Source organism: Vigna unguiculata, chromosome 9 (assembly GCF_004118075.2).
Source record: "Vigna unguiculata cultivar IT97K-499-35 chromosome 9, ASM411807v1, whole genome shotgun sequence".
NCBI lineage: Eukaryota > Viridiplantae > Streptophyta > Magnoliopsida > Fabales > Fabaceae > Vigna > Vigna unguiculata.
This window is the reverse complement of record NC_040287.1, coordinates 10,467,913-10,540,001: the sequence shown is the minus strand read 5'-3', so window position 1 is coordinate 10,540,001 and position 72,089 is coordinate 10,467,913. Positions and strand designations below refer to the sequence as shown.

Genomic DNA, 72,089 nt, shown 5'->3' with positions numbered 1-72,089 from the left:
GACCGGGGCCATCGACGGCGACTTTGCGGTGAACAGTGGAGATGGTAGTGATGTTGTTAGTGTGCACCGTGAGTGTGGGATTGAAATTGGAGAAAATTAAATTTGGTATGTTGATGAAGATGGAGATACTGGACTAGGGTTTTGCTGCTGACACAATATCACTTCGTGCACCCCCGTAACTTAATTTTCATACCACTCCAGATTTGCATAATAAATGGGCCATCTTTTTATTTATTTACTCCATGCATTCCCTAATGTAATAACTCCACATCCTTTGCGTTTAACTTCATTTTATCTCTTCTACCTGCATTTTCACTAAGCACACACCTCACTTCTTTATTTTTTTTTTTAAACTATGACGTGTTTATTTTATGCACCACACGTTTCTCTATGTGTACCCATTCTCATGTGTGTAGTTTTTCTCATTGCACTCACCTATTTACTTATGCATTTTCATTTTCTATTTTCTATTTCCAATTTTACCTTTTTATTTTATTAAATTTCACATATCAATCATATCATTTTCAAAAATAAAAAAATATTTTAAATTGAAATAAAAATTAAAATAATTTTCAAAATTGATAAAAATAAGAATAAATAAAATTTAAAATTATTTTATTTATTTTTTCTTTTAGTGTCTAATCGACCGTTCGCGTCGCACGACACTTATTTTTAAATACAAGAATTATAAAAATAGTTTTAGTGTCTAATCGACCGCTCGCGTCGCACGACATTTCTTTTTAAAATACAAAAATTATAAAAATAATTTTGGTATTTAATCGACCGCTCGCGTCGCATGACACTTCTTTTTAAAATACAACAATTATAAGAATAATTTTGGTGTTTAATCGACCGTTCGCATCGCACGACACTCCTTTTTAAAATACAAAATTATTAAAATGATTTTGGTGTCTAATCGACCGCTCGCATCGCACGACACTGCTTTTTCAAATACAAAATTATTAAAATGATTTTGGTGTCTAATCAACCGCTCGCGTCGCACGACACTCCTTTTCAAAATATAAAAATCATAGAAATATTTTGGTGTCAACCTGGCCGCACGCGTCGCATGACACTTATTTTCAAAAATGTCAAAAGACAACTTTAAGAATTAAATATTTTAATTAAGTTTTATCAAGAACTACATGATCCTTGATTCTCCATTGTGAATGGAGATACGTAGGAGCAAGGCAAGTCCTTGTCAGGTTCACTTCCCAAAAATTAAAAGGTTTTCCAAATCATTTTCAAATAGTTTTATAAAGAACTACGTAGTCCTGATTTCTCATTTTTAATGAGAATACGTAGGACCAAGGTTTTAACCCTTGTCGGGTCCCTTTCACTCAAAATATATGTTTGTTCAATATTTTCTTATTTTTATGGGAAAATAAATATTTAAAATAAACACATCTCTTTTGCAAATTTAACTAAAGGTACCGCCTTTGGGCGGGCGCGGTAGGGTGCTAATACCTTCCCTACGCGTAACCGACTCCCGAATCCTAAATTTGGTTTTCGCAGACTTTATTTTATTTTTATGGTTTTCCATAGTTTTCCAAAATAAACTATGGTGGCGACTTCTAATCTCTTTTTCCAAATGAATTTATTTTTAGTTCGTCGTCCCGTCATGATTTAGGTTGCGACAATTATCATGCCATTAGTAGCTCATTATGATCTTGAGTTGCACCAAATGGATGTTAAAACTACTTTTCTGAATGAGGATTTAGAAGAGGATGTCTATATGGACCAATCGGTGGGGTTCGCTGAAGAAGGAAAGGAACACATGGTGTGTAAACTTAAGAGATTAATATATGGACTTAAGCAAGCTTCTCGGCAATGGTATTTTAAGTTGAATGATACTATTGTGTCCTTTGGATTTAAGGAAAACACCATTGATCGATGTATATATCTGAAGGTCAGTGGGAGTAAGTTTATATTTCTGATTCTGTATGTTGATGATATCTTGCTTGCGACTAATGATCTTGGTCTATTAAGTGAGACTAAGAGGTTTCTCTCTAATAACTTTGAAATGAAAGATATGGGTGAGGCATACTATGTGATACGAATAGAAATATTCAGTGATAGATCACAAGGACTATTAGGTTTGTCTCATAATGCATATATTAATAAAGTTTTAGAGAGATTCAGAATGGATAAATGTTCAGCATCTCCTGTTCCAATACAGAAAGGAGAGAAGTTTAGTCTCATGCAATGTCCAAAGAATGATTTGAAACGGAAACAAATGGAAAATATCCCTTATGCATCTGTTGTTGGGAGTTTGATGTATGCTCAAACATGTACGAGGCCAGATATTAGTTTTGCAGTTGGTATGCTTGGTAGATACCAAAGTAATCCAGGACTAGAGCATTGGAAAGCTGCAAAGAAAGTTTTAAGATACCTACAAGGAACAAAGAATCACATGCTTACTTATAGAAAATCTGATCACCTTGAGGTGATAGGTTATACAGATTTAGACTTTGCTGGTTGTGTGGATACAAGAAGGTCTACATTTGGTTATGTGTATCTTTTTGCCGGATGAGCGATTTCATAGAAAGTGCGAAGCAGTCTGTCATTGTTGCATCCACCATGGAAGCTGAATTTGTGGCATGCTTTGAGGCCATAGTTCAGGCTAATTGGTTGCGGAACTTTATTTCAGGACTTGGAGTAGTCGACAGTATTTCCAAGCCATTGAAAATTTATTGTGATAATTCCCCAACAGTCTTCTTTTCTAAAAATGACAAGTATTCTAAATGTGCTAAGCATATGGAGTTGAAATACTTTGCCGTTAAAGAAGAAGTTCAGAAACGTAAAGTGTCAATAGAACATATTAACACAGATCTTATGATTGCTGACCCTTTAACAAAAGGGTTACCGCCCAAATTGTATGTTGGTCATGTAAAGAATATGGGCATTATGTCTACTAGTGAATGTTAAATGTTGAATGTTAATGTTTTAATGTTTATGTGACACTCTGAGCTCCCTAATGTATAAATTTCTGAAATATGTGTTTTCTTTTTTATGTTTATGCATGCAAATTATGATGAAGAAAACAAATTATGTTATGTTATTGCTTTGTAAAATGACATTATGTTTGAACCCGTTATGGACTTCTCGTTTTTAAGGTCATATTAAGGAGAAATGGATGATATAGTACTACATGGAAGGGATCATGTCGATCAAATGATGTGTGACCGCCATGACTCTTATTATTTTTGTATCTTTAATTATGAATAATGATGGAACCAATTTATGCAAGGTCTTTTAATGCACATTATGTTTATGTAACATCATATGAGTGGGAGAATGTTATAATTAATTGACGAATTAATTTTATTAGTGACTCATTTGAAATATTATGATGGGCCCAATTGTGATTTAATAAAATCTAAAGACTTATTAGTTATTATTATGAGAAGTGATAATAAAATAAAATAAAGATAAAGATAAAATAAAAACCAACTTGATGGACATTGGTTTATAAAAGGGATTGGGGTTTTGTCTCTGGCCATAAGGTTCTTTTCACAGTAACCCATCAAGAACGTGTGAGAAGAGAAAGAAAGGCAAAGAGATAGATTGGGTAACGGTGGTTGAAGAACACACAAGATTACAAATTTGAAGAACGCATATTCACAGGATCTCCCATGGATCAAGGTTAATGCTCTATTATGTTTTATCGTGTGAGAATCATAAATCTTAAATATCCTTAATTAGTTTTACACGTATAATTAGATGCAAGTATATAATGACGATTTTATTGCGAGAAACATTTTGCTCCTAAAAGTAATGAATTTTTTGTATTTCGATCAATCAAAGTTATACTTCCATCATACCATTCTTTTTAGAGTTCTAAAACAGTTCCTCATGCTACACACTCACTACTGATGAAATTGTTCGATTTTTTTACACAAACCTCAAACAGAGAGTGGGGTACCTGTAAAGCGAGGTTAATAGGACGGAGATTTAGAATCACACATGTAGGTAGATTAACTATTTGAAATCTAAAATATCAAGGTTGGAAACTGTTGTTTCCTATTATTTCTAAAGACATGGATTACGACCAATTGATGACATTGAGCTCCATGGTTAGACCTCACGTCCAAGGTTGGAATGTCAAGAATGCAACAAGTTTGAATATCAATGTCAGACTCCTACAATATGTCCTTATGCATATATTGAAGGACTATGATCCTTTGACAAACTTTTTTTAACAAAGTTTGACAAAGTTTATTTTTTAACACACACCAAATATTTTTCTTCTCTTTCCATGTCATGTCAAACCTTTATTTCATTCATTAAAGTATTGTCACGTATACTTTGTCAAAAGTTTGTTAATAAAACTTTGTCAAAACATAATTTTCCTATATTAAATCCTCACGCCATGAACTTTGAAAAATTATTATAAGAAAACATTTTCATGTTGCATGTCTTGAAAAAGAATGTTCTTAATTTGTTAGCTGCATCCCATTGTGCAACACACGATGAAATGTGTAAAACTCCGTTGGAATGTTACTAAAATAATTTACAAATTTTTATCATTAAGAAAAATCTTTCTTATTTCATCAAAATAAACTTTCCAACAACTTCATAATCATATGACAAATACATTATCTCTAAAAATAAAATTATTCCAAATACATTTGAAATAAAAAATTTTCTTTCCAATGCGATCCCAAGTTTCTCATTGTTATGCATCCAAAATATCATATGCTCTCGTATAACAAAGTCATATGATCATCACAAGTGGAAACCACAACCACAAATATGCAAATCTGAGTTGATTTAACCAAACATTATAAATAAAAGTATCACACTACACCACAGCTAAGCCTTTATTATTAAATCATTTACTCCCTCTAGAATCACTTAATCAATAACAATAATTGTTGTATCATCTAACGACAACAAATCCACCTATAATCTCAATTCAAAAGAGATTCAATCATGAACATAACGTTGCTCTCCCAAAGACTACAGTCAGAATCTCAGAGTTAGCTTCCACAACTCTCTCAGGGGGTTAGCTCCCATAACTTCCTGAGGGTTAACTCCCAGAACCCCCCACCTCTTACTAAGATACACGCTTTTCACACAACATCACAACACATGCATGTATTTCATATATACTAACTCATCATCATCATTTTCAAACTATCCAAATGTAATAATACATCATCCATCATTCAAACATAACAAGAAAATATATCTCCACCAACAACATATTATTTCACACATATTTACATGTCATCCCCATCATAATAATAACTAATGTCAACTTCATAATCTGCACTCATTTAACTAAAATCTCATAGATAAACTCAATCTCACATGTAAAAAAAAATGCTACCACTAAAATATAAATTATCGCATATTTAAGAATAACAAGTCACTACAAAAATATAAAATTTTAGTAGGGGTTTATTAACCAGGGTCATAATAATCTCTAGAAAGAAATGGACATAGGAGAGGTTTTGAAAACCCTTGTTAAATACCAGAGGTTTTCTTAAGAACCCCAATAAAATTTAAATTCTCAATTTCATTTTTCTGTTTTCATAAGTTTTAAAATTTGCACTTTGTCTCTGAATAGGGCCATGTGCTTTGGAACACCATTCCTAAACAACATTCCATAACCTTATCAACCTAAAAACACTTTGTCTCTGTTTTCGTGCTCCACATGTTTCAGAAGCTCTCTTCGTTCTCCTTCATCACTCCTCCATTCTCATCAAATTTCAAGTCCTAGGTAACAACCTTTTCATTCTCCATGCTTCCTCTTTCTATTTCATCACTATTTCTCTTTCAATTTCATAATTATTTCTTATTCCGATTGTATCTCATGTTTTCATCTTCCGCATCACTACGTTGTATCCTTGATTTCAAGTTCGATTTCACATCCCTTGCTCTTTCATTTTGAAGTTTCATTTCATCATTTTGATTTCATCTCACTACCCTAACTCACTGTTTATTTTCCCTGTTCCAACTCAGTGTTGTCAAGTAGCAGCGGTGACCACAAACACTGCAACTGAATGTGATCTCATGTCAAAATAGGTATAATTTTCAATTCAGAAACATAGTTAGCTTCTCACAATATCCAGTTCGCACTAATCCCTAATTTTTCTTCATTATTTTTCAAAATAATCCAGGGGTTTTATGTTTTTTTTTCTTTGTAAATTACGGATGTTTTATTATTATTTTTTTCACATACTTTTTTTTTCAAGCAAATTTGATGTTTCAAAGAATATTTCTATTACAACTCGTTGTTAACCTGGTTTTTGCTAATTTAAGTGTAATGGTGATTTTATACGATGATCTTTGTGTTTTGGATTCTGCTTGGAATTTGGAATTTATGGTTGATCACAGCGCGTCACTTTTTTTTTGCGAATCAATGAACTTTTGCTGTCCTAAATTTTGATTCTTTTCTTCAGCAGAAAGAAAGATTATGGACACCAATTGTACACAGTATACCATTTAGTCATATCAACATGTTCGATAGTGTTTATTTTGGAATTTGAAATTTCTGGATTTCGGTTGAAGTTATTGATTAAAATCTGGTGTAAAATGAAATAATAGTGTTTGGTTAACACTTAAATACTATAATTGACCAAATACTTTGTATCACCTAAATAACAACTTAGTGTAGTGAGAGAAATTTAATTAAGTTGTAATTTATATAGTGAGAAATTTTCGCGTATTTAATGGTCACAAGGAAAAGCTTCTAATTGTCCATGGCGTGTTGCCTGAAAGAAGAAGCATTAGAATTAATGGCATGTGAGAGTTAATTAGCAACTTAAACTCCTCCAAATACACAAAGTAAAACACAAGAACTTAAAAAAAAATGAGAAAAAAGTATTATTCGTTGTGCTAAAAATAGTTAGATGCCAGAATTGGAATCCAACACATAGGGTAAAAGGACTTTATTGTCATGATTTGATCTCTGCATTTTTGTTGTGAATGTTTTTTGTTTCAGCTAATCAATTAGGCATAGAGTTATTGTGAAAGACAAATTTTCTTACAATCAACTAAAGTTTGATTTATGCAGTGCCAGTACAATACATACAAATGGTAATTCAATATTATCACAACATCCCTTTTATTGTTTTGTATAACAGATGGTTGAAAGTGGTTCTTATCCGGTGACAATTGTACTTACAATTTCATATTTCTAATCAACCTTCAATATTAGAGTTTTGAAATTTCATCTTACGGTGAAGTCAATCTTAGTTTTGCATGTTGTTAGATGAAGCTTACAAATGGCTATTTTTTTGGTTGTTTTATGCAGGATCTAACGTATATTTATGGACAACTATCCTTCATGTATATGTAAGTTACTTCATTATGTCCTTCATTTTCGTTTTAGATATCCTAATTGAATCAAATGATAGTGTGGTGGATAAACTAAACTTTTAAACTTTTGTTCCAGAACTATTTAGATGAATGACATATGGTTAGTTCTTTGTGAAACAATATTGATATTTTTTGTCTTCTCAGATTTCTTTCAAATTTTAAAGTATACCATTAATTTTGGACACAAGAAAAGTGTTCACCTGATTCTTTTATCTTTTAACTGTAAGACCCGTGAAAATTAATTAATTAAATAATCAATTAATTAATAAATGAGGGTAGAAAGCAACTTTATGGCATTTATTATTGTTTAATGTGATGTGGAAAAATGCTAGCTTATGTGGTTGAGAGTAGTTTGGTTGTGTGAGAGGACTTGGGTTCGAGCCCTATGTATGCTATTTATGTGTTGTTGTTTTATTATTGATTTTTAATAATATGTATGAGTACGGAATTGGTATTGTAAGCTTATCATGATTGAAGTGTATCACTAACATGAATTGGTTGAATTGGCTATGCACTTGAATGGTGACTAAATGGTTATGGGTTCAAACTTGGAATTGGTTGGGAATGGAATTGGAACTTTATTTTTTAAAAGTGTAGTTTTTGAGGGAATATGAGAGGGCAAAAGAAAACCTAGAAAGGAAAACCGAGGGGCTGGAAAACATCCTATAAAGAGGAGTGTGAGTTGAGTTTTGGGTGTGCAAGGGTTGAAGCAAGAAGGGAATTGTGAATCAAGGGTCTTGTATTTCTCAACTTTGATCACTAATTCCAGGTTAGGGGAGTTGTTAGTATAATTTTGATGCATGTGCTCTATGAGTTTCGTGGTCAATATGATTGAATCAGAATCTGTTTGGGTTTTTGTCGATTGGTCAAAATTCTGTATATGATCCTATGTTCAGGTTATTGTGATTTGGTAATGGTTGGTGTCTTGTATGGTAGGGATAATGTTTAATTCCCTTATATGGAAGTGATGTTATGGTTTCAATTCTAAATTTTTGGAGGTTCCGTTAAGCCGAGACTCGGACATATGTGTTGTGTTTTACTTAAAATTGTTTGGTAATGGATTGGAATGTGGTTTGGTTTGGTGGTGATGTCTTGTGTGCGTGAACAGACTCGAAACCCTGCAAGTCTCGCCCAAGTGGGTCCACCTCGCCTAAGCGAGAGTTGCAGAGTCTCACATTGGGTTCTGGTTCTTGGTTCTCGCCTAGGCGACCAAGAAAAGGGGTTGAGCGACATGGTATCTCGCTCAGGGGAGAGGCACTTGCCTAAGCAAGGTCGCGAGTAAACTTGGGAGTTTTGAGCGCGACATCTCGCCCATGCGAGAGGTTTTGGAGTTCTGAGCGACAAGATGCTCGCTAAGGCGAGAATGGCTCGCCTAAGCGAGGTCGCGATGAGAATTCACGTTGTTTTGCTTGAATCCTCGTTTGGGCGAGGTGTGTGTTCTTTTGAGCGATGGTATGGCTCTCCCAGGCGAGAGGATCTCGCCTAAGCGAGATAACATGATGCGAACTAGCCTAAGCGAGACTGAGGGCTTAGCTTGGGCGAGAGTCCTTGGCTTAAACGAGTTTATGCGAATTGTCCATGTGTTGTGTGTGCTTGTGCGTGTGATTTGGCTACTTTACCCTAGGTGTAGGAAGTATATGCATGTGGTGTGTGTTTGGGCTTGAAGGACTAAGTCCAATAGGGGTCTGGGATGTGCTTGATGGTTGGACACATGATGGGCATGGAACTGGTTGAGTTCCTGTCGGCTACTAATGGGCGAGGAGTCCTTAGTATGGTGATTACATGTGTCGGGCGAACGATGGGCAAGGAATTGTTATGTTCCCATCAGCTACTATTGGGTGAGGAGTCCATAGTATGGTGATTGCGTGCGTGCCAGGGTCCAAGTTGAGAAGGCTTGGATGTTTTACTACAGACGAGAAGTCTGTAGGGCAGGACTATGAGCGGGATAGGCTCATAGGTTTGGACCACAAATGAGTCAGTTTTGTGGGAGCACAATGAAATCCCATGACCTAGTTCATGTATATGACTCATGAAGGACTTTGAGATCATGGTTGGGTAATTTAAAAAACATGAAAATTTTAGTTATGTTATTTTGGGTTGGGTGACATATTTATATCATGTATCTGTTTTATATATTGTGCATAGCTCACCCTTTCTTTGTGTGTTTGGCGATGATCAGATAACTCGTTATCCGGGAGCAGATGATGTGACAGGTGGGCCAGGAGATGCATAGACTCGAAGCGAGGGATAGCATGGGATTTTGTATATATTTATTATTTTAGTTTTGAGATAACTTTGTAATCTTTTTGGGAGCCATTTGAATATTACTTCAGCTTTATAATTATGGACTCCTGTTTTATCACATTGTATTAAAGTTTTAAATTTCCCGTATTTTTGGAAAATGGTGTTATATTAAATGAGGCATTTATTTTTTATTTTTTATTTTATATATTAAATATCAGTAATATTCCTTAAGGATGTTACATTAAAATGATTGTAATATTGTACTGTAATTTTATGCTTATGAAACACTTATGCATACCACAATCATAGACCAATTATATATGTGTAGACATTAAATAACTTGATTATTCTTTACTTTCAACGAAATATTACATTCTTTTATATTGTATTTTGTATCATTTATGGATCAATAGAAGTGTAATTTATTTGTCTTTCTATAATAGTTTAAGATTTTTTTATTAACTTATTACTGGACAGAATTTACAAACAATACACACGTAATTGACAAATTAAATTCTATGAACATATATTTTTATCTTCTTATCACATGTTTATGTTCTCCTTGTTTTCTTGTAATGCTTTTGATCCTGTAGTTGTGAATTTTACAATATTTTTAGTCTCAAGGGCAAAGGTAAATCCACGAGAATTATGTAAATATTGCAAAAGCCAATGAAATATAAGATGTTTACCATAATCTATTTCTGGGTTGCAGTCTTTTCTAAGATGCATTTTCTTTATCTATTTCACAATTCTCTAAAAACAAATTATTTTTTAAATGATTATTGTCTACTATTTTCATATGACGTTAAACGAGTCTTCTAATATATATATATATATATATATATTTATTTATTTATTGTAATATTGAATAAATATTATCCAGTATTTAATTGGAGTTTGAAAAAATGTATTCGAAAATGTGCTGGTAGCACTCGAATTAGTTATTTTGTCTGACCAATATTGAGTGAGTTTAAGATAATTGATATGTATATTATCCCTGTCTCTCTCTACCAACCCCACAAAATGAAGTGGGGAGTGGAAGGAAAATTACAAGATAATTTTAGAGGTAGCAGCATATTTAAAAATTACAATTCAAATGGAACAATGACAGATAGGAACATGCCCAACTTAGGGAACATACTCCACAATTCTCAAATAGATAACATTGTACTCTAATTAAGGTTTTCCTGCTTTAGTTTCAGCCCTTCCATATATATATTATATATATATATATATATATATATATATATATATATATATATATATATATATATATATATATATATATATATATATATATTATATATATATATATATATATATATATATATATAATATATATATATATATATATATATATATATATATATATATATATATATATATATATATATATACTCACACAATATTTTTGGTGAAAACGTGAAAACTTAGTAATTTGTTTTATAAGCTAAAATTATAACTTTTGGAGAAATAAGAACTAGAAAGTTTAGTTCTAGTCTTTTTATAATTTATATTTGTTTTCAATCTTTGAATTTTAAAGTGTATTATTTTTTGTCTTTTTAGCATTCAGACAGCGTTTTATAGAAAAAGCAAGGTGAGTGTATTTCTTCCTTACACCACTTCCTCCTTCCACTAAGTAAAAAGTATTGGCTAAGACTTTAGCAAGTAACTTAAAAACACACTCATATATGTAATATAATACATATATGTAATATAATAATATTATATGATATATAATATAATATAATATGTATTATTATATAATAATACATATTATATTAAAGTTTAACCACGTCTAACAGATTTATTTCTGTAGTTAGTGTTAACTAATTGCTCTTATATTTTTATATATGTATATCTTATAAATATAACTTGACACTTCTTTGTTTTGATTATATTACTATATTTTATACATTTATGCAATTATTTATATTTTAATATTTAATTTAAAATAGAGGGCATTTTCTTCTCTTCATCTCTACTTCATCTCTCAATTTCAACAAACGTGGTGCTCTCAATCATAGCTTCCAATTTCTCTACTATTCTCTTCTCCAATCGGTCAATAACAACTCCAAGTATTTCTATTTTCATCTCAATGGACAAATCTTGGATAGAGATGCCTAGAAATACACCTCAATATATGGAAGGATTGAAGACATTTTTGGACTTTTCATTTGCTAATAGTAGTGTGAGGGGGAAGATAGTATGTTCATGTCCGAAATGCAACTTTAACAAGTGGTAATGTCATGAAATAGTGTATGAATACTTGATTATCAAACCTTTTCCAAAAGGATATACAATGTGGCTTCTACATGGGGAGAGAAAAGGAGCAAATGTGACGGATGAAATACATGTAATGCCGAGAGAAAATGATGAAGTAATTCCTGCTAATAATCCAATGTGTGACATGATTAATGATGCATTTGGGTATCATGAATACAACGATGACATGGTGGATGATAGGGAAACAGGTGCAGAGTCAAGACATAATATGAATGATGATCTTGGAGACTTTTTTCAGTTGATGCAAGAAGATTAAGAGAGTTTATATGAAGTGTGTGATAAATATTCTAAACTTTCTTTCTTGATCAAGTTGTATCACATCAAATGTATGTGCAAAATAACTAAGAAGGAAATGTCAATGATACTAGAGTTGTTAGTTGATGCTTTTGGACATGCTAAAATACCAAGCTCATTCTATGAGGCGAAGAAAATTATTAACAAGCTTGGTCTTCATTACACAAAAATTGATGCTTGTCCAAATGATTGCATGTTATACTTTGGAGAAGACGCAAATAGGGACTTTTGTAAGAAATGTAAAACACCTAGATGGAAGGCAAAAAAGAAAGGTACAAGTGACAGTGGTACAAGTAATAAAAGAAAAAAGATTCCTGCAAAGGTTTTAAGGTATTTTCCTCTGAAGCCACGCTTACAAAGGATGCTTATGTCTTCTAAAATAGCTGAGCATATGCGATGGCATGCATCAAAAAGTACAAATGAAGACATCTTAAGGCATCCAAGAAATTCTAAGGCATGGAAGACATTTAACCTTAAACATCCTTAATTTGCCTCAGACCCTCAAAATGTGAGACTTGGTTTGGCTACTGATAGGTTTAATCCATATGGCAATCTAAGTACCAGTTATAGTATTTGGCCAATTGTACTAATACCGTACAACCTTCCTCCTTGGATGTGTATGAAACAAAGTTCCTTTATTCTCTCTATGATCATTCCAGGAAAGCGAGCTCTAGGAAATTATATTGATGTATATTTACAACCACTAATAGAAGAGTTGAAAGAGTTATGGAGCACAGGCATAAAAACTTTTGACTCATATGGTAATGAAGTGTTTGATATGCATGCAGCCGTATTGTGGACTATCAGTGATTTTCCAGGTCTTGGAACTCTATCTGGATGGAACACGCATACTGGGTTGGCATGTCCTAGATGTAATTTTGACACAACTCCTAAGAAGCTTCTTAAAGGTGGTAAATTTTGTTTCATGATTCATCGTCGTTGGTTAGATGGAAGGCATAGATTTAGACTGGCTCGCATGAGATTTGATGGAACTATAGAAAATAGAACTCCACATGTGGTAGTGTCAAGATATGATGTCTTATAACAAGTTGAAAATGTCAATGTTGAATTTGGGAAAGAACTAGTACTTGAAGAACGAGCCAAAAGACAACAGGAGTTAATCATGCCAAGTTAGACACTCAAAAATGGCAAAAAAAGAGTATATTTTTTGAAATTCCTTATTGGGTAGACAACTTATTACATCATAATTTGGATGTTATGCATATTGAGAAAAATGTATGTGATAATGTGGTGTTTACCTTGTTGAATGATAGTTCAAACAAATGTAAAGACAATCTAAAAGCATGAAAGGATTTGCAACTTTGGGGTATTAGACCTGATCTTTGGCCTGATGAGAATGGTAGATATCTCTCTGCTATATATACATTGACAAATGCAAATAAAGATATCTTTCTCAAAACTTTGAAGAACATGACTGTTCTAGATGGTTACTCTAGTAACATTAGTAGATGCATTGATGTCAAACAACGTAAGCTTGGTGGATTAAAAAGTCATGACTCACATGTTTTGATGGAGCAACTTTTACCTTTGGCAATGAGAAATACACTTCCTAAAGAAGTATGATCTATCTTGATTGATCTGTGTATGTTTTTTAGACAATTGTGCAATAAAGTTTTATGAATGGATGAACTTGACCAACTACAAAGTAGAGTTGTCCTCACATTGTGCTACATGGAGATGTTATTTCCTCCTTCTTTCTTTACAGTCATGATTCATTTAATTGTGCATTTGGTAGAAGATGCCAAGCTTGGAGGACCCGTCCAATATCGATGGATGTATCCCATTGAGAGGTATCTAGGAAAGTTAAAGTCATATGTTCATAATAAGGCACAAGCAGAAGGGTCAACCTGTACCTGCACCTCAACCAATTAATGAACATGATCCCCTTCTATCTGCACCTGCACCTCAGCCAAGTAATTTACGTTTCACATATTTATGCACACTTGTTTTTTTTTTCATTCAACTAATTTACTTCCAAGAACCTTGAAAGTGAGGATATCTTCAACTAGTACATCATATGTATATTCTGAAAGTGAAGAGGAAGAAAGTGAGGAGTCTGAGTTGCAAGAAGATCAACAAAGGCTTGTAGCACGAAAAAAGAGCATGGTTTGTTGATGTTATTAGTATGCAACTACTTAAATTATGTGCTGGAACACAGTTTTAAATTATGTTATTGGATTTTGATGTATCAAATACCAAAAACTTGTAATCAAATTTTGTCTACACTGAAATCTTATTTTTAATCATGCAGATTTTTAGTTAAATCTACACTATTTAATTTGTTTTTCAAACTTTATAGATGATCAAGGAAAGATAAATACAAAACAGCTACAAGCCAATGATGTATGGAATTTACCTACAAATTAAAGGATTGTTGTGCAATGGAATAATGAGGGTCAACCAATTGGAGATAGTGGAGCATTATTGAATAGGTTTTTAAGTAGTGTTTCAAGAAACTCCAATGCTTTTCCTATTAGTTATTCTAGTTGGAGGAAGATTCCTAAAGATTATAAAGAAGATATACTTAAAAACGCTATTCAGATAAGGAATGTAAAAGTTGAATTTATAATTTAATTATACCATGATTGTTGTTAATTTTAGTTGTTTCATGTTTTGAAGGTTAAGTTTGATGTCCATTCTGATGTTCATGTAAACTATGTTCTCAAATCACTTAACACAAAGTGGAGAGACCATTGACAAGAATTATGGCAACAAAGGAATGATGGTACATGTACTAGAGATGAATTGGTCATAATGGCTCCAAAAGGAATAGATAGAGACCAATGGGCTTCTTTTATTGACTATCGTCTAAACTCAAAAACAATGGTATAATTTAAACTTTTTTTCATAAACCTTATTCATTATTATTAATTTTTATACTTTGATGATTAGGACCATGCCCTCAAAAATAAAAACAATAGGGCAAAGCAAACCATTGCTCACACAGGTGGATCTAAGAGCCTTGCAAGGAAAAGAGATGAAATGGTGATAATATTACATATCTTCAAATTAAATTTATGTTTTAATTTTTTGAATTGTGTCATAAAATTTTTCTTCAACTCTATAGGAAAAAGAGTGTGGCCAAAAGGTCAGTAGAGGAGAGGTATGGATAGCCACCCACAAGCATGCTAACGGAACATTTGTTAGTGATGAAGCAAGGGAAATTGGTGTAAGTTTGATTCTAATAAACTCTATAATGATCATCCACAATTCACGTTATTTTAATTCGTTTCTTCTCGTGTTTTGTATAGGAAAAAATTCAATCATATGAATCAAAATTATCAACATCCCAATCAAAAGATGTATCTAGCACCGATTCCTTAGCTTTTGCTTTCGAAAGTCAAGAACATTGCGGACGTGTTAGGGGTTAGGTTTGGGACCTTGTCCATCTAAAGTGTTTGGCTTCAATGTTATATTTTATATAATTTTATTATATAAAATTATTATTCTCTATGTTGTTATTATTATGGATTAGCATTAATAATAAATTAAGTTATTTGTTAATATTAATTATTGTATGGGTAATATATATATATATATATATATATATATATATATATATATATATATATATATATATATAATTTTGGGTATCCTGATGAACGATCCGTGATGGGGTTGAATTGTTTAATAAACGGTCTGTGATGAGCTTGAATAATCAGATACATTTTGAGAGGTCCCTGGTCTCTGCTGAGGGGTTATAAAACTGATACCCATTAGTCAGTTTTTAAATAACAACGTAAAACACTCTTACGTTTAAGAATATCCATCAGAAAGAGAACAATAACATCTCATACTACGTGCTTCCATGGATCCTTCGTTAATTCCAGGTACACAATTTTCAACTGATACTTGAATATATTGTATTATTGTATCTTATACATAGCCTATTAAGATACAAAATATAATTATTCTTTTGGAAAGTGTGTCATAATTTTCATAATTGTTCATTCTTATGGAAGACCTTAACTTTTGATTGCATTCAAAATTTGATTAAGGAGTTTAATTATTTATTAATTATTGGTCTGATGTCGTTTAATTAATATTATCAAAGTACCAAATTGGGAACCCTAATTAGGAGTAAAATCCCTTTTCTGGAATTTCACGATCTATGCTCGTGAGATTTTTTATTGTTTTTCAAAACCTTATATATCAATATCAATTGGTTTTTGGATAATTCAATATTCGAAATCAAAGCCCCAAATCATTGTGCATCACGTTTCAAAACCCCAAATCAAAGCTAGGTTTCTCCCGTTTGACCACCAACCATTTTCATTTTCTCTTTCACGAGAAATGTTTGACATTGTGTCACGACAGTGCTCGATCTGTGTGATGATGGTCTGCGCGCTGCAGTGATGAACGTTGTTTTCATTGTAGAGCAGTGGTTCGCGTCGACGTTATGCGCAGTAGTGGTTCGCTGTGGATGATGGTCACTTTTGGTGGCTTAAGTTTTGCACCAATGGCCCACCTGCACCAGATTTATGTACATCCTTTTGAATCTTTTAAAACAATGAACACTGCATTGACTATAGGAAAAGAACCCCGTAACTACGGGAATAGTTCAGAATGTAACTACGGGAATAATAATAACAATTAATAATATAATTATATTTAATAATAATAAAATAAATAATTAAATAATTAAATTAATAATAATAACAATAATAATAATAATAATAATTATTATTATTTCATGCATTATATAATTTAATATATTTTTGTTAAAGCATGATATAATTTTATATAATTGTTAGCTCACCTATCGTGGGTACAACTGTATGAAATTTTGTCGGAATTATATAATTTAAATATCTTATTAATTAATTTGATATTACATTAATATTAATTATACCCTATCGGTATTTTATTATTAATGCATTTTACTTTTCTTGATACAATGTATTTTTTTGAATTTTATTATGTCAATTATTTGTCTTGTACCCTATCGGTATTAGATTTCTTTTGACATGAGATGTGCATTGTATTTTATTATATTTTATATTTTGTTATATTTCTTATTTATTATGATTCGGGACCCTTAGGCGGGATCATAGTGAATGAGAAATAATTTGATATCATAGGCATATTTTGCTATGTATTCAGAAACATTTATTTTGTTTATTTACACAATAAGTGTGTATTAAATGTTTCTTTGTTATTTTGATACCAGCTTCTTTGCCTATGCCATTGACTTCAGTCAAAACTTTAAATGGGACTAATTTTGAGGACTGGAAAGAATCTTTGGATTTGTATCTAGCAATTACCAACATGGATTTTTCCTTGAGAGAAGAAAAACCTTCAGCTCTTACGCCTGAGTCCACTATTGTCCAAAGAGCTTCTCGTGAAAAATGGGAACACTCGAACAGGGCGTGCCTGATGGTGATGAGATATACCATGGAGAAGTCTATTCGACAGAGCATTCCGGATAATGACAATGCTAAGGATTTTATGAGATCAGTTGGTGAGAAGTTTAAAACTTTTGATAAAGCTCAAAATGGTCAATATTTGACACTTCTTGAGAAGAACAAATATGATGGTGTCAGTGGTGTTCGTGAGCATATGATGAAGCTTGTGCACTATTATAACAAACTCAAATCTCTAAAGGTAGATCTTGGTTATAGTTACTTGATTTGGCAGGTTATGGAATCTCTTCCTTCTCAGTTTGATGTGTTGAAGACTTCTTACAACACTCAAAAGGAGGAATGGACAATTGATGAAATGATAGCTATTATTTCTCAAGAGGAAGCATCGATTAAAAAGACCAAGTCTCATAGTATGCAGTTTACAACTACTACTTCAAGCACTAAACCTGTGAAAAATGGCTTCAAAGGTAAATCTCGTCCTGAAAAAGGGAACACAGGGAAAGCATCAATGGTTTTGGAGCCTAAGAAGAAGTACTTTAAGGGAAATTGTGCCTATTGTAAGAAATTTGGACACAAGCTAGCTGATTGTTATATTATTAAGAAAAAGAATGTTGATAAGGAAGGTATACTCCTATATGATCTAGCTTGTTTATTTCAATTCAATTATTGTTGGCTCAGGAGTTTTATATGATGGACTTTACATGCTGAATCTGAATGATATGTCTGTTAATTCTGTTATTGGACATAAGCGTAGTAGAGTTGATGAAAATTCCTTTATGTTGTGGCATAGACGTCTGAGACATATTTCTAGACCTCGGATTGAGAGGTTGATTAAAGAGGGTATTCTGCATGATCTGGATTTTTCTGATTTTGATACTTGTGTTGATTGTGTTAAGGGCAAGCTTACCGCAAAAGTAAGGAATACAAGAGCAAATAAGAGTGATAATGTGTTGAAGCTTATTCATACTGATATATGTGAGCTTATCACACCCACTTCCCTGGGCGAATATAGGTATTTTATTACGTTTATAGACGATTATTCCCGTTTTGGCTGGATAGATCTCCTATAGGAAAAATCAAGTTCCTTGGATGCTTTTAAGTCTTTCAAAGCTGCTATTGAGTTGAAAACAGGAAAGAAGATAAAATGTGTAAGGTCTGACAAAGGTGGAGAGTATTATGGCAGATATGATGAGACTAGAAGAAATTCTGAACCTTTCGCTAGATTTCTTGATGAATATGGTATTGAAGCTCAGTATACTATGCCTGGTACTCCTCGGTAAAATGAAGTTGCAGAAAGGAGGAATCACACTCTTTTAGAGATGGTGAGATGTATGTTGAGTCATTCCTCTTTACCGGATTTCCTTTAGGGAGATGCTTTAAGGACCGTTGTGTATATTCTTAATCAAGTACCTAGCAAGTCTGTTTCAAAGACTCCTTATGAACTCATGTTTGGGAAGAAGCCAAGTTTGAGACATTTCCATGTGTGGGACTGTAAGGCGGAGGTGAGGCCTTATAATCCTCAGTTAAAAAAACTTGATCTCAAGACTGTCAGTGGGTTCTTTATTGGTTACTGTGTGGGTTCTCGTGGTAGCAGGTTTTATTGTCCTTCTCACTCTATGCGGGTTATTGAGTCTGACCATACGGTATTCTTTGAGGATGATTTGGACAGTGGGAGCAATACACCACGACCAATCACTTTTAGAGAAGACCGTGTTGTTATTCCCGTGCCATCCATTTATCTTCCAGCAAATAATGTCATTCCAGTTGTCCGTGATGAAAATGAATTTGTTCCAGATCTTGTGGATGCCACATCACCTGTAGTAGATGAACAAGTTCATGATGATGTTGTTGAAGAAATTTCTTTGAGGAGATCTCAAAGAGTACACAGGTCTTCTATATTTGATGATTATCTAGTGTATCTTCAAGAGTATGAATATGATTTAAATAATGTTGATGATCCTACTACTTTTGAAGAGGCTATCTCTAGTTCTCATGGTGATGATTGGTTAAATGCTATGCATGATGAGTTAGCTTCTATGGCCCATAATGATGTTTGGGATCTTGTGGATTTGCCACTAGGTTGTAAACCAGTTGGGTGTAAATGGGTATTCAAGACTAAGCGTAGTCCAGATGGAAAAGTTGAAAGGTATAAAGCCAAACTTGTAGCAAAAGGCTATAGTCAGAGGGATGGCATTGATTATAAGGAGACTTTCTCACCGGTCTCTACCAAGGATGCTTTTCGTGTTGTTATGGCTTTAGTAGCTTATTTTGATTTGGAGCTTCATCAAATGGATGTCAAAACAGCTTTTTTGAATGGAGATTTATTTGAAGAAGTGTATATGGTTCAACCTGATGGTTTTGCTAAAAAAGGTAAGGAGCATTTGGTTTGCAGGTTGAAGAAGTCTATTTATAGACTAAGACAAGCTTCTAGGCAATGATATTTTAAATTTGATCAGGTGGTCACTTCTTTTGGCTTCAAGGAAAATGCCTCAGATCAATGCATTTACTTGAAGAAAAATGGGAGCCATTTCATCATTCTTGTTTTATATGTTGATGATATTCTCCTTGCTAGTAGCAGTGTTGAACTTTTGATTGAGACAAAATTTATACTAAATAGCCACTTTGATATGAAGGACCTTGGTGATGCTTCTGTTGTTCTGGCATTCAGATCTCTCGTGACAGGTCACGTGGCATTCTTGGTTTGTCTCAAAGAGGATACATTGATAAAGTCCTCAAGAGGTTTAACATGCATTCTTGCTCCTCATGTGCAGCACCTATTCAAAAAGGTGACAAACTCTCCATATCTCAGTGTCCTCAAAATGATAATGACAGAGTTGAAATGAAAAAAAATCCCATATGCTTCTGCTGTTGGTAGTTTAATGTATGCTCAAGTTTGTACTCGTCCCAGTATTGCTTTTGCTGTTAATGCTTTAGGGAGATACTTGAGTGGTCCAGGTTTGGATCACTAGAAAGTTGTTAAAAAGGTCTTTAGATATTTGTAGGGAACTAAGGATCATATGTTGACCTTTAAGAAGTCTGATCAACTTCAGGTCATTGGTTATTTGATTCTGATTTTGCTGGTTGCCGTGACGACCGAAAGTCTACTTCTGGCTTTATTTTTATGATGGCAGGAGGAGCCATTTCTTGGAAGAGTGTTAAACAAACTCTTACATCTACTTCCACTATGGAGGCAGAGTATGTTGCTTGTTATGAAGTTACTTGTCAAGCTGTGTGGCTTAAAAATTTGATTTCTGGCTTTCAAATTGTTGAAAGTATTTCTAGGCCACTTATGATATATTGTGACAACACTGTTGTTGTCCATTTATCTCAAAACAACAGAAGTTCTACTCGCTCAAAGCATTTTGATATAAAATTTCTGTTTGTTAGAGAGAAAGTTTTGGATTATCAAACTCGGATTGAGCATACTGCTATAGAAAATATGTTAGCAGACCCACTAACTAAAGGCTTATCTATTGGAGTTTTTCAAAATCATGTAACTCATATGGGTGTGGTTAAGTCTTTTGATGTATTGGGTTAGTGGGAGTCTGAGATTTACACTTTATATTATTATGGTTTTCATGAGATGTAAATTTGTCAATGACGTCAGTTTCGTTACATCTTTTCTCTTTCTACATAGAGAATTTATGAACCATTTTGGGATCACATATTTATTATGTTTGTTTTTATTCTATATATTATCCATTATTTAAGAATCTAAGCATATGGTAAGTATCCCTATCGGATATTATCTTTGTGATTCATGTTTATATTTCTTAATTGGTATTTGTACTTATGTTGCAATTGATATAATTAATTAATTTATTAATGTTATCCAAGTGGGAGAATGTTATACTTTATATAATTTTATTATATAAAATTATTATTCTCTATGTTGTTATTATTATGGATTAGCATTTATAATAAATTAAGTTATTTGTTAATATTAATTATTGTATGGGTAATATATATATATATATATATATAATTTTGGGTATTCTGATGAACAATTCGTGATGGGGTTGGATTGTTTAATAAACGGTTTATGATGGGCTTGAATAATCAGATACATTTTGAGAGGTCCCTGGTCTCTACTGAGGGGTTATAAAACTGATACCCATTAGTCAGTTTTTAAGTAACAACGTAAAACACTCTTACATTTAAGAATATCCATCAGAAAGAGAACAATAGCATCTCATACTACGTGCTTCCATGGATCCTTTGTTAATTCCAGGTACACAATTTTCAACTAATACTTGAATATATTGTATTATTGTATCTTATACATACTTTATTTCTATCATTCAATGCACATTCATATAGTGGGGTGTCTTCGAGTTGTCCTTCTTATAAACAGTTACAAAATCAGGTTAATAATTTCTTATTTTCAATTATTGCTATTTTTAGTTTATCTTTTCTGTATAATGGTATTTTATTGCCATGAAAATAGTCTTTTTTCTTGTTATATTGGGAATACAGAACCCCACTTTTAAGCTGCACAGTAGCATCCCACATGGTTACCAAAAACGTGGTGAAAGGCATGCTTTTTGTTGCTGTTAAATCACCTTAAATTGCTATTGTTGTCATTGTTGTTATTGTTATCATTATTAAGACAACATTATCCTCATTTGGGTGTATGTATCACATTGTGAATGTGAAGAGTGGTTAGTGAGTGCACCTATCATTGTTAGTTCTCTCTCCCTTGTGCATATTTAATGTGAATGTTAAATAAATTTGAAATTTCAACCTTTTGCACAATGATTGAAAATAATATATGGTTTATTATCTCTCACAAAAAGCATACAGGCGCACTAGAGCTTATTTAATTTCGATATGTACATGATGTATTGGATCACGCACTACAAACAAAAGAAGATATGAACATGATGTAATATGTTTCATTGTTGATGATTTTGAGTTTGATTTAAGCTTGTATTATTGTTAGGCATGTTGTAAAATGCAGGCAGTTTGATTAATTTGATTAGTTATGTTCTCAAATAGGTTTCTTCATTAACATCGCAAGTCAATGAAATGAAGGCAATGATGACTTTCTTTGTACAAAACTATCAAGGAGAATTGCCTCATGACTTTCCTGTGTTTCATTCATCATCGATAATATTTAAATTTTAAGTATATTAATATATATTTTATACTGTAAAGAATGTTACCAATTATTATTATTTTTAATGTTAAGTATTTGATTAGGGGAGTGTTCCCAATGGAGAAACAAATGACTTAGATCAAGATTGATACAGAAGAATCTTATTAAACTTTCATTTTATTTGACTTTATAACAAGTATAACAAAGATATTGTAATATTTCACTAGTTTGAACGTTTAAACTTTATTATTTACTTTGAACTTATAGACTACGTTCCTTGTTTTTATGAATGTTATATCTAGTTATAAACAAATATCTAAATGTTAGAATTTTTTCATATCATATGTTTTATGAATTATATGCACTCAAAAAGTATAATAAATAAAATTAAGGGAATTTGAAAAGTAAAAACATCAATAAATAATGAATTGCATTGTAGGGGTAAAAAATGAACTTTCAATATTATTATACAATATAAAGGATTTAAAACTACATACAAGAAATAGGACTAGGGTTACAAAACCGTAGTGAATACCAAGGGTTTTAAAACTGACAGTAATTACTAGGGGTTTTAAAACCTCAGATAAATACTAAGGATTACTAAGGGTTTGATACTGCCGATAATTACTAGGGGTTTTAAAACCGTCGGTAATTACCAGGGATTTCGAAACCGCCGGTAATTACCAGGAGTTTGAAACCGCCGGTATATACCAGAGGTTTCAAAACTGCCAGTAAGTGCTGCTTTACTAGGAGTTAGTGAAAACCACCAGTTCTTTTAATGACGCTGGTTTTTCTAGGTAGTGATCTTTAGTAAAATCAAATAAACAAATATTATATTAATAACATATCCAAAGTAATATAACTAGTACCTTTTAGCCATTACCTGGATCAAAATAAAACATCACACCTGCATTTTTGCTATCCAATTTAATAAATAAATATATTATTACTATATACACCTTCATAAATATATTGACCTTTTATTACACCTTAATTAAATAGTTCAATAACTTCAATTTGTTATACATTTAAAGTATATATTAATATATAATATATACTATTCTTACAAATACTCATATTGTATAAATTATCACAACCCCATGATATAATGTCCTAATCATATAATAAAATATTATAATCTACATTATGTATAATAAATTAATTAAATATGAATTTTCCCAACAGATAATTACCTCTGTAGCATATGTATTTTCATAATAGTTTTAATAAATATAAAAAACTGCAAACCTTAAAAGCACCTTTCAACACGCATATGATTCACAATCAACTAAAATGGATTACACTAAAATTTCTAAACATTAAATAACAATTTTCCTCAGTCATTAATAGAAGCTTCAATATGAAAACTGCACCGAACCTTAAAACTTGTATACATCATCTAATTTTCACCCAAACAATATCCATGGTAATAATAGTCATTATTTTTATTACAACACTTTATAAATTGTTGGTTCAATTTTATGTAAATATAAAGACAAACATACCAAGGTATATATATATATATATATATAAAGAACAAATAATAATATGACCATGATAACTCCAATGAAAAGATAAACAAATCATAAAATCAGTTAACTCCCGTTACCTTGTTCGATAACAACGTTTTCCTTCTACTATAATAATTTCTTTCCTATAATATACTGCACTCATAAAAGTAATAAAAACAGAAGTCAGATACGTCTATTTATTTACCTTCATTAGCCATTTAGTGGTGTTTTTATTTTCTTATCTGATGTCCAGATACACTGAATCACTTTACTTTGCTTTTCGTCTTCCAAAATAATTCTAATAAATGTCCTAGATGAAAATCAAATTCACAAGTTCTAGCGGTAACTCGTCTTCTTATCATAATAATAAAATAAAATAATGTTACTTCGTCTCTTCAATTTCATTTTAATAAATACTTTCTTTTTCAGGTCTTACAAAATGCAAAGACAACGATATGCATTTTCCACTTTGAGGGGACTTTTACCCGAGTCCTACATCTTCCTATAGGGTGGTCACATCACATTACTGTGGTCATAAAATGTTGAGAAAATTAAATGTTGTACATCTTCCTAGGGTGGTCACATCACATTACTTTGGTCATAAACCGTTGAGAAAATTAAATGTTGTGAATGTGAATGAGATATGGCAACATGGAAGGGTAGGTCACTGAGATGAAGAAAACGACAATGAAGACCCTGCAATCCCCGTCTGCGATGCAGCCGATAGTAGACCACAAGACCAAAAACGTATACAATGGATGGAAGATGGTTTAGCTAATTTGACCCTAATTTGAATAAATGATGATCATCTATTTCCTTTATTTTATTTTCAATTATTATTATTAAGTATGTTTTTTAATATTATTTCAATTAAAGATGCTTTTGTATATTTTTTGAAGTTTTCAATTATTTCCAATTTTCCTTTTATATTTTTACAACTAGAATTTAAATTGTAATTTATTTTATGAAAATTCATTATTAATATTTTCACTACTCGTTAATTTCTTTTCCCTTTTTCTAGATCCATCTTCATTTGGAATCTAACGCTGTGTTCATTTCAGAGAATTCTTTAAATCAGTTGATTTGTGCACACGAATAGATAACTCTTTTCATGTTCCTTTATAATAATTTAAATAAAATGAAAGGATGAATTTGTAATAGCGTACAAAATTTATTCCTCATAAACTGCAAAGATTTACAAACAATATTTTTACGATTTTAACCTTATCTTATATGTGTTTTACTTTTATCCATGATGTTTCAAATATCAATGATAATATACATATTTTATTTTCATTTCTTCAAAAAAAATATATATATATATATATATATATATATATATATATATATTATATTCCGGTTTTGGAACCGATTACATAACAATATAATAATTATTAATAATAACATATATAACATAATAATCAATAATAATAATATGTAATAATAATTATTTATATAATTATTATTATTATTATTAATATATATATATATATAACGATAATTAATAATAATTTTAAATAATATAATTATTATAAAAATAATAATACTTATTTAATATAATTTGAAAAAAATTTAATTTTTTTAAATTTATCAAATAATAGTTTTTAAATTTTAATATTTTGACTAATTTAAAAATTACTTCATAGTTTTTAAAAGGTTATTTTTGTTTATTATAATTTTTTATTTTATTTTTTACATCACTCAAATTATTATTAATTTTCATAAAATTTAAATCTATTCACTTATCTTTTAAATTTACTTAAAAAAAATATACATATTCATCGATTCAAATTTATACAATTCAATTATAACATTTTTCTTCAAATTCATCCGCACAACATAAATTTTAAATGAAATTGAATTTAAATAAGTTCACTTTCACCTATCTTCTCCCTCAAATTAACATATTTTTTAATTTTCCAAATTCATTCTCGATCAAAACCCAACATGAGTGATGCTTGCAGGTCTGACCCCACCATCATAATCACTTAAATTTAAAACCAGTGTCAAGGAAGATTATCAAAATTTAAAACCAATCACTTCAATTGAACATTTATCTTCATCGATGCAAATTTAAAAAGATGAAACGGAAATTGGAAATGGGAAAACTATTTTATGTGGCACAGTGTGCCGCAGACAGTGGAGTTGTTGCAAACTGTACTCGAAAAATGGTGTCAGATAAGTTGCAGATTGGAGGCGGAAAAATATATTTTGACAAAAAAAAATTGACAAAGTTAACAAAGTTTCTAAAATTAGAATTAAAATTGATTATTTTTTTAATTTTTAAGTAAAATAAAATAATACTTTTTAACCAAAATAAGGAAGTTTGTCAAAGGAAAATCTTAGGCCCTGTATGCATTTAAGTACTTAGTTTGGAGATCGATCAGAGAAGAGTTTGTTGCTGTTTGAATTGATTTATTTGATATGACTGGGTGGGTAGGAATGTGGGATGGGTCCTAACTTTTTCATTAGCGGAAAATTAAATTTAGTGCTAGAATAACTATTTTCTCCTTTATATATTATTTGGGCACTATAAAAATTATGATGTTTATTTTTTCTACTTTTGTTTGTGGTTGCGATAGTAAAGTTCACGATCTTAAGAATAGATGCTCTTCAAAGCTATGCTGGAGGTTTAATACAAGTTTAAAAATAAAACTTTTTACTTAAAATTTATTTACTTTTAACATTTTATATAAAATTATCAATTAAATTGTTGTAAGTAATTTTATTTAATTTCTACACCATTTTCCGATCCGATCTCGTATTCATTATTTATTTCATTAGATATTTTTCATCTTTCATTATTCATCAAATGGCTAAATTTTATCCGAAGTCAATAGTTTTACAATTCAATCAAAAATATAATTTCAGTTCCTCACAAAAAATATATAAAAAATTATGAACTCAAATCGAAAAATACTGAAAAACAAAATAAACAAAAGAAACAAATTTCTAAGCTAATAAAAATTCAAAAAATAGAACAAAACAACAAAATAACTAGAAAAAAAAAACAATAATAGATGAGACATAGATAAAAAATAGAAATTAAAATTGATTATACGAGAATAAAAATAATTAATCATTTCCGTAAACAAAATTATAATTTATCTGAGAAATATTTTAACTCATTAAATATCATCTTTAATACCAATAAAAATTAACAAGTAATAATTTAATTAAATTTTATTCTCAGACATAAAATTATAATTGATTTATAGAGATATATTAATATTAAAGATTTTTTCTTCTTGAAGTAAGTTTATAACTAATTTAATAAAAAAATATCAATAAAAAAATATTTTTGATACTTTTTTTAACAAAATTTTATAATTAATTTAATACAAATATATTAGTACTAAAAATATTTTTTGAGATTTTTTATTTTAAACATAATTTTACAATTAACTTAATATAAAAATATTAGTATAAAAAAGATTTAAGATCTTTTCTCTTTGAAGATTATAGTGAGTGTTTGCTTGCTTTGAAAAATATTTTACTTATTTTAACTTTAAAACACACTAGTGGGTATAGTCAAGATGATTAGTTGTGTCCTTAATTTGTTTAATATTACACTAACGTTTACTGTGCTATTATCAATTATTTATATTTATTTTATATCCACAATAAAATATCACTAACTAAAAATATATAAATAATTTAATACATAAATATTTTGAATATTTTTCAACCGCATCAATTACATTTATTATAAATTTTTAATTCAAATCTGTTTATTTTCAATCAATCAATTTAAGAAAAAAATCCTAATTTTACAACTAAATATGCAGTTTCTACCTTAATTATTGTTTTACACGACATAACAAATATCTTTTATTTTATATATTATATAGACCAGTGAAAACACGTAATGCGTTATATATATAACATGTATATTCAGTTTAAAATTAAATATAAATTATTTTTAATGTTATTATAAATAATTTTTTATTTATTTTCTACATAATTTTTTATTAAGGATTTTTAATTTAATTTAAATAATTAATTTTAAAAATATTAAATAAATAAAACAGTTAAATCTAACAAAACACAAAACTGTTATTTAAAATGTAAAAATGATAAAAAGTTGTTTTAATTTTAAAAAGCAATATTTATTAAAGAATCAAATTAAAACAAAGATGTGGAAAAAAAAAATCCAAAATTGCTTTATATAGGTATAGATAAATTAAAAACATACGTAAAAAGTTCTTCCACTATTTACAAGTCTATCCCCATTTCTTCTTTTACTGTAATAGATAAACTGAAACCAAAATAAAAAAAAAAATTATCATAAAATCATACTTTGAAAATTGTTTCTCTTACAAAAATCTTCTTCTACGTACAGCTCTTATTTCTCATTCACTACTCTCGACATAAATATTCGACTTCAACAACCCTCCAACAAACCTATTAAAAACACTACTTCTATTATTTTGATTCTAAATAAATGGTTTCTGTGCTTTATATGGTACTGGGTCTTGATATTAAAATAATATTGATTATTTTGACAATTTGAAAGCCTGGATATTGTTATATAAATATTCCCTGTCCGAACTTTCCCTTTCAAAATGTCTTCTCATAATTGTTAAAATAAATATTCAAATAAATGTTTGGTTATTGACAGATAGAAAATAATTACTTGGATAGAATTTATTTTTGGTATAAATGAAAATAAAACTAAGAAAATGGAAAATTGTCATTGTTCGTTGTTAAATAATAATAAAATTTAATTATGTTTTGAGTATTTGAGAAATTTAAGAAAAAACTATTAAATAAAAAATAAAAAATATTATTTTATACTTTTAATATCATAATTATAATTTTTTAACTATTTAATTTTACAATTAATATTTTTTATTTTATAATTCAGTCATTCTAAATTTATAAAAATATAAAATTATATAATTATGAATTTCCTTTAAAGATTAGTGATATATTTGAACAACCTATAGATACTTATAGTGATGCAACGAGTGACAGTTTAAAGACATGGGAAGAAACTTCTTTTGGAGATGACTTCTATACCTATCTAGTTGAAATTCATCCAACAAGTTTTCTAGAGGTTACTAATGCTCCTGATGCAAAATAGTGGGATAAGGCTATTAGGACTAAAATTGAATTAATTGAGAAAAATAATACTTGGACCTTAGTAGATTTGCCTAAAGGAGCAAGACTCATTGGTTGTAAGTGGATCTTTAAGAAAAAGTATCACCCTGATGGATCCATAGATAAATATAAAGCAAGATTAGTAGCAAAATGTTTTACTAATAAACCCAACATAGGTTACTTTGATACCTTTGCCCTTGCGACTAGAATTTCTTCTATTCGAGTTTTGTTAGCTCTAGCAGCTACCCATAAGCTAGTGATACACCAGATAGATGTTAAGATTGCTTTTCTAAATGATGAATTAGAGAAGGAAATTTATATGACTCAACCTGAAGGATGTGTTATCCTTGGTGAAGAAAATCAGATGTGCAAACTTTTAAAATCTTTATATGGGTTAAAACAAGCACCAAAATAGTGGCATGAAAAATTAGATAGTGTCTTATTTTGTGATGGTTTTTCACCTAATGATGTTGATAAATGTGTGTACTCTAAATCTGAGAATAGTGAATGTGTCGTTATATGTTTGTATGTAGATGACATGTTAATATTTGGTACATGCTTTGATATAGTCTCTAAAGCTAAATTGTTTCTAGGATCTAAATTTGAAATGAAAGACATGGGTGAAGCCAATGTGATTTTAGGTGTTAGAATCATAAGGAAGGGAGATAGTATATTACTATCCCATGAACAATACCTTGAGAAACTTCTTAGGAAGTTTGGATATTATGACTTTAAACCAGTGAGTACCCTTATAATGCTAACTCTAAATTAATGAAAAATAAAGGAGAATCTGTTTCTCAAACTTAGTATGCCCAAATAATTTGGAGCTTATTACACTTAATGGGTTTTTTAAGACCTGATATTGCTTATGTAGTAGGTAGACTTAGTAGGTACCCTCAATGTTCTAATCAAGAACATTGGGATGCACTCGCAAGACTTACAAGATACTTAAGAGGTTCAATGGATTATGCCATTGAATATAGTGGATTTCCCGCTGTACTAGAAGGGTATAGTGATGCTAATTGGATCACTAATTCAAATGAGACCAAATCCACTAGTGGCTATGTATTCACACTTGGGGTGGTGCAATTACATGGAGATCAGCTAGGGAAACAATTATTGCAAGATCAACAATGGAATCTGAGTTTGTTGTTCTCGAAATGGCTGGTAGTGAGGCTGAGTGGTTGAAAAACTTCTTAACAAACATTTCTCTAGGAATGAAACCAACCCAATTTGTATCTATACATTGTGATTGCCAATCGGCAATAACTATAGCTAAAAACAAGATCTATAATGGAAAGAATATACATATAAAATTGAGACATAATTTGGTTAAGCAGTTGCTAAAGAGTGGAACTGTTTCCATTTATTATGTGGAATCTAGCAAATCCTCTGACAAAACCCTTGAGAAGAAATATGATTTTAGAAACATTGAGGGGAATGTGACTTAAGCCACTTGCAAACAAACAAGTGATGCTAACCCAACCTTTGTGATTGGAGATCCCATGAATAAGGTTCATATGGGTAAAAACAAGTCACTTGTTAGTTCTGATAGCACTAAATTAATTTTTAAATAAATTATGTCCATTCCTATGGTGTATGTGAAAGTGCTAGAGACTGCATTATTGAGAGGTTAAACTTTGTAAATTAAAATTTGATGTAGTGTAAGAATTTTAGTTTAAACAAAGTTTTAATCATTTTCATATCCCTTATGGGTGGTGTATGATTTGCAGCATACACTTGATGAAATCACCTATATGAGTGTCAAGTGGGACCACTTATATGTGATCTTGGCATGATCTCTAGAGCACTCATGAATACCGGGCATGCGCATGGCCTAGTAAGTGCAATAGAGTGTTAACAACAAGAATTGTGGGAGTGTATTGTGATTGATCAACCACTAACACACATCAAGTGTCTTTGGTTCATATAGCTTGCTATACAAACTAAATTGTGTGTTAAGTTTATCTGTGCAGGACTGGTTCATATAGCTTGCTATACCAGCTCCAATGCATTACATCTTATGAGACCCATAATTTTCTTCTTTCATTCTTTCCTTTCTTATCTTTTGCAATCTGTGGAGGATTGTTGTGAAGTAAGCGTTAAACATTTCAAAAGATTTGAACGTGGCTACCAGCTATAAATTCTTCGTTGCTATAATTTTGTTTTGGTGCAATATCATGCTTCCGTTTTGATTCCATGATTAATGCAATAATTCTGGTTCTTGAATATCCCAAAGCACGTTGCAATATTGGTTTTGAACGTTGGTGAAACTATATGGGATTTCAGCCCATCCTTTCCCTCATTCACACCTATAAATAAGTGGTTTTAGTGCTCTCCAAAACACATCGTCTCTCACTCTTTTATCTTCTTTCTTTAAGCTATCTTCTCTCTCGTATTTCTTCCTTCTATTATCCTCGGTTAAATACTCTTTCAAGAGTACTTTCTTGCTAGTTCTGAGATCCTCAAAAAATTCAAAAATCCGGGAAGTTCTTATTGTATCTTGGGGACTTGCGCAGTACACCGTGGATAAGTCCGTAAGATCAATGATTATACACGCCTCAGGAAGTGCTCTTTTGTTCGTGAATTGTCCGTTTTTAGAACATATTTTATGGGAATGTGTATGGGATAACAAAACTCGTTCTCGTCCTGCCTCGTTGCCATATCTGAATACAAGTTATAATTTTACCTCTATCCTCTTGTTCCTCGTGAATTATTAATGTATTAATAACATAAATATTGAATTCATTAGTTATTTGTGAAAAATATGAAATAACATAAGACTTAATATGAAATAAATAATTAATATTAATATAAAGTAAAATTTCAAGAGGTAAAAAATAATATAAAGTAGCATAAACATTATATTAATCAATTATATTAATTTATATTATTTTTGACATCTTAAAATTTTAAATCAATGGTGTTATTATTTACTTTTAAAATTTTCATTTTAATTTTAAATTAAATCTAACTCTACATTAAAAATATTTAATAAAAATAGGAATTTTAATAAGAATATCAGTATAACATTTATATACAAATTAAATTTGGTCTCAATTTGGAAAGAGACTAAATTGCTCAATTCTAAAAAAGTGTGGGACTAAATTGAACAAAAATAACGAATATTAGGATCAAATTGAATATAAAAAGCTGACCCTGACATGTAATATGATATTAGTTTGACAGGTGAAGATTTTTAAAAAATATAAATAAAATAAAAACCAAAAAAATCACGAAATGACACGTGTCGGTTACTGTTCACAATCCAATAATTATATTAATGGCGTTAGCAAAAAAGACTAAATTGAACAAAATTAACGAATATTAGGATCAAATTGAACAAAAAAAAAATATTAGGACCAAATTAAACAAACTGAACGAATATTAGGACAAAATCCATATTTAAGCCTTTATTTTTCAAACTTTTTGAGAGGCCCCTTTTTTTGGAGGCTTAAAATAATTAGTACATCAGGCTGTTTTTAAGGCGTAAAACAATTAGTACTAAAAAATATTTTGAAGCCTTTTTTTTCTTAAAGGTCGAAAACAAATACTTTATCTATATTCATCGATTTCAATAAATTTTATTTTGTTAGTAGTTATTAACGATCAAAATTTATCGATAATTGTCCATCAATAATTATTGATGGTCAAAATCTATCGGTAGATATCCACTAGTAATTATTAACGAATTTTGATTGTCATTAAATATTATGATTTGGTTCTTATCTTCCTCACCATCCTCTTCTTCTTTCTCCTCATTCGATTCTATTGCTGTTGTTGTGACTTTTTTCACTCTCTTCCTCTCCTCCTCTTTCCTTCTTTGCATTGATCTCCTATTAATTTATAACAAATATTTCGTAAGATTTGGTGAAAAAGTTAGAATCTATCTTACCAACTTTGATGTCCATTTTACTAATGAATTTTATTGATTGAAATAATTTTTGATGATAAAAAATTGAAATTATTAATAAGTTAGGCACAAGCGTCACCTTACCCATGTAGTCCGCTATCTCCTTAGCTGGCCTCTTCCCGGTTGGTACATATCGGCTTGGACCCAAGAGGGGTTACCTGCAGAAGGGACTCCGAAGCTCAAGTGAGTCAAAGCTCTCAAAAGGTCAAATCAGGTGATTAATGTAGTAATGAATGCGTACCTTAATTATTGGGGTTCACGTGTATTTATAGAGTATTAATTATGTCTCGTTATGCCATGAGTCGGGCCCTAGCTTGGACCTTAGTTTGGGCTGTAAGTAGGCCTGGGCCCTACCCCAGGCCCTGAGGTGGACCCATTGAATACTAGGGGGGCTTTGATTTTGCTAAGTATATTGGGGTTGTCGGCTTACGCCGGCTACTTTCCTTGGCGGTTTGTGTTGCTCATGTGCTGTCTTAGGCAGGTTGTTCCTCTAGATGTTTAGGTTACCAGTTTAGGCCGGTTAAGCTTAGGTCAGCTCGGCCTAGGCTGATTACTTGAATGCTTTGGTACATAAGCATCGTTTTATTACTATTTTGTTGAATTGTCTTGGTGTGATACACCAGTCCCCCAGCCTTGGCCGATATAGGTGTCGGTCAAGGGTGACATATGTTGATATGTTAGCGGGGCCGGCTAGGTATGGTACACTAATGAATTTTATCAAAGAATCTATTACTAATGAAAATATTCATTAAAAAACATTTAATTTCTAATAAAATTTATCAACAAAACTATTATTGATGCATCAATAAGTAAAAGTATACAATCTATTAATAAAATTTATTGACAAATTTATTTTATCAATAGAAAAAATTCCATCAATAAAATTTTGTAATATCTTATTTCATATAGGACATTAATATAATAAGTGATTTCAACTACACTTCAACCAACCTATTAGAAGCACTACTTCTATTTTATTTATTTATTTCTAAATAAAGATAAATAGTTTCAATGCCTTTTATCGTAAAAAAAACATATTGGTACGGTCTCTTGCAGATTTCTTTTGACAATTGAATTTATGTCCAAAGGGTATCAAACATTGAAAACATAAATATTTATGAAAGCAAGATAGTAGACACTGGATGCAGGGTCTTGGTCCCCTGCCCAAATATCCCTTTCAAAATGTTTTCTCACAATTGCGAAAAATATATATAAAAAGTGCTTTGTTATGACCGTTAAAACATAGGGATAGAGTTTATTTTTAGTATAAATGAAGAAAGAAAAACGATCCTTACTCATTCTCATGCAATGATTAACATCTTTCCCTTTTCAAATAGTTTATCCATTATTGTATGTGATTTTATTAAAATTTTATGCGGAATCACTTTATTAATAGTTGTTATTATTGAAGTTATATCAAGTTGTTACCAAAACTTATACATGTCAAATTATACAAATTTTATAGTCAGAAAATATCGTCCTTAGTATCAGATTGGTGTGTTAGATAAGGCTATGACTCATTTGGTTTAAATGGTCCAACATAATTAAACCTAATTTGTCTGAGTTAAATTAAATGGAGAAAGGTATTTTAGGTTAAGAGAAAAACTTATTTTCGCAGCCATTGAAAATGAGATAAGAGAGAGAGAGAAAATATGTTGACATATTCCTGCTCCATCGATCAAGTTGAAATTTTGACAATAGATTTGTATATATGATTTTTCATTTTGACCATTGTGATCATAATTGGAGGTTTGTGGTTAGAGAAAGTAGTCTCTCATTGTTGTTCTATTTTGTGTTTCTTTATCTTTGTTCTTCATATTTGAAAGCATCATTGCTTTGATGTATTTGTTGATTGTAGCCACTTGTTTATGCTTTTTGATTTGACTTTCTTACACTCATATTTGATATTATTAGAGCTTGATTTACTGCCTTGTGATTGTGAGTTTTTACTTCTCACATTGAGAGGGTTTTGGTTATTGTTTTGTTCCCCCATTAGAGTGACATCAAAGCTCTTTAGTTTGGGGCTATATTTACTTGCTTAAATGATGATTTCTTTAAATGGTACAAATTATCATTTGTGGAAGGAAATGATAAAATACATATTGTTTTTGAAGAAATTACATATTCTCGTCTTTACTACCCATAAGCTAGATTCTTAGCATGATGAAGAGTGGGACTTTATGTAGGTTTAAATGATCTTTCTAAGCCAAGAAGGGGGGGGGGGTGTTGAATTGGCTGAGTATTAAAAAAATATGTCCAATTAAACCTTATGAAAACCCTTTTAAAACGAATTCAATTGACTAATAAACTAGAGATGTATTTTTGTAGAATCACATTTTTCAGTTGATTAAAAAAATAATAGGTTAATTTGTTCATGAAAAATGATTCAACAGATTAAAAGATAAAATCAATCAACTGATATTCGGAGAAATTATGCAGAAATGTGAAAAGCACTAAACTCACTCAAACAACATGTTTTATCAGCCAAGATTGTTTCCAATTGATATACGTAACTTAGCTATATTATTAGATAACATAAAAACACATGAACATATTAAAAGGATTGATTTAATGAGTTTTCTTGAGATTTAAATGACGAATAAGATAAGAGAGAGAGAATCACACACTAATTTTTATACTAGTTCACTCAATACCTGAGCTACATCCAATTTATCAAGACAACATGAGCCTGATCATCACTATATGAAAAGTTTTACAAAACCCTCAAATATTACACTTTTGAATAAAGCAAAACACCAAGATTTTTGAATCCCACAGGAATATTATCTACTACACTATAAGAATTCCCCTTACAAACATGAAATTACACCAAGAACCACACACAAGTACAAGAACAACCAAACCTGATGGAGGCTCTCCTTAGCGAACCACACATGTGTTCTTCTAGCTTCAAGCAAGCAAAAATTTTCTCCAAGATCTCAAGATCTTCAAACACTAGTTGCACACTGTGTAATCTAGAGAGAGAGTTTTCCTAACCTTTTCAACAGATTGAAAAGGGCACAGACAAGACAAAATAAATCTATCATATGTCATATAATATACAAATACAATACAATCTTCAAACTCCTTGATCTTCATGTCATTTCCACATTCAACAAACCAGATGCTTGATCACTAACGAATCTTAATCAATTCTTTATCAACCACACATAATCTTATTGCTTCATCAAATCCATGCACCAAGGTCACTTGTGCTAACACTTTGAACACAAATAAGTGTGTGATTTTATTCGACAATATGTAGAAGACATTGTTTATACTCATATTGCTAAAGAGACATATGCTAGAACTTGGTGGGAGAAGATTGAGTTTTTGTATGCTTCTATGTCAAATAGTAATAAATAAAATTTGTTGAAGGGCTTGATGAACTTAAGGTACAAGGAGAGTTCTTCCATTTCAAATCATTTAAATGAATTTTAGGGGTTCCTAATTCAATTCTCAAGAACGAGTATGAATTTTGATGATAAAGTTTTAGGATTATGGTTACTGAATACTCTACGAAAGTCTTGGGAGATATTTTGGGTTTCAATTACAAACTCAACCCCTAATGTGATTATTTCTTTCCAGATTGCAAAGAGTGGTGCTCTTAAGAAATATATGAGAAGGAAGGCATGTGGTTCTTTATCTCAGCCTGAGGTGTTTGTCATAGAAAATAAGGGGAGAAGTCAAAAAAGGAAAGGAAGGGTGGTAGAGGTAAAAATAGGAGTAAGTCTAAGTTAAGATACAAGAATATGGAGTGTCATTAGTATAATAAAGATGGACACATTCAAAAATTATATTTTAAGAGGAAAAGAAGAACAAAGAGAAAAAAGGGAAAGTAGAAAGAGAATGATTATGATGATGATGATCGTGTTACTACTTACTATAGGTTGTGATCTTATTCTTTTTCGTGACTGAATCCGTTAATTTGTATCTGATGAAAACATGTGGATTATTGATAGTGGTGCTACAATGCACATTATGACAATCACTTAGGTTCTAGTAAATGGAAGCTCACTAAAGGTAGCTCGGCTATGGCCAAGGGGAGAGAAATTCTAAATTGTATTGGACTAAAGCTTTGTTTGCTAAAGAAAATGTGAATACTATTTATAGGGAGGCATCTTTATTGGCATCAAAGGCTTGGTCATATAAGTGAAAATTGGCTTAATTGATTAACTAAAAATTTCGACAATTGGAGCAATGATTAAATGGTTGGTAAACAAAATAGAGTATCCTGTAAGAAACATCTTCCCTCAAGGAAGTAAAAGTTGCTTAAATTGGTGCATTGTGAGGTTTATGGCCCATTCAAGGTAAAGTCATTTAGTTTTGCACTTTACTTTGTTACATTTATTGATCATTGTTCTAAGAAGCTATGGGCCTACACACTTTAGGGAAAGGATCAAGTACTTGAAAACTGCAAGAGATTTCATGCTTAGGTTAAAAGGTAATCAAAGAAGAAGCTAAAATGTTTTCGTACTGATAATAGTGGAGAGTATCATTATTGCATTGGGTAGGGTATGAAACATGAAAAGACTCCTCCTAAAACTCCTTAGTTGAATGGTTTAACAGAAAGGATGGACATTACTTTAGTTTAAAGAATTAGGTGTATGTTTTTTGAAGCAAAGTTGCCTAAGCACATTTAGGGAGAAGTGTTGCTTACAATTGTGCATGTTATTAATCTTAGTTTTGTGTTTGCTTTGAATATTGAGGTTCCAGAAAAAATTTGGTCTGGCAAGAATGTTAGTTATGATCATTTGCATGTCTTTGGTTGTAGGGGATTTGTTTATTTTTTAAAGGATAAAAGATCCAAGTTAAACATAAAGACAAAGCAGTGTATCTTTATTGGTTATGGTCAAGATGAATTTAGCTACAAGTTGTATGATTCTGTAAAGAAAAAGCTAGTTAGAAGTCGTGATGTGTAGTTCATAGAAGACCAAACCATTGAAAACATTAACAAGTTGGAAAAAAATACACATGAGAAAGATAATAATTTCATTCATGGTAATCCGTTATGGTTGCCCATTCACAATTTGGATAATGTTGAGACTGATGCTCAAGATGATGAGCAATTAATAGAGGATTATCCTTGGATTTTATACAAGAAGAACATGAAGATGAACCTTTACAATTCAAAGGAACTATCACAAGGGTAAGAAGCAAGAGATGGAAGAACAAATATATTCAAGGTTGTTGAAGTTACAAGCTACTAGAAATCTAAATAATATGAAGATCATGGCTTGAAGCACATTTGAAGGATAATTCTTAGGAAAATTAGTTTATGTTTTTGGACATTGGGCTTTCTTTTAGAAATTAGTTATGTTTCTATGTTTTTGGGCTTTGAGTTTTCTTTTAGAAATTAGTTGTGATTTTATGTTTTTGGGCTCGAGCCTTCTTGTAGGGTTTCCATGTTTTCTTAAACTTATGTGCCTATATATAGAGGTACCAAAAACTGATGTAGACACTTTTGAGTCATACTATATGCATTTACATTCTTGAAGAGAGGATTCTCTTGGTATTTGGATTATAACTGAATCTTATCAAAGATTAAAATCTTTGTGGCAAATCTTCACTTGAATTATCAATCTATTAGATTGTGGCATCCCCTATCCTTGTCTTATTCCAGATTATTCTTTGATATATTGTTGTAGTGCCTTTTATGGATTCAAAATTTGAAGCAATCATACTCTTTCTTGAATAGGATCGTATCAACAACATGGTGATGTTGAGATCAATACGTTAGAGATGGAGTAGAGGTTCTGATTGATGGTGCTTAAGAAGAACATGATTACGATCTTGGTGATACGCTTGAATTACCACAAGTCCCTATCAAGAGGCCTAATAGGTTGATAAATCCATATTCCATGTATCCTTTTGATGATTATATAACCTTGATTGATGGTGGAGAACCTAAGTGTTTTGCATGATAATCAAACTTATGACTTGGTGAAATTGCCTAAGAGAACAAGTGGATTTTCAAGGCAAAGCAAGATGCTAATTCTACATCTCCAAGGTATAAGGCTAGACTAGTCATTAAAGACAAATACAAAAAATAAAGTTGTTGATTTCAACGAGATTTACTCACCTATGGTGAAAATTTCATCCATCAGAACTACGCTAAGTTTAGTTGTTACGGTTGATTTGGAGGTTGAGCAAATGGATGTGAAAACAAGTTTCCTTCATAGTGCTTTGGAGGAAGAGATTTAGATGAAGCAACCTGATGGTTTTCTTATTGAAGGCAAGGAAGATGATGTATGTAGGCTAAGGAAGAGTCTATACGATTTGAAGTGGACTACAAGACAATGGTACAAGAAGGTTGAGTTGTTTATGTGTAATCAAGATTACAAAAGGACTACTTTTGATCATTGTGTCTTTGTTAGAAATTCTCTTATGATGACTTTATTATCTTATTGTTGTATGTTGATGCTATACTTTTTGTTGTTTAAAATATTCCAGAATTGACAAGTTAAAGAAGACACTTGGCAAATCTTTTGTCGTGAAAGACTTAGGTGCTGGTAAAAAGATTATTGGTATAAGTATTGATGCTTGTTGTGATATTATATTAGTGGTCACCTTGACATATGTTTGGAACAAGAGAAGTGTTAATAGGTTTTAATTTGTATATTCTTGTAACAAATGAGAAACTAAATGAATTAATTAATGTTAGCTTAGTAATTCGGGTTTTAAGACTGGTTTGCTTAATGAAAAGATAAAATATATAGATTAGTACTTTAGTCATAAACGCTTGGAATGAGTAAAGTATAACTTGAGTCTTAGTGTTAACCTCCTAGTCGCAAAAAGATTAGACAAAATCCCAAATTCCACCTCTAATGTAGCAAAGTGGCAACCAAGGTGTCAATCCAAGAAAACTCCAACCTTAATATCTATGTTTGTGTTATGTTATTCATGAAAACTAGTGTAGACTATGAAGGAAATTGTAAAAGACAATATCTACTCTAATACAATGTAAGAAACTCAAGTAGAGAACGTACAAATAATGCAAACAAAGGAACAAAATTGTAACAAGTTTGCGTGACAGGTTTAATATGAATAAGTGATGGATTTCATGCTCAATTGATGTTAGAATGGTGTAATGTAGATGCACTAGGGCAAAATGGACATATTACAATAGGATATTAAATTGGTTGTAGCAGACCTAATATAATAAAAAATGGGGTGGCAATTTTGTAAATAGTTGGAAGTATATTAGATTGGTTGTGAGGGGGAACCAATATAATATTTCAAGATTAGATCAGTTATGGAGGAAACCAATCTAATATGCCTTTTTTTAAATAAAAAAAAGTCAAGATGCCATACTAGATCGATTATGGGGGGAACTAATCTAATATGATTCATTTTCTAAAGCGTGAAACCCTTTTCTCTATTCTTCTTTCCTCTCGCGCCTTATTTGTTTACATCCACTATCATTGTTCATGCCCAATTTTGTTTGTGTCTACTGCTCATTGCCACTACTATTGGAGTGCAATTGTCGTTGATTGTCACAAACTCGTCCAAGGTCTTAACACTGTTGAAGCTTCCATTTCCGTCAATGCACCACGAACTCGTCTAGGGTCATCGCATAAGTTAAGCAGTCCATTGCCATCACTGCTTTGTGCTCCACGCACCAAGCACCACTTCGCCATCGTCACCACTCACCACGTACCACGTCAACACTACGACGCACCACGCTCCACCATGCACCACAAAACTACTGGTCAAGAGACTATGTGGTTGAAGCTTTTGTTCAAGTTCCACCACCCACTGGTCACGAGACCACCTCCTGACTCCTTTATACTTCAACTATATTTGAGTTATAAAGTTTTGAAGACAATTGGGATTTAATAAAAAAGTATGGTTGAAATTGTGATAAATTTTATTAATGATATATTGTATTAATATATCATTCTATGATATGTATAAACCTAATATGTAGTTGAGATAGTTTTAGTAGAGCAACCAAAATAGCAAATAAAATCTCAAAAGTCATCCAATGGAATGTAGGAATGTACGGTAAAGGTAGCTAACCTTTTTCTTATTATGTGATTATGTGTGGATAAATGTTTGAAGTTTGGATTATGGAATGGTAAAATATGGTTTTATTAGAGAATTTAAATTTTAATAGATGAATTTGTGGTGGCCTTATGAATTGCATTTTTTTGTTAAAAAGTTTTTTTTTCTTTTTTTTTGTGTAAGGGGAGCTATCTATATATTTTTCTTGTATATGTGATGTTGTTATTCATATTATCATGTTTAGATTAGATGCAGTGGAGTGGTTATTACCCTCTTGTACCAAATGTGTGGACAGAAATTTAATGGTTTACATAATGGTGGGTTTAGTGATTGCTTATTTATCTTGTGTGGGTGTTGATTGAGGCAAAGTAAAACTTATAATCTTCTTATGTATTTCATTTTGGATGATATGCTTTAGCATCTGGAAATTATATAATTAGTCAATCATGGTATAAAACATATTAAATTGGTGAGTCTTGATTTAATGGGTTGTTGTTTTCATAGTTTTGGAAGTTGCAATGATTATTGGTGTAATATATTTAGGTTTATTTAAGTGTTGGAAGTCATGTTTTATGTTATAATATTAAGAAGAAGTGAGAAATAATAGTTTTAAGTGAAAGAGTTATAAGAAAAAGAGAGAAAAAGAAGCTAAGAAAAGTCATAGATAAATATGGTGTAAGTTCTGTTCTATTTTTTTTAATAGAGGTGATGGGGAAAACAACAACAAACAATGTACCAGAGAATGCAGCGGATATAATTTCCCCTAACTTGCAAGAATCTATGAGGAGCAATAATCAAAGAGCAGCAATAATAAATCACCAAAAGCACAAATAAAGGCACCAAGATTTTTAATGTGGAAAACCCCTCAAATCAAGGGTAAAAACCACGAGTCGTCCAGACCAAAGAAATAGCTCCACCAACAAGAGTACAAAAGAGTCTCAATCAATAGCACAAATTAGTGCCAACACCCAACCAAATAACAAAGCAACAAAGCTTTCAAATAGAGAAGAACAAGAGGGGAAAACCTCTACAAATCACTGCTGCAGTGCGAAATTAATATCTCCCAACTCAGACCTCGTATCAAAGATCCGACCGGTCAGAATAAAGAGCAATGAGTTCCGAACCTACTGTAAAAATTTCAGCCCGATCCAACGGTGAACGAATCCGCAGCGTCGAATTTACTGCGACAGCTCTATGAAAAACGTGAACAGAATTTTCCCTCTACCTCTCCCTCTATGTGTTAGGGCTTTCAGTGTATTCTGACTCTATTGTTCTGCCTCTCTCTTTATTTTATAGCCTCCTCTCCACTAGGTTTAAGTGAGATATGGGCTTCTCAAATTTTGGGCCTTTTCTCCACATAGGAAGGGAGCCCAATACCCAACAAATCTCCCCCTCACAACTATGTGGAGATAACCGCCAAACCGGCGATCTCACAACAAACTTCAAACTTTCCTCTTGGCAATGCTTTAGTCATCATATCAGCACCATTATCATCTGTATGAACATTTTCCAACTCCAACAACTTAGTATCCAAAGCATCACGTATCCAATGATACCTCACATCAATATGTTTGGATCTAGAATGAAAAATTGGATTCTTACCAAGATGGATAGCACTTTGGCTATCAACGAACAATGAATAGTTATCTTGCCTAAAACCAAGCTCCTGCAAGAATTTCTTCAACCATAACAACTCCTTGCATGCTTCAGTAATAGCAATGAACTCTGCCTCTGTAGTAGACAACGCTACACACCTCTGTAGTCTTGATTGCCAAGCCACAGCTCCTCCTGCAAACTTTATCAAATAGCCCGAAGTGGACTTTCTGGAATCAATATCCCCAGCCATATCTGAGTCTGAGTAACCCATCAAAGTAGGTTTATCACCTCCAAAACAAAGCTTCATATCAACTGTACCATGAAGATACCTCAAAATCCATTTCACAGCATTCCAATGCTCTCTACCTGGGTTTGACAAAAATCGACTAACTGTACCAACAGCATGTGCAATATCTGGTCTTGTACACACCATCGCATACATCAAACTGCCCACCGCAGATGCATAAGGAACTCTACTCATATTGGTCTTCTCAACTTCATTTGAAGGACTCTGTTTAACACTCAGTTTAAAATGAGTAGCAAGAGGAGTACTTACAGCTTTAGCATTTTCCATCTGGAATCTCTGCAACACCTTCCTAATGTATTGCTCTTGTGATAGATAAATCTTCTTTTCTTTCCTATCACGTGAGATATGTATGCCAAGAATCCTTTTAGCAGTTCCCAAGTCTTTCATGACAAAAGACTCGCCAAGTGTCTTCTTTAACCTGTCAATTTTGGAAATATCTTTCCCAACAATAAGCATGTCATCAACATATAATAACAGGATAATAAAGTCATCATTAGAAAAACTTTTAACAAAGACACAATGATCAGAAGTAGTCTTCTTGTAACCCTGCTCACACATAAAAGACTCAAACTTCTTATACCACTGCCTTGGAGCCTGCTTCAAACCGTATAGACTCTTCCTTAGCCTACACACATAATCTTCCTTGCCTTCAACAAGAAAACCATCAGGTTGCTTCATGTATATCTCTTCCTCCAAATTACCATGAAGGAAAGATGTCTTCACATCCATCTGCTCAACCTCCAAATCAAGAGTATCAGCTAAACTTAGCACAGTTCTGATGGATGACATTTTCACCACAGGTGAAAAAATCTCATTGAAATCAACACCCTTTTTCTGTCTGAAACCTTTCACCACTAATATGGCCTTGTACCTTGGAAGCGTAGAATTTGAATCTTGTTTCACCCTGAAAATCCACCTAGTTTCTAATGCCCTTTTGCCCTTAGGCAATTTCACCAAGTCGTAAGTGTGATTATCATGCAAAGATTTCATCTCATCTTGCATTGCATCCAGCCACTGTTTCTTCTCTTCACTATCCAAAGCCTCTTCAAAACACTCAGGTTCTCCACCGTCAGTCAAGGTTATGTACTCATCACAAGAATACCTTGTAGACGGTTGTTTCTGTCTATTAGACCTCCTGAGTTGGACTTGAGGTGATTTAGGTATATCACCAAGATCATCATCATCATCATGTTCCTATTGAGCATCATCAATTGGAACCTCTACTCTACTTCCAAACTGTTGATCATCAACATCACCATGTTGCTCATTGTCTTGAGCTTCCGTTTCAACATTCTCCAAATTGTGAGCGGGCAACCTCATCGGATTACCATCAGTGAGATTACTATCTTTCTCGGGTGTGGTCTTCTCCACCTTATCAATGTCTTCAATGGTCTGGTCTTCCATGAATTGTACATCACGGCTTCTAACAAGCTTCTTCTCAACAGGATCATAAAACCTGTAGCCAAATTCATCCTCACCATAGCCAATAAAGATACATTGTCTTGTCTTTTTATCTAACTTGGATATTTCATCCTTAGGAACATGAACAAATGCCCTACAACCAAAGACACGCAAATGATCATAGCTAATATTCTTACCAAACCAAATTTTGTCTGGCACCTCAGTATTCAAAGCAACTGCGGGACTGAGATTAATAACATGCACAGCTGCAAGCAATGCCTCTCCCCAAAAGTGCTTAGGCAACTTTGCTTCTGAAAGCATACATGTAACCCTTTCAACCAAGGTCCTGTTCATCCTCTCCGCTAGACCATTCAACTGAGGAGTTTTAGGAGGAGTCTTCTCGTGTCTAATACCATGCTGCCTGCAATAAACATCAAAAGGTCCACGGTACTCACCATCATTATCACTACGGATGCATTTCAGCTTCTTGCCTGATTGCCTCTCAACCATAGCATGAAATTCCTTGAACTTTTCAAGTACTTGACCTTTCTGCTGAAGAGCATAGACCCATAGCTTCCTGGAACAATCATCAATAAAAGTAACAAAGTAAAGTGCACCACTAAATGACTTTACCTTTAATGGGCCGCAAACATCAGAATGCACCAATTCAAGCAATTCTGACTTCCTTGAGGGAGGATGCTTCTTAAAAGATACTATGGTTTGTTTACCAGCCATGCAATGATAACATTTCTCCAATTCTGCATTCCTCAATCCCATAAACACATCCTTTTTAGCTAAGCAGTTAAGCCCTTTCTCACTTATATGACCAAGCCTCCGGTGCCACAAAGATGCCTCCATATACATAGCATTCACACTGTCTTTAGCAACCAAAGCTTTAGTCCAGTACAATTTAGATTGTTTCTCCCCTCTGGCCATAACCAAGTTACCTTTAGTGAGCTTCCATTTGCTAGAACCAAAGTGATTGTCATAACCACAATCATCAAGCAACTGCACAGAGATTAAATTAAAACGGACATCCGGAGCATGTTTGACTCCTTTAAGCAACAACTGCACTCCCATGTTGGTTTGCAGGCAAACATCACCAACACCAATCACTTTAGACTCACCATCATTACCCATCTTCAACACTCCAAAATCACCAGAAGTGTAAGATGTGAAGAACTCCTTCCTAGGTGTAACATGCAGTGTAGCACCACTATCAATAATCCACATGCTCTCATCAGATACAAGATTAACGGACTCAAAGTCACGAAGAAGAACAAGATCACCATCTGTACCAGTAGTGACACGATCATCATCATCATCATGATCATTCTCTCTCTGTTTGCCCTTCTTGTCTTTTTTCTCCTTTTTCCACTTAAAACAGTATTTCTGAATGTGCCCAGTTTTATGACAAAAATGGCACTCTAAATTCTTGTATCTTGACTTGGACTTGCTCCTACTCTTCTCTCTACCACCTTTATGTTCCTTTTTCTGACTTCTCCCCCTGGCTTCTGTAACAAGCATCTCAGACTGAGATGAAGAACCATGTGCCTTCCTTCTCATCTCTTCATTAAGAGCACCGCTTTTTGCCATCTGAAAAGAAACAACACCATTCGAGGCAGAGTTCGTAATTGAAACCCGAAATACCTCCCAAGACTCTGGTAGAGTATTAAGCAACCATAATCCCATAACTTCGTCATCAAACTTTATGCCCATTCTTGACAATTGATCTAGGAGCCCTTGAAACTCATTTAAGTGATCAGAAATAGAAGAATTCTCCCTGTACCTCAAATTCATCAAGCAATTTAACAAATACAATTTATTATTGCCCGACTTAGAAGCATACAAAGACTTAATCTTCTCCCACAAAGCTCTGGCATGTGTCTCATTAGCAATATGATTATAAACATTATCTTCAACATATTGCCGAATAAAACCACATACCTGTTGGTGCTCAAAGTCCCATTCTTCTTCAGACATAGAATCTGGCTTCTGTGTAGTAAAGACCGAAAGATGCAATTTCTTGACAAATAATAAATCTTTCATCTTGCCCTTCCACAAATGATAATTTGTACCATTCAAAGCAACCATCTTTGCATTTGCCTCCATCATTCAAGCAAGTAAATATAGCCCAACCAAGAGCTCTGATACCACTCTGATGGGGAAAACAACAACAAACAATGTACCAGAGAATGCAGCGGATATAATTTCCCCTAACTTGCAAGAATCTATGAGGAGCAATAATCAAAGAGCAGCAATAATAAATCACCAAAAGCACAAATAAAGGCACCAAGATTTTTAATGTGGAAAACCCCTCAAATCAAGGGTAAAAACCACGAGTCGTCCAGACCAAAGAAATAGCTCCACTATGATCAACAAGAGTACAAAAGAGTCTCAATCAATAGCACAAATTAGTGCCAACACCCAACCAAATAACAAAGCAACAAAGCTTTCAAATAGAGAAGAACAAGAGGGGAAAACCTCTACAAATCACTGCTGCAGTGCGAAATTAATATCTCCCAACTCAGACCTCATATCAAAGATCCGACCGGTCAGAATGAAGAGCAATGAGTTCTGAACCTTCTGTAAAAATTTCAGCCCGATCCAACGGTGAACGAATCCGCAGCGTCGAATTTACTGCGACAGCTCTATGAAAAACGTGAACAGAATTTTCCCTCTACCTCTCCCTCTATGTGTTAGGGCTTTCAGTGTATTCTGACTCTATTGTTCTGCCTCTCTCTTTATTTTATAGCCTCCTCTCCACTAGGTTTAAGTGAGACATGGGTTTCTCAAATTTTGGGTCTTTTCTCCACATAGGAAGGGAGCCCAATACCCAACAAGAGGTTGATGCTGTTTTTAAATTAGAATAGTGTTACTGTTTTAGAAATTGGATGCAAATGTTGTTTCAGAAATTTGATGTTGTTGCAGTTTTTAAATTAAAATGTTGTTGCTATTTTAGAAATTGAATGGTGGTGTTGTTTCAGAAATTTGATGTTGTTGCTGTTTTAAAAAAATTGTGTTGTTGTTTTAAAAATTTGATGCAGCTGCTGTTTTTTTTTTCAAAAATGGTAATGTTGTTGTTTTAAAGATTTTTTGTTTTTGTGTTATTTGATGGAAAATTATGGTTATTGTTTCTAGTTAATTTTTGTGTAGAATTTTTGGTAAGTTATATGTTAAAATCCTTAAGTGCAAAGAAATAATGCTTGGGGTATGATATGATGAGGATGTATGGTTAATCCTATGATGATGAGGTATGATATACATTTATGCATGTATGTATGTATGTATGTATGTATGTATGTATGTATGTATGTGATGGTTGTGTATGTATTCTCTTGTAATCATAAAGCCATGTTGGTTCTTTTACCTAGAGGGCTTTGGTGAGACAAGTAAAAGGGTTTCTTTTGACCATTAGGGTTTGACATGAGCTTACAAGAGTGTGTAAATGTGTAAATGACCATGATAATGTGTTACCCTTAGTATAACTCTAATATTAGAGTCATTCTAGTAGGGGTAGGTTGTACTTTGAAAGTTGGGACGAGAGCTAAATTGTAGATAGTGGTGTGGGTTTTTCTTTAACGTGACTACCATTGAAATGGATTTGGCACAATTCTCTATAAATATTCAATAATTAAACTCTGCCAAAATAAAATATTGATGTAGAAAATATATGGAGTGTTAAGATAACATTCTTGAAATCTTATGGCATAAAGAAGAGTGATGGATAAAATTCTATTATTGGTTCATGGTTAAGCATAGAAAAAAGTAAATTTAATCATTTGAGAGAACTAGTCTTAGCACATTAGTGATACAAGATATATGAAAGATTTTTCTGATGACATACCCTAATTCATGATAAAATAGAATGAGGAAGCACACCTGAATTTGTCTTTAAGAATGATATGAGTCATTAGAATAGCAATGGGTATGTGATCCACTAATAAAGGGATTTGGCACTTAGCCTGCAAGACATGTGGCAGGATCTAAGCAATGACTCTAATGATCTTAATGGATTTGCCGGAGGAATATCCACCTATATAAAACTTTTTGTTACTCAAGTCAGTAAGAGAGTATTATGATCTATGAAAATAGAGTAGTGAGTATGAACTAGATTGTACTTCCTGGGAAAAATATCATGTTTATTTATAGAGTTTCTAGGCCCAGGAAATATGTTATAAAATAGATAGTATAAAAGAATATCAATAAATAATAAAAACTTATCGTATAGGTGATAAAATAACAATAATATACCATTTAACCAGATTAATCATATATTCAATTGATATATGATATAAAAAGATACTTATGATATTAATGTATAATATAATCAGACTATCAAGATTTGTCCATATATATTATGTTAATAAATATGGTAGCAAAATCAACACATATCTATGTTAATATTATTTAGTTAAATTTGTTAGGTCATGTTCACTACCACTAGAGCATAAAATTCACCACTATTTATCTTTATTAGTTATTAACAAATATTAAATAAATAATTATGTAATATTTAATATTCAAAACAAGTTTTTATATCACTAGTGCAAAAATCACTTTTTATAAAGACTTTTTATACCGATTATAATCTACCTACTATAATAAGTGACGTTATGACAAAATTGTAAATAAGATAACACTTTCTATACCGGTTCTAGTTATAACCGGTATAGAAAGTGAGCATGGTGGAATTTTTGTAGTAAAGTGTAAAATATTCTATAGTTATAACCAATATACAAAGTGGGCATGATGGCATTTTTGTAACAAAAAATAAAACTTTCTCTACCAATTCTAGTTATAATTGGTATTCAAAGTAGTTTCTTAGTTTTTTTTTTTTATGTAAACACAATACCACATAGAGAGATCTCAAATCTCAAATCTCTCATACTCATTCTCCTCTTTCTTCCCTTTCTTGTTGCTCTCAGCATCCCAAAACCATCGAATCCCAAAAAACTCTCTCCTTGTAAACTCTACCAAACCCAATGTACACACTCCATCCACACACGACATCATTGATGGCCCGATGATGAGCCTAATCAACAAGCGCATCCGCACCTTTCGCAAGAAGATAAATTGAATCGTCTCCATGGAAGATTCCCTTCCTAGGGAAAAACCTTGAACAAGGAGCAAGAAGAGTTCAAGAAGCTTTGCCAGCCCCTAGCCTTCACGGTAGCCGAGGAACTTCAGGGAGCGGCATCAAACTCTTGAAGCGCTAAAGCCCAACTCAAAATCTCGTAGTAAGTTGTGCCTCATTCGAGCAATTGCTGCAACACTCAAGTGATGACGTTGTCGTGGAGGACCTCCTACTACTCTATCGTTAATTTCTTGATATCTCTTTATGTACTTTGAATTTTTGTTTCTACTTTCTAATTTACTAGATCTGGTTTTAGATTTTCCTTTATCGTGCTTCTCTTTTGTTTATTTTTTTATTTTTGGTGCTGATAGGTATTATCATATTCTTTTTTGTTTATTTTTATCTTTTATTGTTATTTTATTTTTGGATATTTCAGGTTTTATTTAATAAAAGTGGAAAAGATAAATATTTGGTTTATATTTTGCAAATAAGTGGAAATTTCAATGATTTAAGATGATTATCAATAAAATTAGTGGAGTACTGAATATTCAAAGATTATCAACGATGTTAGTTATCCACCAAGTTGGTTACTCCAATTACCAGTCAGAATATTTGAGTAATATATCAAAGATAATGAGTTTCAAACGATTGAAAGATATATATATCCAAGATATTCTAGTACCTGATCAAGTACAAAGTTGCAGGCTTAGTTCATTTTGAAAGATCTTGACAGAAGTGAAAAACATCATCCCTTTTGGGGAAGAGAGAAAAAAAAACATTCTTGGAGAGAAAGACACTTGATCTAAAAACAATTGACGGTAGAAGAACATTTTGAAGTCTAGATGCATTCAATTTCATCATTATTCTAGCATTCAATATATTTAGGAGTAACTAACTCCCTTATTCACGGGATTGGGCATAATGTATTCTCAATTCTTTGTGAATTTCCCATTGAATATAATTATTTTCCATCTCTTGTATTCTATTCTTGTTTTCATTGTATAGTCTAGAAATATTGCACATGCGGGAGTACCTACTAATCCAAAATATAGTTTGGGAAACCTGATTATGATCTTTAACTGCATATTCTATATATGGTGTAGATGTGAGACTACTTGCAGATCCAAAAGATAGTTTGGAAAACCTGATTAGGATAGAACAACTAATGGATTTCACATGTTAGACATAAATGTGGACATTGATTATTCATAACATCAGAATATTGTTCATTAATGCGAACTTAATAATAAAAATTGCTAGACATAGAGTTTTTATTATTCAGTTTAGGCTTGTTTGCGACAAAATCGATGCTTGTTACAAAATGTGTGAATGCGAGAAAAGGAAATAAAAATATATTGTTTGGTGTTTTTTGCTTTGGATGGAATGAAGTCCAATCTCGGTGAAGCCTTTACCATATAGTTTCTTAAATCAAATTAATTGTTTCCATAGTGTGAATTTTATTTATTTCATAATTTTGAATTCATTCTTTATACATAAAAGAGGTTTCGTTATTTTTACTCTTTATCAGTAAGCACACAATTATTTTAAATCGCATTAGTCTTTGTGAGAAATAATATCTGAACTTATTCACTGTATTACTTGTACGACCTGGTACACTTGCCAATTTTGTATTTATTATCTTTTTTTTTATGTGTTTGGATTGCAATGTTTCTTGTATATTTCTTGTTTTTTTAAATGTATTTCTATATCGATTGTGACCTTAACCATATAAGAAAGTGACACTATCCATCCTAGTTACCGAACAATACAAAAAGTGAAAATTTTCTATACTACCTATATCTGTATAAATTCTGAAATCAGTATATCTTTTTTAATCGGCGTAAGACAAACTCCCTGCACCACACCAGAGTACACAACTATTAAAACTTAATTGGATTTTTTATTTGGAACGATACTAATATAGTAAGTAGTTGCCGTAAATATGAATCCTAAAATCAAATAAAAATTTTACTTGAATCATAGTACGATAAAATCATTTATTTGACGATATAATATATTATATTTACTTAGCTTTTCTTTTTATTCAGTTGAATTTGAATATAATATATTATTAATTAATATCTGTTGATAAAAATTATTATAAAGTACAATTTATTTAATAAATAATGGTGAATTATTATTATAGTGAAAATAAGCTTACAATTAATATTTTTTTAGAACCAGCTTATTCATAAAATTTAATTTAGCCTGTACTTTATTTTAAGGGTCGTCCACTTTAAAAAACATGGTTTCCAAATTTAGAGTAAATTGATTTGATTTGTTTCTTAGATTTTTTTAGTAAGCGTAAAATTATAACTATTTTTACACATGAAAGATTTATACTTTTTAAGTAATAATAAATGTATATGACAGTTTCACCTGTGACTCTTCCTCTAAAGTTGTATAAGTATCTTGGGTTTCTGTCCCAAACTTATCTTCTCATCTCTATCCTCTCTTCTTCAGCCATGGAGTTTCACTTCCTTCCATTGCTGTTTTCTCTCAACGTGAGTTTCAACCCTAATTTTGTATTTCACTTGGTTGCTCTTTTCTAGAGAAAACTAAGAAAGTTTTGTTCATTATATGTTTCGAAAACTGGATTGTAGGTGATATTGATGACAGCTCAAGCTGCCTTACCTCCAGAGCTTTACTGGGAAAGGATGCTTCCAAACACACCAATCCCCAATGCCATCAGAGACATTCCCAAGCTTGGTTAGTTACTCAGAAGATTAAGGACACAGAATTTAATGTTAAGAATACTTTTACATACCACTTTTTTTTTTCTTAACGAGACATATTAGTTGTTGGTATTTGGATAGCGGAAATATGAAACTCACAAACTCTCTCATCAATTTTAAACCCTTCAAACTAATTTTATAGTTTTCAAAAATTAGTTAGTAAGAAAGTTGAACTTAGATCTCTCACCTTTCTTCCAATATTTACCCGTAAACTAACTTTATAGCTGGTCAGATCCAGAAAATTGACTAGTAGAACAGTCTTCGTATTTATAAACAAGAAAAGTAGAAATGTTTTCGTTTTTTCAATTTTTAACGGTAAGTAACGTTCAACAAAAATATAATGCTTAATTTGGCTGTTGTACACTCTCTACTGCCATGACCCTACCCTTCATGAGAAAATATCTAAGTGAAAAATAGAAAAAAAAATGAGAGGTATTAATAAAGTTTTTATATCATTAAAAATGTACAGAAATAGATTTTATATCAAATACTTAATAATAGATTTGTAATATTATAAGGCATTGTAATACAAAATAGATGGCGAATTAGACCTTTTATACATAAATTAGTTTTTGTAATTAAAAACAAAAAAATCTTCATTTAAATACTCAAAACACCCACATGATAATAGAATTTAAACAAATATAACCCCCTTTTATTATCACTAACGTAAACACATACGTTAACGCGGATGTGTGTACGCATATACGTGATATAATAGAAGTAGGTGATAATATTGTAATGTTATTAAATTAATATATAAAATAAAATTATATTTATTACAAATTATAAATAAAGTGAAATATATCAGAAAAGATGAGAGAATAAGGGTTGATAAATAAGAAAAAAGAAGAAGAAACATAGATAGACTATTTTATAAAAAACTTCTAAAATAACGGTCAATTTTTAAAAATTTAAGAAATAATTATATTTTAAAGGGTAAAACTGGAATTTTGAAATGTGGACACAAAAGAAGGAATCATCTTTATATATTGTTATAGATATCATAAAACAACCATAAAAAAATTATTATTAAATGTCAAAAATTATTTAATATAAAATATATCATTTGGTCCCTATAAATATACATTTAGTCCCTATTTTTGTTATTTTTATTCAATTTGTTGCTCATTTTCGTTTTGTGTTCAATTAGGTCTTCATTTTCGTCAAATTTTAGTCAATTTGATCCTTTTTACTAATGGTGTTTAAATAGTTAACGTTTTTGAACCGTACATGCCACGTGTCAGCTCCTGTCTTTTTATTTTATATTTTAATTTTAAAAAAATTATCCACGTGTCAAGTCACAATTGTGCCATATGTCAATGTTAGTGTCACGTGTTAGTTTGTGGTTGTGTTATTTTTTATTGTTCAATTTAGTTCCTGTATTCGCTATTTTTGTTCAATTTAGTCCCTATGTTTGTTATTTTTGTTTAATTTGGTCCCAACTTTAGTTAAAATGGAACAATTTTTGCCCTTTCATGTTTAGACCAAATTTAATTTTTTTATAAATATTAGATATATATATTTAAAATTAACATTATTATTATTTATTTTTGACATTCAATTATAAATTATTAGATTTAATTATAAATTGAATATAATTTGTAGATTCAATTTTTAAATAGAATATAATAATTTAAAATATTATTTAAATATAATTATTAAATGTTTTAAAAATAAATATTAACATTTGTATAATTGACATTTAAATCTAAAAATATTTAATATTTTTATTACCTTTTAGATATTAAATTAAAATCTAAAATGTTTTATATTTAAATGTTAATTTTATAAATATTAGTTTAATTTTCTAAAATATTTCTAATATTTTTAAATATCAATTTTAAAAGTATCGGTGTTTTAGAATAAAAATATTAGAAAAAACATTTAATATTTATATTTTTGTAATATTTTAAATAATTGTATTTTATTTAACAATTAAATATAAGAATTGTACTCAATTTATAATTAAATTTAATAATTTATAATTGAATTTAAAAAATAATTAATAAAAATGTCAATTTTTAAAAAACTATTAGTATAATTTTTATAAAAGATGTTAAATTTGGTTTCAATTTTAAAGAGAGAATTAATTCATTTTAATCAAAATTGAGACTAAATTGAACAAAAATAATGAATATAGAACTAAATTAAACAAAACTAACGAATATAGAGACTAACTTGAACAAAAAAAAAAACACAATCATAAACTGACACGTGAAATTAACATTGACATGTGGTACAATTATAACTTGACACGTAGACAATTTTTTTTAAAATTAAAAAAATAAAAAATAAAAAACCAAGAGTTAACACGTGACATATACGGTTCAAAAATATTAACTATTTAAATACCGTTAGTGAAAATAACCAAATTGACCAAAATTTGACAAAATCGAGAATCTAATTGAACACAAAACGAACATAAGAACTAAATTGAATAAAAACAATGAAAATAAGAACCAAATATATATTTAAGCCAAACTATTATTAAATATAAAAAATTACCTAATATAAAATAAATTGAAGTAATTAAAATAATCTTTAAATTAAATTTAAAATAATATATAAATACAAATTTAATTTCAAATTTAATTTAATAATATACAAATATAACTTTAAAATATATAAAAAATAAAATGAAAAATGGTTTTGGGAGCCGTGGCTCCATTTGCAAGATCCCCTTTAAGTGATTACCGTAATAATTTTTAGAAAAACAAATTGATTTTGGTTAAATTAAATTTTATCACTAATTTTGTTTCGTGGATCTCAATTTTTTTTAACTTAGTTCGTATATTTTAAAATTTAAAATTTTAATTGAATCTTTTGTTTTTCATACGTATGCTTTTATTTATATATTTTAGCTACTAACAACTTTTCAACCGTATCTTGAATAAATATATTGGATTTAACGTTAATTGAATAAAAAAAATAGAAAATAAATTATATATGAAACTAAAAATAGAGTAGAAATATGGATATTTTATATATAGTGAGTAAAATTATGAAAAGAAATCAAAATAACTAAATGCGAATAAGAAAATATATTAGTGTAGACCCATGTTTCTTTTCTTTTTAATAAATCTTTATCGCAACTATGTTTAACATGAGTTTAATTATTTATTTAATAATTTTATCAATAAATGTTAATTGTTAAAATTTTATTAGTGAAAAAGTTTAGTCCACAACATTTCTTAGAGTCTCTTTTAACTTTATTACTAATTACAAAGTCATTTTATAACTTCTTAACTTGAACTTATTTGAGCTTGACCATAATTGTAATTTCATCTGGTTTTCCTTTTCAATAGGTATTCCACTACAACTAAATTCATCATATCTTCTATCTAACATTAATATCATGTTTTTTTCTTTTATGATGTCAAAGGCACAAAAGACTCTCTTCATGGCGTTGAAAAAATTCATTCAGAAGATAACATTCCTCCTCTATCCTTCTATAAGGGTAAGAAAATTAATTCAGAAGATGAGATACCTCCATTATCCTTCTATAAGGGTAACACAATTCATTCAGAAGAAGAGATTCCTCCTCTATCCTTCTATAAGGTTAAGAAGATTCAATCAAAAGATGAGATTCCTCCTTTGTCCTTCCGTTATGTTGAGAAAACTCAAGCAGAAGGTGAAAAAAGAAGACTTTCGCAAGAAGGTCAAATGATCCCTGTTGCTAATCATCAGCACTACAACCCAAAAACAAACCCAGCTTTCTTTGAAGAACAACTTAAGCCCGACACAGAATTGGATATAATCTTCAAGAAAAGAAAATCTGAAAGCCTACTATTGCCTCGCCAAATTGCAGAGCGCATACCATTCGCATCAGAAAAGATTAAAGAAATATTTGAAATGCTTTATATGAAACCAGAAGTAGAGAATGTAAAGATTATAAGGGAAACCATTAGTTTGTGCGAAGCGCCTTCAATCACAGGAGTAGAAAAAAATTGTGCTACTTCATTGGAATCCATGGTAGATTTTATCACTTCAAAGCTTGGAAAGAACGCCCAAGTTATTTCTACTGAAGCAGAAAAGGAAAGTAAGTCCGAAAAATTCATAGTGAAAGATGGAGTGAAGATGTTAGCAGAAGAAAATATCATTGTATGTCATCCAATGAATTACCCATATGTTGTGTTTTACTGTCACAAGATATCAAACACTACTGCACGTTTTATGCCATTGGAGGGAGAAGATGGAACTAGGATTAAAGCTGTAGCAGTGTGTCACAAAGACACATCAGAATGGGATCCAAATCACGGGTTTTTACAAGCACTTCAAGTTAAACCAGGAACAGTTCCAGTGTGTCATATCTTACCTGAACGTGACCTTCTGTGGTTTGCTAAATAGGTTACTCAATTTCGTTTCTCTTGCTTGCTGGTATTTCCTTAAATAAGTAGGTATGTGACCTACATTATTGTATCTCTCTGTGTGAAATTGTGTTATTCCTTTATGGAATCATGTAATATTGCTAAGTAATGTATATGTATTAGTTGTAATGAGAGACCCCTGAATATTTATAAAACTTTTAAATAAATTTGCGAATCCTTTAGGTTTTGGAATACACACGGTGAAACATATAATACTTTTAAATTTTATATTTTTGTAAGAAATAATTATTAATCAAAGAATTAAATGTTAATTAAAATTTTTTTAAATAATGGCAGAAAAAAAAAATTTATTACAAATTTTTTTAACAAATTTTGCAAAAAAATCTCATGTAATATAAAATCTTTTAGTAATATACGTGTCTCATCAATTAACTACGTGTAGGTTCGAATATAATATGTTGCCTTTTAAGTGTTTCACATTTTATTTGTTATTATAACACTCATATTAAAAAGTTCTAGATATCTATATATTTCAAATAATTTCAACCAGTCAACATTAATAATTAATAGTAACGGACACAAAAAGTCTAACATAAATAAAAAAAATTTAATACGACAAGAATAATAAATAATATCGACAAATATTATCCATACCAGAATATATATATATATATATATATATATATATATATATATATATTTATTTATTTATTTATTTATTTATCTATCGGTAGATCTTGATTAAAAAATGATATGCTGTGAAGTTGAATGGTGGGACATTACAAAAGGAAAATCTCTAGAAAATATTTACTGGACTTTAATCAATAAAAGTTGTATGCCAAAATAAAACTGACATAATATGGGTAACACGATTGTAATGGTAAAATATATTCCTTGTTGGATTTAGAATATTTTGCCAATTTTATGGTGATAAGTGCAGTAGCAAGCATCATATCATATTATTACTGAGTTGCTTGTATTAAAATTGGATTGTGTTATAAAGATGGATTTCTGTATGGGGTTTAGGGTTGTTTTTACTGGGAAGGCAGAATATTGAATACAATTGCTTGTCTTCTTTAAGCCCGAAGTATTTCCTATATTTTCTACTTTTCAAATCCCAAATTTGAGAGAATAAGGCTGAAATTTTGAAGAGGATGTTCTTGTTAGGATATAGAGGGATGGTTGGTTCATGATATAAGTTAGTTATGGACTAGTAGTAAGATAAATATGGTGTTTTAGGGGAAGGAGGTCGTTTATCCTATTATTATGTGTAGATTGAGCTTTTATGCAGTTTCTTTAAAATGATAAATCCTTCGAGTAAGATGTAACACCCCGTTTAATTATAGTTTAATTATAATGATCCTAATTAAAGGAAATGTCACAAAGGATAATAAAATAAGCAAGGTCCTGGAGTATAAACGATACTCCTTAAAGTTATACAGAAGAAACCAGTAAAAAAGTAAGGCACACCATGATGCTAGAATCAAAATAGAGTAAGGGATCTAAAATACTCAAAGTAAAGTTCTAAGATATGACATTACACGGGCCACAACCCTAAAAGAAGACATGAAAAGCGGAATCCAACCCAACTGGGCTATGCAGCGGAATCACCATTTCTCTGTTGACCACGAGGAGTTCTCACATCTGCTCACATCAATAAATTGATGATCATCACAAAAAGAGAAAACCATACACAAAACATACAAACAAGCAGAAGGGTAAGCTAGAGTAGAAAACGATTTATCATACAGTTACATACAATTTCATAATCCAAGATACATATGTCAACCAATCATGTTGTGACTTGCAAACAATACACTAAGACTCAAGACACGATTCATCCGAATACATATAATTAGTCGGATTCAGCGGATGCTTGCACTTGTGGTGGCTTTTACTGCTCTATCGAGCTAATTGTTCTAGTGTTTCATCCCTCACACACAAGGTTAGCCCTTAAAATATTTCAGGCCTCCTACTACTCACACCACTTGAGTCAGTACGCTCTATGTGAGACTAACTAACTCTTTAGAGTGTCAGGATGAAATCCTTACCTTGAATCCTTACTAAATTATATAAATGAGGCACCACCATGAACTCCCACTAATAGGGGTCATGGAATTACGTCTTGATCAACTAAGGCACGACCATGAGATCTCACCTAGAGATTCATGGAATTACGCCCTAACCAATGAGGCACCACCACGAAACTATCGTGGAATTACGCTCTAACCATATACAAATTATGTTTCACTAACCAAGAGTCTACTTGTCATGCATACCAATCTCATGTCAACATTGACAATAACTTGCCCAAGAATTAGATCCAGCTTAGAGGTTTATCAAAGGACAACATCATAACTATGCAAGGAGAATTTGAAATGTCCATGATGGGTGAGCTTACCTACTTTCTAGGGCAGCAAGTCAAGCAACTCAAACATGGAACATTTTTAAACCAATCAAAATATTGTTTTGACTTGTTAAAAAAGTTCAAAATGGAGGATTGCAAGGAAGCTGTCACTCCAATTGCAACAAATTGCTTTATGGATGCAGATGAGGCTAGCCAACCAGTAGATTCAACCAAATATAGAGGGTTGATTGGGTCTTTGCTCTATCTTACAACAAGTAGGCCAGATATTCAGTTTGGAGTATGTTTATGTGCTAGATTCCAAGCAAATCCAAAGGAATCACACTTTAAGGCTGCAAAAAGGATTCTAAAGTACCTTAAAGGAACCAATGTTGGTTTATGGTATCCATGTGATTCTAACATAAATCTTAGTGGCTTTTCAGATTCAGACTATGTAGGGTGCAAATTGGATAGGAAAAACACAAGTGGTACTTGCCATTTGCTTGGATCAAGTCTAATCTCATGGAATAGCAAAAAGCAAGCATGTGTGGCACTTTCCACTGCTGAAGCTGAATATATTATTGTTGGACATGGTTGTACACAAATCATATGGTTGAAGCATCAAATTTTGGACTATGGTGTAAGGCTAAGCAAGGTACCTTTGTATTGTGATAATACTAGTGCAATCAACTTAACCAAGAATCCAATACAACATTCTAAAACCAAGCATATAGAGATTAGGCATCATTTTATTCGTGATCATGTTCAAAAGGGAGATTATGAAATCAAATTTGTTAAAACTGAAAATCAATTGGCGGATTTGTTCATAAAACCATTGGCTAAGATAGGTTTAACAAGCTAAGAACTGAACTAGGCATATTAGACATCAAGAATGTGGTCTGATGTGTTTGTAGCATGTTAATCTTATGTACTCATGCATTGGTTTCATAAAAATCTGTTGTTGTATGCAAAAGTTGAAAACTGTCATATTCAACCTGTTGATTTTGCATTTCAACATGTTGATTTCACTTAAATCTGCCTCTGTTTGCAAAAAACATGATCTGTCAACCTGTTGATTCTATTTTTCAACATGTTTATTTCACTTAAACTGCCACTGAATGATGAAATATTGATCTGGTATGATTTTCAATCTGCTGTTTTCACAATTCAGTATGTTAATTTCATTAAAACTGAATCTGTCAGTTAAAATGTCTCTTTTAGTTTGTTGAATGGTTTTTCAACATGTTAAAAGGTTCGCTGCAGTAGTCTTAAATTGCAACAAATTCAATCAGTTGATTTATGTTTTAATCGACTGATTTCACTTAAGTCAAGTGAAATCAACCGATTGATTTGAAAATCAACCTGTTGAATTTCGTAACAGTTTGACTATATAAGTTGTATTTTTCGAAAGAGAGGTCTGTTGATTATTTTAGAGCGCGATTTTGTTCTGGAAACTTGTGGAAACTCTCTCCTTCATGATCATACAGTTTACAGCAGTTGAATATTGATCTTAGATCAATTCTTGGAGCTTTTGGCTTGGTTTGAAGCTTGGAGAAAGTGGTTTGCGGTAGGCTGGGTTGTTCTACCACTAAGGTTTGATCTTTCTCAAGCTTTGTGTGTATGCCTGGTGGTTTTCCAGGTCTGCAAGAGGGTTCTTGCTGTGCTGGTGTGATTCTTGTGTGATTCAAGAGTCTTTTGTGGTGTTTTTGCATATTTTGAAAGTGTAAGGGTGGATACTTTGTAAATCTTTTGAAATAGTGCAAAGTCAAGCTTAGGTTGCCTTGACAAACTGGATGTAGCTCAGGTTTGAGTGAACCAGTATAAAAATCTCGTGGTCTCCTCTCTTCTCTAACCTTTCTCTCTTGCATTTTCACTTTAATGTTTAAAGAACTTGTGCTATAATAATCTTTTGCATGTTCTTGCATTTTTTCATGACATTTGCAGTATTGAGCATGTTTGTATAATCATTTGGAACTGGTCTTGATCATTTTTGTGCATTATTTCTGGTTTAAAACTCGAATTTGCATTTCTGCATTTTTCCCTGTATTTCAGTTGAATATTTTCCTGTTTCAATCGATTGTTTATACCAGAACAAAATCTGTTTAATAAAATCAATCTGTTAACTCTGTTTTTGATCGACTGAAAGTATACTGTCCAACACTTTTTGCATCCTAACTTGGTGATCTAATTGATTCAATTAAAGGTGGTTTTTAGCTTGCAAAGATAGCCTAAATTTTTAACTAGCCAATTTACCCCCCCCCCCCCCTTCTTGGCTTTTCAACGATTTCAAAACTAACACCCTTGATAGGTTAGGTCCAACATGGTTAATCCTTTCCTTATCCTTTTGGGATCCCTTTCAAATATCTCTTAGGTACATCATATTTTCTAGCTTTGTAACTTTTAGAAACATACACTTTTCTCATACAATAATTGCAACCAGTCAAAGATATATCACTTGATTTACTCTTGGAAAAGAAATTAGCAAACTTTTTTTGACTTTCTTTTCATTAAACAAATTGTAACCAACTCCAGCCTTTCCAAAAACATAGTTTAGAGTCAAGTACAACTTCTAAATTTGTTTTTCCTCTTATGAACCTAGCACATGGTTTTATAAGGTATTTAACATTCTTTTCCAAAATAGTGCAGTTTTCACTAGGTTTTGCAATCAACTAATTTTCATTACAAGAGGTTGAATTATTGTAAATCATGTCCATATTTTTAAAATCAACTTTTAAATCAGTTAATTCTATTTCTAGCTGACTAACTTTATTTTCTAGCTAGTTGTTTAAACCTTTTAATTGATTGTTTATGATACTAGTTGTATTAACATCATTATGCAGTTCCTCAAAGTCATGCAATAATTGATAATAGTCATGCTTATCTTTTGATGACATAAAACTTACTTGACTGGATGATGATGACTCATATCCATTCATGAGACACAAGTTTGCTTATTCACTTTCTTCTTGTGATAAGCTACTTGTTGAATCATTACTGTCTACCCATGCAATGTAAGCACGTTTTTCCTTGGGTTTGCTTTCCTTTTTCCTATCAACACCTTTTTCCTTGTTTTGATTAATATTTGATCATTCAATCTTTATATGTCCTTACTTACCACAATTATAATAAGTGAATACAAGAGTGTTTCTTGAACCATTACATTCAGAGTTGTACCTCTTTTGGTTACTTTTGTTACCTCTTCTCTTGAGATAATTTCCAAACCTTTTGACAAGTAATGGTCATTGTTGGCAAATCCCTTGATTCTGAGATAGTCATGACCTTAGGCTGCCAATTTCTATCAAGACACTTCAAGACCTTGATGTTTAGCTCTTCTTTGTCAAATTCCTTTCCCAAGCCTATGAGATGGTTGACAATGTGTGTGAAACTTTTCTGGACTTCAGCTATGGATTCACCTTGTTGCATCTTGAACATCTCATACTCTTGTACCAATGCATGTTTCCTAGCTCTTTTCACATCATTAGTTCCTTCATATATGTGACTTCAAATACATCCAACATATCCTTTGCACTTTTACATTGAGAAACTCTATAGAATTCATCCATGTTCAATGAATAGGTTAGGATGTTCTTTGTTGTACAATCATATTGAGCACCCAGATTTAACAAACACACTAAGCTTGATCAACATGTATATCTCCATTCTTCACATCTTCATCAATTTATTATAGCTTCATAATGTCATAATGCAATGTCTTGATATTTCTTCATCAAATCTTCAAGCATCAAATCATTTGTGCTAACAATTTTTAGCATCATTTTTTTATAAAAAAGCATCAAAAGTTCACTACCAAAACAAATTTTAGTGCAGTAAATCAATTCAAACAGATTCTAGAATTGATGAAAGATTGTGAAATGATTGCTAGATGAAAATGAACATCTAGCCCCTATGTTTAGGTTCAACCAATCAAGGAACATGCATCTAAAGCTAAACAATTTAACGAAACATATTTAAGTATTGGAAATAACGAAAGAAACTTCAAAAGGAAATATATGACATATGACCCAAACATATAGGTAAGCACATCATAACATAGACAAAGACACAAATATGGACTCAAGCATGTAGCTATCATGCAAATTTTCTTTAGATAAGACAATTCTATGACTAAACACATAAAAGCGTGTTATCCAACATGATTTAGGAACTTTAAGATGCTCAAAACAAAAGCTAAAAAAAAACAACACAAAACCTGAAAAACATTGACAAAAATTTGCATTATGGCAGCTATAACCTTTCCTGACAATTTTGTTCATAACATTTTCTACAAATATCCAATTGAGTTTGTTCTATTTTTGTTGGATTATAAACTCAAAGAGCTTTAACTAGAAGAACACATTTTTAGACCTTTGAAACATGTGCAATTTAATTTAGAAAATTACATGAGTTTACAAGAATTGATTAACAACATTGTTTTAGTTTTTCTTGTATGTAGGGGAAGTCAGCGACTTAATGTGTGGAAATTGGACCAACTTAGCCAAAGATAGAACAACTTGAACCTTTTAAAGATAGCTACAAGACAAGATTAAGCATAAACAAAGAACAAACATCTTAAATAACCAAAGCTCTAATTATCAAATGATAAAGATCCATCTTATATTTAGAATTAGTGAAAGTACTTGTGTTAAAGTTTCTTAAGAAAACTCCAAGAAGATTCTCACTAATCCTTAAGATAACCAAATGGTTATATAGATGTGAAGGTGCACTTCAAGGATCTTAAAAGAGAGAAGAGAGTGTTCAATTGAAACAAAAAAAAAAAGGAAGATAACAACAGTGAACAATAAGGAAGCGGAAGCATTAAAAGGAACAAAGAACATAAGAACATGAATAAAATAACAAAAGATAAAGAGAATAGAAAGGGAATGGTTAGAAAGGAAGACACACCACTTGGGGGGGGGAAGTCTCTCCAAACCTAAGATAAGTGGTGATTGTCGCCACTTGAAACATGATTCAAGATAAGTCTAAGAATAGAACACTCTCACAAAATCAAAGCTCACAAATGCTCACAAAAGTGTCTTCAAATTAACATTAATCAATTTCCTAAAAGTGATGGAGAGGCTCTCTCAAATAGACAAAGAGAGGTGTCTTCTAGTAATTACAAAGAAAAGTAACATTCTAAAAACTAAGACAACTAAAAATTAGAGCAATCAAATGTGCATCCCAAGTCTTTCTTTGTCCCATCTGGTCTTCAAAAATGTGATTTTATTTAAGACAAAAACCAAACCAAGTAAAAAAAGGAAGGTGTACAAACTTCTATCCTAAACAAGTTTATCTTCCATAAACACTTTCTTACATCTTGATAAGGGTTAGGGGCTCATCACACAATAAGATGGAGAAGTAAATTTGGTGAGCCTTTATTCCATTACATTTACAAGGAAATGAATATTCTCCATTCATCCTTCTAAGCTTTTCTATTCGCCATTGGACTTGAATTTGAACAACCAACATTTCACGTGATTTAGCAATTTCAAGATTTAGCATCATTAACTAATGCAACCCAATATTCAGATTGTAAAGGCCGATTCCAATGTCATCAAACTCATGACGGAATTCTTATCCATTAGTTTCATTCGTGTTCAAGATGAGGTACTGGAAGTGCGAGACATTCTGATTGGTGGTTTCACTATCAAACCATTCTGATTGGAGACATCATCACTTCTTTCGAACATCATTCCCAACTATCACTCAAACCCCACACACTACTAAAAAAACTCATATTTTCTGCCAATTTTGTTTTAAAATTTATTTTTGTAAGAAATACTTACAAATTTTGTTATGAAAATTTTTTTGCAGGAAATTGCTGCCAATTTTTTTGCAAAATATTTTGTATAAAACAATTTTTGCAACAAATTTTGTAGGAAATACTTACGAATTTTATAATTTTATAGGAAATAATTATCCACGAAGGAATTACCTACCAATTAAGATTCTTAGAGAAAATAGCAGGAAAAAAATCTTTTCTTGCAAATCTTGTTAACAAATTTGCAAAAAAATTCCCATATAATACTAAATTTTTTATTAATGACACATCAATCATCAGTTTGTCATAGAAAAAAAAATTAATGTAGAAGCTCTATATATTTTTTCCCATTAAATTAATAATGTAAGTAATGTATAAGATAAAGATGACTAAATTCATGAACTTTTTTTATCAAGTGTTAATCAACTTAAATCCATCACCTATTTTTGTTTTTTTCCTTCATTATTAGTTACTATAACCTTTTGTTTTTCGGTGGAAGCTCGAGCACTTGGAATATGTTACTAAATTTAGCCTCTAATTTTAAATTAGAAACTAATTAATTAGTAGTTAATATTAAAAATCAGTTTAAAATTTAATAAAAACAAAATTCTATATCAACTATGTTTTAGTGTCAATAACAAAGGTATATATATATATATATATATATATATATATATATATATATATATATATATATATATATACTAATTATTTATATTTTATAATATGAATAAATAATTGTTGGATAAGACATTTGCTTTTAATTATTATTTCCGATTCTTTCATATAAATTATTATACCATATAAAAAGTAAGGATTATTATCGATTGGGTCGGATCGAATTGGAATTCAACTCGATCGATTTAGTATAATTTAAATTTAATATTTGAAAATTTGTATTCGATCATATAATTTATTTGATTAATTTGATGTAAGTTGTTTCAGTTCGGGTTAATTCGGTTAAGTTTTTTGGATTGAGAACTTATGTTAAATTAATCTTTTAATAAACAGTTATTTTTATTTTAAATAAATAACATAAATATAATGAATTTTTAACTAAAATAAATGACATACATTAATAATGATTAGATTATGAACTATGATCCTATATAATTTACTACTAAATTTTGATAAGATAGTATCATATGAAAATTAAATTTCTAAATTTAAAATATATTTATAAAACTATAAATATAAAAATATAAATTCAGGTTGAGCGGAGATTCATAAAATTTCAACTTAATATCCGACCGAAGGACATTTATCATTTTACTCATTTTATATATCCAGTTACCAATCCAACCTGATTGTAAACTTAAATGTACATCAAATTTCTTCGTATTTGATCAAATATGAGTTTTTACTCGGTCCATAGAAAACTAGTCTGTTGAGATGTGAATACAAGCCTTTTTTTTTTCTTTTAATTTTGTGTTTTTTTAATAATAACATATTTGAAAGAAAATATATTTGTATAAATGAGTTTAGTATATGTAGATGTAAATATTATAATTATATAGTATAAAGGTATGTTATTAAAATATATTTTTAATTATTTAAAAAAATAATTAAGTAATTAAATTATTACATAATAATGTTTAATGAGAAAAAGTCACTAAAAAAATTATTTTTTAGTAGCAGTTATTTTGTAGCAATAAAATAAAACGGTTAGAATTGTTTTAATTTTTTTTTTTTTAATTTTGGTTAACCGTCAAAAATTATCTTATAACATTTATTAAGTACTTGATCTATGTTATCCTTCAAACCCTTAATTTCTATACGATACCATTTTCGAAATGAAAATCGTGTCCCGTTGAACGTTTCAGTCCAATTTTCCGCTAAATGTTCCTTTGATCAACAACGAGCACCGCGAGCTATGTCAGGTAGGATGGATCTAAATCCAGCAGTGACTGCACCTGAATCCATGGAGATGATGAGTATTTCTTTTAGCTCTTTTTCATATGTCAATTTAGAGGTCTGATTTTATGGAAAAGCTGTGGACCTAGCAGCCAGAGAATTAATGGCACTCGCATCACAAGGACAATGTTTAATCTTCAATTAATTAATAATCTAATTCAGGCATTTGGTTTAGTTTTTATAATTTTGTTGCAATGTGATTGTGTTGCAATTATGAATGTCGCCAGTTATGTTGTTGCAATTTAACATGCTCAATCCATATTTGAAGCTCGGGGATTTTTTCCATTATATGTATTACGCCTTGTTTTTTTTTTTTTTTACGTGTAATGTACTACTAATACAATTTTTTTATGGCTTTAAAAATTACTTCTTGATCCTCATTCTTTCTGACAAGTTTCCTTGCCTTGTTTGATGCACGTTTGTAGGGTATAACCATTGAACATATAAGAAATGATTAATGGTTTAAAGGAGCTATGTCAGTCTTCTTGAATATGAAGATGTAAATCTTGATTAAATGATGCTTTTGATGAAGCGGAGGTATGTTATATCAAAATGTAATAGTGTTCTTCTATGCTTTACGTGTTGTTCAAACAACTTTATGTGTTGATGGTTGGATTCCTGCTCCCAAAAGAGTCAATTGTAATATGAAGGGTGCTAAGATGCAAGTGTGAATGTTGATGGCTATGTAATTCTCTAATACTTTAACAACACTTGTGTCAAGTCATTGCTTCTGAGTATCTAAAAAAGACTTCAACATATTTATTGCTGAATCTTGTATTTAAGTTTTAATTTCATAATTTTCCTTTTGCTCTCTTGTCTTTATCCTTCTTGAATGAATCTTTTTCCTTTTTCTTATAATTTATGTTCTATAGTCTTTAGGTATGCTGAAATCTAAATCTATCTGATACATTAACTTAAAAACCTTTTTTCTTTTGCAGGAAATTTATGTTCTGTAGTCTTTTTCAACGTTGTTAATAACCTAATGATGTTCTAGTTCAGGATCCATCTTTGACGGAAATAACATAATGTAGGCTATGATTGATCCTTCCCCAAATCCATCTTGTATTGTATCTGCTCCCATATGAAAATGATTGGCCTTGTTTGTTCTTGTTTACAATCTGTTTAATGTTTCAGATTTCATGGCTTATCTTTGTTGGGAGTTTAAGCTGCTGTTTATTTTGTTGAGAAGGAGGGGGGATAGAATAGGTTTAGCCATTTAGGAATATCAGGTTTTGTTTGGTTCTGATACTTATTGTCATTGTTTGATGCAAATTTTTGTGAGTCATCTTGTAGCTTTCTCTATCTTAAACCTTTTTTATTTTGCTTGTTTGTAGTTTCAATTTTTACTTTTATGAACAATGTTCCTTGGAAAAATGTTCATTTGTTCTAATTTTTGAGATCCTTTATTCCACATTGTTTTCAAACATATCTCTTTAGGTTTGATCGGCCTACGAAAATAAGAATTATAAGCTTGATTTTGGGTTCCACGCTAAAACTCTCTGACCATGGAAAGGTTTGATGTCTTCACTCTCTTCTATTTTGCTATTTATCTTATAGCTATAGATATTAGATATAATGATACATATGAAGGTTTTATATCTTCATTTCATATTAAAAATTCATTGGAATTAGCCATGCAGAAATGCATGGAGATAGGTTGAGATTGTTTCTCCTTTCCTTGTTTGAAAAATCATTATCAAGTTCCTAGACAAATGCAGTTAGATTCATTTAATTGCAGAGTTGTTACTCAAAATGAAGGAAGATGAACTAAACTCAATTATTGTTGAAATGAGACGACATTGCACTTCTTTACAGGAGAAATTAGTGAAGGAAGAATTAGAGAGAACAGTAAGTGAGATTTTCAAGTCAATGGGTGAATCTTTGGAGCAAAATGGTAGGGAAAGGTTATATTTGATAATAGTTTATACTTATTATCTTTGAAAACACTAGGCAGCCGTAGAATCTCTTGTTAAGGAGAGAGAGGCCACACTGAACTTTGAGAGGTCACAAAATACTCTTCACGAAGTTCTTGGAAGAGCACAACTGGATCTCCAAAGTGCACATCAGAAGGTAAAATAATATCAGTCTCGATTCAATATTTTTAATGCTTCTTATCTGATGTTGTTAGATGTGTCAAGAATTACTCTTATATCTGAATGTCTACATCAATGGATTTCTACAAATATCATCACTCAATGACATGTCCTCATTCTTTTATTCTTTTTCTGTTAAACTGATACATTTCTGTGAAATGATCTATTCTCTTATCAAATTTTACTTTGTGCTGTAGGATAAAACTTATAATAAAGATGATTATATTACTAAGGCCACATGTTTTGAGGTTATATCAACCTTAAGAGATGTTCTTAAAATAAGTTCTTATTACATACAAATATTTGTTGTTAATCTGATTTGGCGAATCAATTACAGGTTTGGTTTTAGTGATTTTGATTGGAAAGAGTTTGCTTCCAGGATGAAACACAAGAGTTATGAAGAAATCGAGGAGTATTAATCTTACATTTTCCATTTACTTTTTTCATAATTTAATGCTATGATTGTTTTTAGTGCTACTGATCTTAAACCCATATGAATTCTAAAATAGTGGTAGATCATGATAAAAATAGTGTATATGTATACTTGGGTAGCTTTAATTGTCTTTATACAATCTTCATGACTAGTCTCTAACTACATATACCTTATACCTTTTGAACAAGTATGGCTTACTTTTTTTGTCTCATATTATAGAAGATATTACTGATTCACCTACATTCATAGTTACTATATTCTTATTGCTATGATATTTTGTCAGTTTCTTTTGTTATTCTCCTGTGTGCTTTCAGTTTACTAATTTTCCCTCTTTGCTCGTGAGATTTCATGAGAAAGATAAGAATTTTTTCAAATCCTTGATATTTGATTGTGCTCAATTCTTACAAAGTTTTTTCGCCAATAACCACTAGTTATTTACATGAGTTTTGATGAATAATAATCTTAACCATCTATGTACAGTTATATAATGATACATAGTAATTTATAACTATAAATACTGATTATAATGTGTCTTTAGATGGCATTCCAAAAGAAGGACTTTAAATAAAAAATGTACTTTTAAGGATCGATGTTCTGAATTTGATGACAAAAAAAGTAAGTTCTTCAATTTTTTTTTGGATTATAAGCTTTGTATTGCTTGTGTTTAGCATACTATTCGGGCATTATTTATATGCTATCTCTTGTCAGTTTAAAAATGAGTTTGCGTTTTGGAAGTTAATATTACTTGTAGGTGATGAAAGTGTTCTTTATCTTTGAATGTGGAATGACAAGTGAAGTTTGCATTAGAAAATCCTAGAACACAACTTTCTTCAGAAGATATCTTACCACTCCATCCACGTTTGAAGGGTAGAAAGATATGGAAGGAGGTTCATGATTTAGTGCTGCTACAAGCCGTGTTGAAGTAAGTTCTAACAGATAATTTTCCCTGCATGTGTCTCTCTCCGAGTTTAAACAATTTACTGTGAAATATGTTCCAAGTTCCATGTTATTAAACCATGAAAGAGTTTTTTAGGCTTGAATACCATAAATTTGTATTGGTATTTCCATTTCATTTGACGATTTGTGAGACAAGAATTTGGATTGGAAGAAGGTATTTTGCTATGCTGCAATGGTGTAACTTCTATTAACTTGATTATTTTCTGTTAAGGCATGGCTATGCGAGGTGGCATGATATTGTTGACGATAAGGATCTGAAGATTCAGAAGGTTATCTGTGAGGAGTTGAATATTCCAGTTGTAGATATACCAGTTGAATTATATTGTTTGTTTTTGATTCATGATAGGTTATATAGTTTTATAACAAATTCTTATCAATCAGTGTTTTTATCAATGTGGTGGGAGCAACAAGACATATGATAGGGGAATGCTTATATTTATACGCTTTTGGTTTAGAGTATTATGAAAAAATACACACTCTTTGTTTAGGATTTAATGATGTGATCCCAACAAGGCTTATAGCTTGGATCAACGCCTAGGCCCAAATCATGCTTAAGGCCTAATACATGGCCCACATGCACCTTCAAGCCCAAGCCCATCAAGAGGCCCAATAACAAGGAGCATGCTCAAAAAGATCCAATTAGGCTTCATTCAAGATGGCCCAAACCCACATGGGCTTCTCATACTCTTCACATGGACCAAAGAAGATATGAAGATTTGAAGAGGTGTCTCAAAGAGCAATAGAATAGCAATAATATTGACCCATTGTTTAGGCTTTGCTTTCTAGAATAATAGGTCAAACAATGAGTAGTTCAATTGATAAAATTGGGCTTGACTAAGCCCAATAGGAGATTTGGCCATGAGCTATCAAAAGAGCCAAGGTGGACTAAGTGGAAGTCAACACTTCTTCCTACACCTCATGGATCCAAAGCATCCAAGGGTTAGGAATGCTTCCTCCTTTTCCAAGGCATCATCCAATGGCCAAGATCAAGCCTCCTTCTCCAAGCTTGATCTAAGGGCCAAGATCAAGGGCCAAGATCAAGGCCCACTCCATCCAATGGCTCTCCTTTCTCATGTGTAAATGGCTTCATATAAAAGACAAAATTTTACTCATTTGTAGACACTTTTGAAATTTTATGCAATAGATGCAACTTGAGTTGAGAGCACTCCTCCCTCTACTGCCTTTGAGAGTCACCACTTTCTAGAGATTTCCTCTCTCTACCTCTAGCCACCTTCCTTAGGCTAGCATAGATTAGGAAATCCTATCACCTCTTTCACCTTCCATTGCTTGCAAGTGCCTTCCAACTTGCTTCCATTCCTTCATCCATTTCCGCTGCCCATGGAGTTCTTCATGCACCTTTGGAGCTCCACCATTTAATATGTCTATTTTATGCTATTTTCACAATTACATTTGAACAAATGCACAAGCTCCATTATGTTTCTACCACCAATGACTCTTCATATGAGGATATCAGTGAAGAATACCTTTCAGCAAAGCTCATTTGGTAGATCTAGCTGAATCTGAACGAGCTAAAAGAACAGGTTTTGATGGAATTCATTTGAAAGAAGGTTTGCAATACATGATTAACTTGAATACCTTGTATATCTGTCAGTTTCATTTGCTTGCCTAAATAACTCGAATTCTTTTGATATTGTTTGTTCGAGTTTGAGTTGTAATAGGCATATATAGACTTAAGTAATGGAATGTAATTCGGATGCAATTATAAGCTACGTTATTTACCTACTTAAACATGAAATTTTTTCATATTGAAGATAGTACGATGGTCAACTAATTCCCCATCATAAACTTTCACATTACCTCCGTTTTGGAAAACTGTAAACCTTAATATTTCAATTGGTCTTATTCTATTGGTTATATTATATATCATATAGTATTCATACCATACGTATCAGCTCTACATGATAATATACTATCATCATTTGCAACGAAAACTCAAAGCAGTTTATTTATGCA

General features: G+C 31.3%; 1 protein-coding gene and 1 long non-coding RNA gene across 2 annotated transcripts; both read left to right on the top strand.

Annotated features, from left to right (window-relative positions):
- Positions 1 to 15,071: 15,071 nt before the first annotated feature.
- Positions 15,072 to 15,510, top strand: LOC114162226. Its single transcript, XR_003599167.1, has 3 exons — positions 15,072 to 15,159; positions 15,242 to 15,343; positions 15,426 to 15,510. It is a non-coding gene; the product is annotated as an uncharacterized LOC114162226 (long non-coding RNA).
- Positions 15,511 to 51,947: 36,437 nt separating this feature from the next.
- Positions 51,948 to 56,832, top strand: LOC114162765 (BURP domain protein RD22-like). The gene is made up of 3 exons (XM_028046738.1): positions 51,948 to 52,054; positions 52,154 to 52,259; positions 55,671 to 56,832. Exons 1-3 carry the CDS (start codon positions 52,016 to 52,018, stop codon positions 56,633 to 56,635), a joined length of 1,110 nt encoding a protein of 369 aa, XP_027902539.1. The 5' UTR covers positions 51,948 to 52,015; the 3' UTR covers positions 56,636 to 56,832.
- Positions 56,833 to 72,089: the final 15,257 nt, after the last annotated feature.

Excerpts from the sequence above, each read along its gene's own strand:
- LOC114162765 (XM_028046738.1), top strand. The coding sequence starts at position 52,016 with ATGGAGTTTCACTTCCTTCCATTGCTGTTTTCTCTCAAC. Across the intron at positions 52,055-52,153 it reads CATTGCTGTTTTCTCTCAAC|GTGATATTGATGACAGCTCA; the intron begins GTGAGTTTCAAC and ends ACTGGATTGTAG. Across the intron at positions 52,260-55,670 it reads CAGAGACATTCCCAAGCTTG|GCACAAAAGACTCTCTTCAT; the intron begins GTTAGTTACTCA and ends ATGATGTCAAAG.